The sequence below is a fragment of the Dryobates pubescens genome, chromosome 35, assembly GCF_014839835.1.
Source record: "Dryobates pubescens isolate bDryPub1 chromosome 35, bDryPub1.pri, whole genome shotgun sequence".
Lineage (NCBI taxonomy): Eukaryota > Metazoa > Chordata > Aves > Piciformes > Picidae > Dryobates > Dryobates pubescens.
Window position 1 is genome coordinate 3,653,106 of NC_071646.1, and position 66,697 is coordinate 3,719,802.

The 66,697-nt window shown below is 52.9% G+C and overlaps 8 protein-coding genes across 8 annotated transcripts in view; 5 read left to right on the plus strand and 3 right to left on the minus strand.

The window, feature by feature from the left end:
* Nucleotides 1–2,413: 2,413 nt before the first annotated feature.
* On the plus strand, nucleotides 2,414–3,055 carry G0S2 (G0/G1 switch 2). Its single transcript, XM_009896445.2, has one exon. The coding sequence runs from the start codon at nucleotides 2,479–2,481 to the stop codon at nucleotides 2,782–2,784; it is 306 nt and encodes a 101-aa protein (XP_009894747.1). The 5' UTR covers nucleotides 2,414–2,478; the 3' UTR covers nucleotides 2,785–3,055.
* An 8,218-nt stretch (nucleotides 3,056–11,273) lies between these two features.
* HSD11B1 (hydroxysteroid 11-beta dehydrogenase 1) lies at nucleotides 11,274–15,817 on the plus strand. The gene is made up of 6 exons (XM_054176451.1): nucleotides 11,274–11,399; nucleotides 11,995–12,125; nucleotides 12,647–12,758; nucleotides 13,368–13,553; nucleotides 14,516–14,659; nucleotides 15,550–15,817. The coding sequence occupies exons 1-6, from the start codon at nucleotides 11,312–11,314 to the stop codon at nucleotides 15,768–15,770; spliced, it is 882 nt and encodes a 293-aa protein (XP_054032426.1). The 5' UTR covers nucleotides 11,274–11,311; the 3' UTR covers nucleotides 15,771–15,817.
* Nucleotides 15,818–16,983: 1,166 nt separating this feature from the next.
* On the plus strand, nucleotides 16,984–20,099 carry LOC104296488 (11-beta-hydroxysteroid dehydrogenase 1). The gene is made up of 6 exons (XM_009896294.2): nucleotides 16,984–17,178; nucleotides 17,700–17,830; nucleotides 18,407–18,518; nucleotides 18,637–18,822; nucleotides 19,346–19,489; nucleotides 19,879–20,099. The coding sequence occupies exons 1-6, from the start codon at nucleotides 17,091–17,093 to the stop codon at nucleotides 20,097–20,099; spliced, it is 882 nt and encodes a 293-aa protein (XP_009894596.1). The 5' UTR covers nucleotides 16,984–17,090.
* Nucleotides 20,100–23,247: 3,148 nt separating this feature from the next.
* Nucleotides 23,248–35,096, plus strand: TRAF3IP3 (TRAF3 interacting protein 3). Its single transcript, XM_009896284.2, has 15 exons — nucleotides 23,248–23,570; nucleotides 24,707–24,821; nucleotides 25,536–25,593; nucleotides 25,766–25,790; nucleotides 26,047–26,076; nucleotides 26,350–26,445; nucleotides 29,333–29,404; nucleotides 29,672–29,812; nucleotides 30,573–30,710; nucleotides 30,991–31,126; nucleotides 32,109–32,171; nucleotides 32,250–32,309; nucleotides 32,811–32,962; nucleotides 33,713–33,988; nucleotides 34,998–35,096. Exons 1-15 carry the CDS (start codon nucleotides 23,268–23,270, stop codon nucleotides 35,079–35,081), a joined length of 1,749 nt encoding a protein of 582 aa, XP_009894586.2. The 5' UTR covers nucleotides 23,248–23,267; the 3' UTR covers nucleotides 35,082–35,096.
* A 602-nt stretch (nucleotides 35,097–35,698) lies between these two features.
* Nucleotides 35,699–36,938, minus strand: C35H1orf74 (chromosome 35 C1orf74 homolog). Its single transcript, XM_009896421.2, has one exon. It carries the CDS (start codon nucleotides 36,936–36,938, stop codon nucleotides 36,108–36,110), a length of 831 nt encoding a protein of 276 aa, XP_009894723.2. The 3' UTR covers nucleotides 35,699–36,107.
* Nucleotides 36,939–37,426: 488 nt separating this feature from the next.
* IRF6 (interferon regulatory factor 6) lies at nucleotides 37,427–46,107 on the minus strand. Its single transcript, XM_054176389.1, has 8 exons — nucleotides 45,964–46,107; nucleotides 41,845–42,021; nucleotides 40,730–40,934; nucleotides 39,934–40,056; nucleotides 39,694–39,840; nucleotides 39,086–39,478; nucleotides 38,570–38,688; nucleotides 37,427–37,988 (listed from the first exon to the last, which is right to left on the minus strand). The coding sequence occupies exons 2-8, from the start codon at nucleotides 42,016–42,018 to the stop codon at nucleotides 37,767–37,769; spliced, it is 1,383 nt and encodes a 460-aa protein (XP_054032364.1). The 5' UTR covers nucleotides 42,019–42,021; nucleotides 45,964–46,107; the 3' UTR covers nucleotides 37,427–37,766.
* Nucleotides 46,108–51,551: 5,444 nt separating this feature from the next.
* GUCA1B (guanylate cyclase activator 1B) lies at nucleotides 51,552–57,108 on the plus strand. Its single transcript, XM_009896262.2, has 4 exons — nucleotides 51,552–51,784; nucleotides 54,523–54,672; nucleotides 56,019–56,133; nucleotides 56,716–57,108. The coding sequence occupies exons 1-4, from the start codon at nucleotides 51,581–51,583 to the stop codon at nucleotides 56,841–56,843; spliced, it is 597 nt and encodes a 198-aa protein (XP_009894564.1). The 5' UTR covers nucleotides 51,552–51,580; the 3' UTR covers nucleotides 56,844–57,108.
* A 6,224-nt stretch (nucleotides 57,109–63,332) lies between these two features.
* GUCA1A (guanylate cyclase activator 1A) overlaps nucleotides 63,333–66,697 on the minus strand; it is a 5,635-nt gene continuing 2,270 nt past the window's right edge. Inside the window, exons 2-4 of the mRNA XM_009896251.2 lie at nucleotides 65,398–65,547; nucleotides 64,602–64,692; nucleotides 63,333–63,928 (exon numbers count right to left, since the gene is read on the minus strand). Coding sequence (XP_009894553.1) covers nucleotides 63,768–63,928; nucleotides 64,602–64,692; nucleotides 65,398–65,547 — 402 coding nt within the window. The 3' untranslated portion in view covers nucleotides 63,333–63,767. The remainder of the gene's footprint in view (nucleotides 63,929–64,601; nucleotides 64,693–65,397; nucleotides 65,548–66,697) is intronic.

Sequence of the window (66,697 nt, forward strand, 5' to 3'; positions counted from 1 at the left end):
AAAGATTGAAAACACCACCCCAAAAAGTCAAGCACCAGGTACCTGAGCTGAGCACTAAAGCCTGCAGCCCAAGGAGGGCAGGAGGAAAGGGGAAGAAGGTAGCACAGTCCTCACCCAGAGGATTACAGCCTGAGGATTGGAATTGTGACCCCAACGCAAGCCAGACTGTAGGCTGGGTTCGATTCAAGAAACAGAGAGTGGTTTGGTTTGGAAGGGACCTTAAAGATCACCTAATCCAAGCCTGGTGGGCCAGATCATAGAATCCCAGAATGGTTTTGGTTGGAAAAGACCTTTAAGATCATTGAGTCCAACCATTCTCTAACTCTGCCAAAGCTGTCTCTAAACCGTGCCCTTCACCACACCTCCGTGTCTTTTAAACACCTCCAGGGATGAGGATTCAACCAGCCTCCTGCACAGCACCTCTTGTGAAGGCTCCCTCCGAGTTTTTTCCTCTTTCCACATCTCCCAGCTGCTCCTTCAAGGTGATGCTGGTGCATCAGCTCACTTGGTGCTGTCACTGCCACCTCCTACCCTAAGCAGTTGTCACCTCAGCCACACAGATCAGCTGAGAAACCTGTCCACACACCATCATCTGCTCTGTGAGGTCAGAAGCTGTAAATCCCAACAACTCCTTGTGGCTTTAGCACCTTCCCTAAGGCCATCAGCTGCTAAGTGCCTCTGGTTCTCTGGGCAGAGCAGGATGCATGCAGCGCAGGGGCCTCTGCTGGGAGCAGCTGATGTCACCTGCCGGGGGTCAGTGATGCAAGGCTGTGAGGCAGGCAGCCAGGGCTGCAGGCTGAGAGCGCTGCCTGCTGCTCTTCCCAATAAGGAAATACACAGCGCTGGGGGTGAATCACAAGCAGTGACACAGCAGGGGGCTGGAGAGTTTCAGCATCCAGTGCAGGAAAAGTGAGACTCGGGGCCGTAAGGGGCTGCCTCTGACTGTCACCAACTGGGGAATTTCCCGGGTTTCTCTCATTTCCAGCAATCCAGGGGCTGCCACATGTTGCATCTCTGCTCTCACAGACTCAGGCAACTGTTTCAGTTGGAAAAGACCTCTAAGATCATCCAGTCCAACCATCAACCCAACACCAACATGGCCATTAAACCATGTCCCCAGGTGCCATGGCCACAGGTTTCTTGAACCCCTCCAGGGATGGTGACTCCACCACCTCCCTGGGCAGCCTGTTCCAATGCCTGACCACTCTTGCAGGGAAGAAATTCTTCCTCATAACCAACCTAAACCTCCCCTGGTGCAGCTGGAATGGTTCCCTTTGCTGTGAGCCACCTTTGACCAGCATCTTCACATCTCCTCCTGGGTAACCTCTCTGCTATGCCTCACTCAGGCGTTTTTGGTTTGTTTCAATACCTACTTCCTGCAATGAAAACTGAAAAAGGCAGGAAAGCAAAAGGCTTCTGCTGTGCTCCACTGGACCTTGCCCAAATCCAGTCCCCAGCCCCAATAGCTTACAAGCTGTGGGGACACAGTGTCCCCCTCACCCCCAAGTGCAAGCTGAGGAAAGTTAATGTGTTAACTACATGAACTTCTTAGCTCAATCCTATATTAACTAATGTATTAAAGCACATGCAGCCCTGGAGCTGCACTGCAGTCAGACAGAAAGATGTCTGAAATCAGAGCCTGGGGTCATTGGGGGGGGGGGGGGAGGAGGAGGGAAAGGGGGGTGAGAAGCAGCAAAAGTTTTGTGAAAGAAGGAAAAGGAAAGAAAAAGACAGAAGAAAAAAAATTAAAAGGAGGGGGAGGAGGCGGGGGGGGGGGGGGAAAGTAAAGTTTTTTTTTTTTAGCTTGGCAGGATTAAGGGCAAGGGCTGCCAGGGCAGGGGGGGCACTGCCCGTGCTGGCGGCGTGCTCGGGGCGTGATGCCCAGAGCCGGCCCCCGCCGGCCGGCCCCGCCCGCCCCCGGCAGCGATAAAACGCGAGGGCGGCGAGCGGCGGGCAGCAGCTGCGGAGCGGAGCTCAGCACCGACCAGCATTGCTCTCTCCGGGACAGCACAGCCCCGGCAGCTCGCAGCGCTCACCGCCCCCTCCCCTGCCTCGCAGCAGCAGCAGCCTCCCGGTAAGGGGGTGAGAAGGGATGCGGTGGGATCTGATGGTGGGGATGAGATGGGATGAGGGAGGATGGAGTGGGGTGCAGTGCAGAATGTGGGGCCACGGCATGTGGAGCCTGGCTGGATCTTGTCCTCCCCAGCCCGGTTTGCCACAGCCTGCATGCAAAGGATCTGCTCAGCCGGGCAGCTCCTTCCAGCAGGCACCAGGGCTGTGTTCTGTGGAATGAGAGTTGAGCAAATGAAAAATCGCCAATCTGCACGAAGAGCAGGGCTGGAGGGGCTGTGGAGAGAGCGTGGGCTGCATGGGGGGCTCTGAGCACCGCAGGAGACAGCAGCCAGATGTAACTAACGTCCCTCTCCTTTCTGCCTTCTCCTGCAGAACTGACACCTTGCAAACCTGCTGCAGTAAGCAATGGAAACCATGCATGAGCTGATCCCCTTCGCCAAGGAGATGATGAGCCAGAAGCCCAACAGGAAGATGGTCAAGATGTACATGCTGGGCAGTGCACTGGCGTTCCTCGGGGTGGTTATTGGCCTGGTGGAGACGGTCTGCAGTCCCTTCATCTCCGAAGGGAGGCTAGAAGAGGAGGAGGAGAAGAAACCCACCCAAAGGCCAGAGCAAAAACATCCCCAGAAACAGGAGGATTTGATCTTGGATAAAAGCAAGAAGCCAGTGGCAGCACAGAGGGCCCTGGTGACCAGGCAGCCTGGCCTGTAAGAGCCCCAGGGCCGAGCAACCAAGCACAAGAGACTCTGCTGTCCCCTCGGTGGTGGTTCCAGCAAGAAGAGAGAAGAGTTGGCTGAAGGAGGAGACCCCAAGTGCAGGACTAGAGAAGGAGTGAATGGTTTTATTTGCTGCTGTGCAGCAGTGGGGAAACAATACCTTTTGTTGGTATGACCCTGTGCAAGATGCACAGCCTGGTTTCTTATTTTTCTTACAGAAGCATTTTACACCATTTTGCAAAAATCAATAAATATTTTCTATGGTACCCTTGCTTTCCAGCTGCCTTTATTTCCAAAGCCTCTCTCTCCTGTGGAGTTTGCAAATAGGGTGTTTTTCCCCCTTGCACTTCAGGCTCCTCTCAGTGAGGGGGACCCAAGGACGTGCTGAGGGTGATGGTTGCCCCTTCCCAGTAAAGCTGCTCTGGGACTGAGGAGGTGGCATTTCTGTACCTTGAACTGCTGCTGCCTTCCAGCACAGGCCCAGGGAGGGGGAGGGGAGGAGGTGGCATGTCTCACAGGTGACAGCCACATGGCTCTAGTCGGGGGTGGAGCTGTACTTTGTGGGGTTATCTGGGTTTGGTGACACAGATTCCTGTCTCTGTCACAGCCCTGTGTGCACAGAACTGCTGAAAGAGTAACCCCCAAACCACTGCATGTCAACCCCCCAGCAGTCCCCTAACAGGTGGTGGTTGCTGCACAGCTGAAAGACTTGGAATAAATCTTCTCCCTTGCCTGGGATCTTTCACAACACCACCGCAGGCACTAAGCTGTGCAGAGTCACAATCAGCTTCCAGTATTAGAGCGGTGCCACAGCTGGGAAAACAGAGGTAGGGAGAGTCCAGGAGGTGTGGAAAGAGGGATCCAAGCCTCAGGGCTGTACCCAGGGCACTGCCAGCCTCGTTAGAGGACTTTCACCTATTTACAAATCTTTCCTGGCCTCAGGAAGAATCTCTCTGTTGTGTTCAGGACTGGGTCATGTTAGTCAAACAAACCTCCGGAGAGCCACAGCTGAACCATCCTGATGGTGCTGCAGAAGGGAGGGAAGGGAAACAGTCTCTGCCTGTCAGGACTGGGGCAGAAAGAGCCTCTTGGTGTGCTCCATGGCAGGAGGAGCAGGCTCCACACCTTGCACAGAAACTGGGAGATGGACCAGTGACATGCCCCTGCCTAGCTAAACACAACCCCCTTGATACAAACAGCAGGAGATGAGGGAAAAGGAGGAAGCTCTGCCTGACACTAGTGCCAAAGGCATCACTCCTCCCAGAGCTGCACAACTTCAGAATCTGGAGATCTAAGAAGGCAGCTGAAGTTCACCTCTCTATTTTCACACCACAGAACCATGCAAGTCATTCTGGTGACAATTATTGCTGTAAAAAAAATAACCCAAACCAAACCAAAAAGCCCAACCAAAAAAACCCCACAGCAGCTCATTGTGGAGGGGGACACCTACCAAGTCTGCACACAAAAAACCTCTGTTCAAGCTTTGGACCAAGCACAAAGCACCTTTGCCTTTGTGGGGAAAAGAGCAGAAGAGGCCAATGAGATGAAAACACAAAAATGGCCTTGAGAAATGCTTCATTTGCTCCATGACCCACTTAGTCCATAACCCAACCTTCGGGTATCTGGCAGGGTTGAACACTTCAGCAGCTCCTTGATAGCCATGGAGATGTCATGGGCAAACACAAAAGGAGCATGCATCAGGAACAGTGTGGCCAGCAGGTGCAGGGAAGTCATTGTGCCCCTGTACTCAGCACTGGTGAGGCCACACCTTGAGTGCTGTGTCCAGTTCTGAGCCCCTCAGTTTAAGAAGGACATTGAGATACTTGAAGGTGTCCAGAGAAGGGCAATGAGGCTGGGGGGAGGCCTTGAGCACAGCCCTGTGAGAAGAGGCTGAAGGAGCTGGGGTTGCTTAGCCTGGAGAAGAGGAGACTCAGGGGAGACCTTCTTGCTCTCTACAACTCCCTGAAGGGAGGTTGTAGCCAGGTGGGGGTTGGTCTCCTCTCCCAGGCAAGCAGCAGCAGAACAAGAGGACACAGTCTCAAGCTCTGCCAGGGGAAGTTTAGGCTGGAGGTGAGAAGAAAGTTAGTTGTTGGAATGTGTTGCCCAGGGAAGTGGTGGAGTCCCCATCCCTGGAAGTGCTCAAGAGGGGATTGGATGTGGCACTTGGTGCCATGGTTTAGTCATGAGGTCTGTGGTGCCAGGTTGGACTTGGTGATCTTTGAGGTTTCTTCCAACCTTGGTGATTCTGTGATTCTGTGTGATTCTGTGAATTCAAGCCTGAAGAAAGCCATCATCTCATCAGTGCCATCCCCCCTCCTTCAGGGAGGTGGTAGAAGCTCCATCCCTGGAGGCTTTTAAGGCCAGGCTGGATGTGGCTCTGAGCAGCCTGATCTAGTATGAGGGGTCCTGGCCCACGGCAGGGGAGTTGGAACTAGATGATCCTTGAGGTCCCTTCCAACCCCAACAATTCTATGCTTCTATGAATTCCATCTTTAAGCAGGTTATACATTTGTAACACATCCTCAAGGACAGGGAAAGCTGACCTGGAATTCCCTGGGACATGCTTGGTGCATGGATAAAGCAGGGACCTGAGTGGCTGTGGCTGTGTCAGCTGTGAAAATCATATCAGCTCTTGCACATTGCTGTCACTCAGCAGCATCTCTGCTCTGGCAAAGCTAAGCAGTTGATAAATGGATTAAACTGAGTTGAGAATCATATCTTTGTCCAAGGCAGCTGTGAGCTGTCAGCCACATCAGTCACATCTTGGTTCCCAAGAGGAGCCCTTCTCTACAAGTTGTAGATGGCTCACCCTGTCCCATTGAACCAAGTGCAGCTCAGTGGCATTGAGTGCACCCTCTGCAAGTCTGCAGATGACACCAAGCTGTGTGGATGCTCCCTCCCTGGAGGTGTTTAAGGCCAGGTTGGATGAAACCATGAGCAACCTGGGGCTAGTGGAAAGTGTTCCTGCCCATGGCAGGGGGGTTGGAACTAGATGATCTTTAAGGTCCTTTCAACCCAAATCATTCTATGGTAAAGGGAAAACCTTAAAAATGTGAAGATGGAGCAGGTCTCAAGCAGCCCAGCTCTCAGGTCCTGAGGTGAGTAGGGAGCTCCAGGCAAGCCCATCCAGGATGGCCTCCACTGTTTCTCAGGTTGTCTTCACACATGATGCCTCCTGGCACCGTGCTGCCCACACCTCCTCTCTCCACACTTATCCAGTCATGGAGTTTATGAGCTTAAAGCAAAGAGGGTTGGGGAACAATCAAAATAGCTGCTGCTAAGGCAGCTAAGGGGATTAGACAGCTAAAGCAGGCACTGCGCCGCCGGCGCTGCAGCCGCCTCGGTACAACCTGGCGCTGCAGAGGGCAATCTCCTGCCTCCTGACGCAATGCGAGCCCAGAGGTCACAGCCTCCTCTGGATTACCCCAAAAGGTCAGCCCAGGAGGTGAAGCCCACACGTTATCACTTCCCCAGCTCTCACAGGACCCTGCAGCATGGTCACTTAGACACATCCATGCCTGGGCTTACCACAAGGACTGCCTGAAGCCTTGTTTAAAGCAGCCTGCAGGGAGGCTCAGCACCCATTTAGCATCACTTTAACTGTGATGAGTGAGAGAGCTGACAGAGCTGCAGTAGATTAAAAGGCTTCAGCAAACTTCCCTGCTCTTCAACCACAGCAGGACTCTCCAGCCCATTTCCCAGCCACATCTCCCAAGGCCCCTGACGCCTGCATTTCAACAGTAGACAAAGAGAAGGCTCCAGGGACACCTTAGAGGTGCACTTCAATATCTGAAGGACACCTACAGGAAGGCTGGGGAGGGACTGTCTAGAAGGACTTGTAAGTGATAGGATAAGGGGCAATGGTTTGAAACTGGAGCAGGGGAGATTTAGGTTGGACATCAGAAAGAAGCTCTTTGCAATGAGGGTGGTGAGACACTGCAACAGGTTGCCCAGGGGAGGTGGTGGAAGCCCCAGCCCTGGAGACATTCATAGCTGGGGCCCTGAGCAACCTGATCTAGTCCCTGCTTACTGGGTTGGACCTTCAAGGGTCCCTTCCAACCCAATGCAGAAAGCCCTGGCCAATACAGCTGCCATGAATACAACCCCATGCAACCAGTAAACCACCTCCACACACACTGGGCAACAGATCACAGCTGAGGCATTCCAGGGCTGAATTGCAAGGAGAAAGTTTAATTGCAAGTGCTGGGATAGAGCAGACAGCAACCAGATGGAGTAAGATGCTAGTGAGGACACCCCAGGCAAGCTATAGTGCAGAAGCAAATGGTCCATTTAAGACTGAGTTAAGCCCAAATCCTGAGGGATACACTCTGGAGGAAGGCCACACATCACCCAAGGTGTGAGTGCCAGATGAGGTCGGTTTCTGTTATTCTCTTGCTTTTAGGACTTGTCTGAACCCAGTTCAGTGCAACCCTGCAAGTGAGACACTTTTCTGCTGCATTAAACCCTCAGGAAGATTGCACCTGGCATGAAATCTGGGGAGCAGATTTCTGTACCCATCCTGCAATACCTCTTCAGAGATCTTATTTCAGCTTGGAGCCGTTGTCCAGGCTTTCATCATGCCTCCACAAGGCCACCTAAAACCCAGCAGCCCTCACTCACAGGCCAGGGGTTTCAAGGGCAGGAGCCATATGTCCTCTCTTGCTATTTGCAGTTTCAACCCTGGATGTTTCAAGAGCTGCCAAGCTAAAATTAGGGGCCCAGATAAGTATATCAGCCTCTGCAACCCAACACCAAGGGCATCTAGAACATGGACATCAGCCAAGATGTAAAGCAGGCACAGTACCAACAATCACATATCAAGGCAGCAACTCCTGATTTGGTCACAGAAGGAAAAAAAAAACTCAGAAACCTAAATCAGTGCTTTTACACAGCTTGAACATCAGAGTGCTGCCTCTAACCTGGTGGTGAGTCGAAATGGCATGTCACAGAATCCCAGCATGGTGAGGGTTGGAAGGGACCTTTGGGGGATCACCCAGTCCAACCCCCCTGCTAAAGCAGGGCACCCACAGCAGCTTGCCCAGGAGCACAATGGCCAGGGGGGGTTGGGATCTCTCCAGAGAAGGAGACTCCACAACCTCTCTGGGCAGCCTGCTCCAGGGCTCCAGCATCCTCCCAGCAAAGTTTTAGCTCAAGTTTAGGCTGAACCATTGCCCCTTGTCCTGTCACTGGGCACCACTGAGTCCTGCCCCATCCTCTTGCTCTCCACCCTTTGTTGACAGCACTGAGAATATCCCCTCTCAGGCTGTTCTTCTCCAGCCCCCAGGTCTCTCATCCTTAAAAATCAAACCCAGTCCTTAAAACCATCTCAAGTCTTCCTTGGCAACCAAGAGTGCATTTTCCTGGAGCAATGGAGCTGTGACAGTGATGGCAGAACACCAGCACTGTGCCCAGGAGCCCCAGTGAGGCAGTATCACATCTGTCACAGCCCTCCAGCACCAGGCTGTCACACATCAGCCCAACATGACAACAGCCAAGGGCAGCCTTTTATAATGGTGATCTCTGTAAAGAAGAGGAATTAGATCTGGGTTCATGGTAAAGTATACTGGGAGAGCTGGGCATATCTATGGAATAAAGGAAAGCAAAAGGGAAAGGAAGGATGGAAGGAAGGATGGAAGGAAGGAAGGAAGGAAGGAAGGAAGGATGGATGGAAGGAAGGAAGGAAGGAAGGAAGGAAGGAAGGAAGGAAGGAAGGAAGGAAGGAAGGAAGGAAGGAAGGAAGGAAGGAAGGAAGGAAGGAAGGAAGGAAGGAAGGAAGGAAGGAAGAAAGAAAGAAAGAAAGAAAGAAAGAAAGAAAGAAAGAAAGAAAGAAAGAAAGAAAGAAAGAAAGAAAGAAAGAAAAAGAATCCTCTGTATTTAACGAAGTTTTGCTAATGGGTTGGGAAAGAAACCCCAAACATCACTCAAAAGCAGAAAGCAGAAGTGATAACATGAAACCCCAGTTCCTGCCAAGTGCTTTCCAGTCCCTGAGCTGCAGGCACAAACTTGCCCCAGTCCTGCCCTGGAACGTGCTCCCCCAGGCAGCACCGTCTGGGGGCACAGTGGGGGTTTCCCAGCAGCTCCTCTCTGCCAGTTTGTATCAGAAGTCTCCTCCACGCCTGCCTTTCCTCCCAGACAGCTCCAGGCAGCGGTAGCTGAAGAACCACCCCAGAGCAGGCAGTGCACGCTGAGCATCACCCCTTGAACACCACCCCTCAAACAGAGCAGCGATACAGAAGCGACCTGCAGCGAGGGGATAACTCCAGGGTAATTCGGCTGAAGCCCTTTCAGAAGCTGCAGGCTGCTCTCCTTTGTCCCCAGGACTCCCTCTCACCGGGCTGGGGCTGACCACCCCACTGGGCAAAGGTTTGGCAGCAGCGGGGCCAGGACCAGCTAAGATCAAAAAGCACTTCTCTGCAGTTGCCTCTTCCTGCCCTCCTTTCCCTTTCCTGGCTCCCCACCCCCAGGAAAAGGTTACAAACAAAGTTCTTAAGTTGCAGGGAGCAAAACAAACCCAGGAAAAGCTGTGAGTGGGAGCAAGGAGCAGCAGTGCCCTTGGCAACCAGCAGCCAAGAGCGAATCCATGCTGGCCAGATCCGGCTGCTCCTGCCACCACCACAGCACCCAGCCCTCCTGAGGACCACCCCACAACCCCAGGGCTCCATCCACACACAGGACACTCTAAATGGCACATACACAAATGTCATGCTGTCCAGTGGGAGGTGTCCCTGCCCAAGGCAGATGATCCTAGATGATCTTTAGGAACCCTTCTAACCCAAACCATTATAGGATTCTATTTTAAAGCTGCAACAGGGGAAAGAAACTCTCTGGCTGATTATGTAGAGGGGTCTAAGAGGGACAACCACAGCAGTGTGTCCATGGCAGTCAGCCCATGGTGCAGCCCCTTCACTGCACATGAGGCTATGGCCCCCAAGCTGATAAGGCACAGGCTGCTCCAGCAGTGCAAGAAGCTCCTGCAGTGTGTCCCCATCCCACAGCAGTGCTGGTACTCTGGGGTGGAGATCCCAGCAGCAGATGAAAGCTGGAACAGAGTTTATTATCATTGCATAACATTGATGGCATTGGAATTGCTGCTGCCAAGATGCAGGCAGCTCAGGGATGCTGTGTGGTTTTTCCTCAGAAGCAAAGATTCACTTCAAAGTAAGAACAAAGTTCTTGCAACACTCAAAGCGGGAACCACAGCAGCAAGAAGCCTCATTTCTCTGCAGAGAACACTCAGCATTTCACTGCAAACCTTCCTGTGCCTGAGCAGCCCCCTGGAGCTGGGGTGGCTGCATCCCAGGGATGGGCTCAGCTCAGCCCCTGCACCCTCCTCTGCTCACAGGAGTTAAGTAGAAATGAAAATACAAACCCTGCTGCAGCAGAGCACTTCTGGAGATGTTTATCATAGAATCAGAATAGGTTGGGTTGGAGGGGACCTTAAAGACCATCCAGTTCCAAGCCCCCTGCCATGGGCGGGGACACCTCCCACCAGGCCAGATCATAGAATCATAGAATCAATAAGGTTGGAAAAGACCTCAAGGATCCTCAAGTCCAACCTGTCACCACAGACCTCATGACTACTAGACCATGGCTCCAAGTGCCACATCCAATCCCCTCTTCAACACCTCCAGGGATGGGGACTCCACCACCTCCCTGGGCAGCACATCCCAATGGCTAACAACTCTCTCTGGGATGAACTTTCTCCTCACCTCCAGCCTAAACTTCCCCTGGCATAACTTGAGACTGTGTCCTCTTGTTCTGGTGCTGCTTGCCTGGGAGAAGAGACCAACCCCCTCCTGGCCACAACCACCCTTCATGCAGTTGTAGACAGCAATAAGGTCTCCCCTGAGCCTCCTCAGCCTGGCCTTGAACATCTCCAGGGGGCATCTACACCCTCCCTTGGCAACCTGTTCCAGTGTCTCCCCACTCTCACTGTAAAGAGTCCCTGCTGACCAGCATCTCAGCAACGCCCTGGGGGGGCAGAGGACCTTTGCTGAGGCCCTGCAGCATCCCACCCCCCTCGGCAGCCCCCCGCGCGCTCCCCAGCGCCTGACCCGCCGCAGGCGAGCAGACCTGGGCCGCGCCTCCCCGCGCACCCACGTAGGGTGCCCCCAGGAACCAACCCCAATGTTTAACCACCTGCCCTGGGCTGCCTCTGATCTCCTCGGAGTGAAACTTGACGCTGCTCCACGAGGACACACCTCTTCAGGGTGTTGTGCAAAATTCTGCATTTTAACGTAGCACAGGAAATATGAAAAGAGCCGGGCAGAACCCAAACGGCACCGCCGGCTTAGGCCGAGCTTTGCTGCCCCAGGCAGCAGATCCGAGCTTTTCCCTCGCTCATCCATCCCCCTGCCACCCACCCCTGTGATTTTCCAGCGCTGTGGATGTTGTGGCTCCTCCGCTAACAGGTTTTTAAAGGACTGGCATCGCTGCTTCCCCTCTGGAGCAGCTCTGCGGAGGGGATTATTTTCTTCTCCCTCCCTCCTCTTTCATGCTGGATTTCCTGACTCCACAGTGGGATGGGTCGGTTGGAAAAGATACTGATTCCCTTTTTGGGATTGGTTTTGGCCTTCTGGTTTTATGCTGCGAGGGAGAATTTCAGACCGGGTGAGTATGAAAAGTGAACCTCTCTCTTTCAGCAAAGATACCGAAAGCCACACTGGAGCCCTGTGCCCCAGGGACTGCACAGAGCCTGGGCCAAACCGTGCCTGAGCCTTTGTGTGGCAGCTGATGCTGCAAAGTTGTTTTACCAAAGCTTTGGAGCCGAACCGATCCCAAACTTCCCAAGGGAGCAGGCGAGGCGGTGGGGGGGCTGAGGTGGAGAGGGGTCTCAACGCTCTCATTTACCAGCCTGCAGCAAACCAAGCTGGAAACATGGCTTTGAAATGTTGGGGGTTTAAAGTTCTTAGTAGATGGGGGTTAGTAGAGAGTAGCCAAGGGGTTTGTAAGTTGTGTCCTGACTCGGGGGGAAAGCTGTTGAGAGGGTCAAGTGCTCATCCCTGTGTCGCTGTGCTCACGAGGAGCTGCAGATAGCTGCTCCTCAGCACAGGTTTTCCAGCTGATGGAAAAGCCATCCTGCTGCTGGACACTCTGCACTTGCATGGAGCATCCTTTTAACTGGCTGAAGGGCATCAGAGGATCTCCTTGATTTCCTTTCTGAATAGTGTTTGGCTGAACTAAATCCCTGTGCCTCGGTCCCCAGAGATGCTGAAAGGGAAGCGGGTGATCGTCACCGGAGCGAGCACGGGGATTGGGGAGCAGATGGCCTACCACCTGGCACGGATGGGAGCCCACATCCTCATCACTGCACGGACAGAGCCCAAGCTGCAGAAAGTAACTGGCATGCTCAGCACTCTCACACACAGGCACGACCCTGCACACACAAACACCCAGAGGCAATCTCACATCACAGGGCTGTGTGTGGCCATACGTGTAACGGGCATGCCACGAACACCAGAGGGGCACAGTCACACCTGTCCTGCTCTCTGGGGGGCACAGAAGCCCCTCTCCTGCAGATACCTGCACTCTGCAAATACAGTATGGTATTTGAACTTGCTTAGTTATGTACACACAGCACACACACAGCTCCCTCTGCACACACACCCTCATTCCACCGCAGTGATATCCCCTCCTGCTCGCCCCACACACACACACTGCCTTGGGTAATGCTTTCACCAAAGGAACCACTTGCCAGGCTCCCTTTGAAGCTTAAAAGGCTCCAAACACACTCCCAAAACTCCAAACCGCTGTTTTAAGGTGGGGACACATCACAGGGAGCACAGACACCTTTTTTTCTCATGAGGCATGAGGCTTGGCGGGGCAAGGGTTTCTAACCCATGGTGTTGGTGTGGCAGGTGGTGGAGCAGTGCCTGGAGCTGGGAGCAGCCTCTGCACAGTACATCAGTGGCACCATGGAGGACATGGCCTTTGCCAAGCGTGTGGTGAAGGAGGCAGAGACCTTGCTGGGTAGGTTTGCAGCCTGCTCTCCACAAATGAGATGGGAACACTGCATCTTGCCTTGGCCAGGCTGCTTTCTGAGTGGAGAGATGGAGGTGGGCTGAGACAGGAGAGAGTTGTTCCTAATCCTGCCCTTTGTGGTCCTCCTCCTCCTCTGCCCATCTTCACCACTGCAGCTCAGACTGAACTGCGCTCTCGATTTCAGCCCTGTGCCCTTGTGACATCCTGTTCCAGTATCACAATCCTGGATTTCATCACCCTTAGCTGCTGTGGTCTGAAACCATCCATCGGGCCCATAGCTATTGCGGTCATGGGGCATGGCCCTGGAAATGCAACAGCTCAGCTCTGTGGGCAGCACCCCCTTCTCCTGCCCTGCACCCACAGACAACTCGAGGGTGACCTCCCTTGTACCATGGCATTTGTGTTTGGAACCAGGAAAAAAAATCAGTATCAACAACATTTCCAGGCTCTATCCCTGCTCCAGAGGGGATAGGTCACAGCCCTGACCCAAAAACCTAATTTCTTTTGGTTGTACCCATCCTGCTCCCAGGAAAAGCTCTGCTGTGCTGGTTGTAGCCTTATCCCCCCCAACACTAATGCCTGCTCCTCTGCTTGCAGGAGGCCTAGACATGCTGATTCTTAACCACGTCGGCACGTCCTACTTTGGGTATTTCAACGGGGACGTGGAGCATGTACGAAAGCTCCTGGAGATCAACTTCCTCAGCTACGTGGCCATGACCACCTCTGCCCTGCCCATGCTGAAGCAGAGCGAGGGCAGCATCGTGGTGGTCTCATCCATGGCAGGTGAGTGGGGCTCAAGGATAGCTGGCAGGGGAATGATTCAGTCCCAAGACACCGTGGGCTGATTTTCACAAGCAAGAAGAATGCAGAGACACCAGGAGCCAGGACTGCTTAATGCACTCCAGCAAATCTTCAACAAACCCAAATCCAGAGCTTTTTTGTACTCTCTCAGTGGAATTTGTTCCCTGCTGCAATCCAATCGCTCCAGCCCTGTGATTGAACCCCACAGCCTGGTGTCAGGCTCAGAGCACAGCCTGCAGACCTTCGGTCTCAAACAGGTTGCCCAGAAAAGCTGTGGATGCCCCCTCCCTGGAAGTGCTCAAAGCCAGCTTGCAGGAGGCCTTGAGCAGCCCTGGTTTAGTGCAAGGTGTCCCTGCCTATGGCAGGGGGGGGCTGGAACTGGATGAACTTGAGGGTTCCTTCCAACCCAAACCATTCTGTGATTCCACAATTCAGTTTTATAGAGAAAAGAGGAAATGCAACAATTTCTGTGTGCTGGTCTCTGCCCATTCATCTTGGTTTGGTAGGTCAAGTTCCTGCTAATATTTGCAGAGTGAGTTATTGACTGACTCTATTCACAAAAAATGACTTAATGAATTTCTATTAAGTCAGGAAACTAAATTGCAAACAGATGTCCCCACTCCCAGCCAGTATCTTGGTCAGTCTGCTGGTGATCAGCTTAGCTCTGTAGTCAGACAGAGAGGTAAAGTGTGGTTTACCTCTCCCCTCTGAGGGTTTCATGGCTACCATGGGTTGCTCATACCCTGGCCCACTGTGTTGTTGGCCTTAAGGCCTAGAAAGAGCTGGAAGCTGATGGGAATGTTTGCAATGCTGCTGCTCAGGTGCCAAGGCAAGACTTCAGTAACAGCAAACTCCCTCTGGGTAAAATACTTTATTGATGAAGGGAAAAGCAGAGGTTGAGCAGCAGCTTTCTGTGCTGTGACACAGCTTCACTCTGTGTCCAGGCAAAGTCGGCTTTCCCTTTACGGTCCCCTACTCTGCAACCAAGTTTGCCCTGGATGGATTTTTCAGCTCCCTGAGGCAGGAATTCACCATTCAGAACATTAATGTTTCCATCACACTCTGCATCCTGGGCTTCATCGATACAGGTAAGATTGGTGCTGTCTGATCTGACTGGTTAAGAGCCAAGCATCACCTGCCCACACCCTTACCCTGCCTCTGCACTCCCTCTGCCAACCTTCTCCCCTGTCACTTCTGCTGCTGCTTCTGCTTCTGCTCTGGCCTGGCTGCAGCCTAAGTGCATGCAAACACATCCTGGCCTCAGGGGAGAATCCCACCCCTCTCATACTAAAAACTAATCCAACTCATTTCTTCCCCCACGCTATACAAACCCAGCCAGAACTGTTCTGTTAACGCCAATGTTGTGCCACCCACCTCCCATTAACAGTGATGCACAAGGCACTTCCCTTCTCTGATGCTTCCTCAGCCCTCTCCTCCCGATACTCCCCAGCCCCTTCGGTTCACTTAGCTCAAGCTCAGCTCCTCTTGGACCCCAGTTTTCCCCGGTTTACTACCCCCAATGCTGTAAGAGCTCCTCCCCAGGACCCCTCTGTTGTTCCACCCGCTGCACCCCAGCTGGGCTCTGCTCCCCTCTACCACCCCCCGGGCTCGGGCTCCCTTCAGCTCACTCCGCCCAAATTCCCTCGGGGTCCGGGTTTATCCCCCAGACCCCCTCCTCTCGGGGCCCCGCTGCTCCCCCCAGACCCCCAACTCAGGCCCCCGTTTCGCCCCCAGATCCCCTGCCTCGGGGCTCCGTTCCCCAGACCCCCAACTCAGGGCTCGGCACCCCTCGCGTCTCGTCTCCGTTCCCCGGCTCTGCTTTCCCGGGCCCCTCCTTTCCCGGTCGCCCTCCCCCTCCCCTCCTAGAGCACCCCTTGGGACCCGGCTTTGCACCCCCAGAGTCCCTCTCCCCGGCTCTCGGTGCCCGGCCCCCCATCTCCTGACCCCTCCTCCCGTTCCTCCCTCCCCGCTCCCGCAGAGAGCGCGGTGCGCGCGGCCGGGGACGTGCTGCGCGTGCGGCCGGCGCCGCGCGAGGAGTGCGCGCTGGAGATCCTGAAGGGGGCGGCCTTGCGGCGGCGCGAGCTCTACTACCGCTACGGCTCCACGCGGCTGCCGCTGCTGCTGCGCGACTGCGCCGCCGAGCTGCTGGACTACCTGGTGCGGGGCCGCTACCGCCCGGACGCGCTCCACCGCCCCTAGACGCCCCCCTTCCGACACCCCGCGCCGCCCCTTCGGACACCGTCCCGATCCCCCCCGCCACCGCCACCTTCCCAGCACAACCCGCCTTCGGGCGCCCCCCGGCTCGGGAGGGTTTTCCGGCACAACAGCCTCCTCTGCCGGCGGGGATGAAGCCTTGCAGCTGGGCCTTGGCGCCGCTGAGGTCTGTGCGGTGGGACAGGCCTGCCTGCCTGCCTCCCCCCCGGGCTGGACAGGCCTGCCCTCCCCTCCCCACCTCTGCTTCTGCTTTGAAGAGGTCATTATTGCATTGGTAAATAGGGCGGTAAATAGGGTGGTCGAGATGGACCACGGAGTGCAGGGTGGGACAGAGGGAATTCCTAAGCCATGCACTGTCCCATCTGGGTGGCCCTGTGCCCCTCCCCAGACAGGGGAAAGTGGGAACAAACCCACTGTTAAATAAAATGTACTAACCTAAGAACTCTCTGTGTTCTGTGGGTTTGTTATCCCTTTTCTGTGCTACTAAATGCAGCTGCAAACAGGCACAACCCCCCTGACTTGCCTTCCACAGGAAGGTTGGATCCTTGCAAGAATCCTTCATCCCTGGAGACATTCGAGCCCAAACTCTCAAGGTGAGGAGAAAGTGCTTCCCAGAGAGAGCTGATAGCCATTGGAATGTGCTGCCCAGGGAAGTGGTGGAGTCACTGTCCCTGGAGGTGTTCAAAAAGGGATTGGATGTGGCACTTGGAGCCATGGTTTAGTAGTCCTGCGGTCTTGGGTGACAGGTTGGACTTGATGATCTTTGAGGTCTTTTCCAACCTTATTGATTCTGTGATTCTATGAAACTTAATGGGGCCCTGATGTAGCTGGAGATGTTCCTGCTCACTGCAGGGGAACTGGACAAGGAAATGCCTCTGGATCAGACATGCAGTGGACAGAAGGAAGGGTTTGGCCATCCCATGGAAGTCTACACTGAGGGGACACAGGAGTCCCAGCCCCAAAGGCAGCCAGCCACCAAAGCAGCCCACGCCCACTGCTCTCTGGAGGTAGAAGCTTTGCAGAGCCTTTCCTTAAATGGTCTTCAGAACCACACCTGAAAATCGTGGCAGGAAAAGGGTGCAAAGGGACAGCCTAAAGTCCAGAGTGAGGTAGGTTAATGTTTGCTAAATCATAGGCAGTGCAAAGAAAAGGTCCTCCAATAGATACCAGCAAGCTTGTGCAAGATAAGAACCAGTTCAAAACTGCTACCACTCCCAGCCCCATTTGCAACCCACTGACACATCCTCCTCCCCTGGGTCAGAGCTGTGGAGTTTGTCTTGCTCCTGCCTGTACTTCTGCAGAGGGATGGGTCTGCTCCTGAAGATCTTCATCCCCTTACTGGGAGTGGCACTGGCCTTTTATTTGTACTCAGCACCCACGAATTTCAGTGAAGGTAAGTCACTGACAACCAGGATTGAAACCCACTATCAGGGTGGCTGCTGCCAGTGTGGGCCCACACAGGGTCATTTGAAGGACCTTTTGAAGCTCAGACAGAAAAGCCAAAGCATGGGGAGGCTGAAGGCTGGGAGGGGAGCAGAGGGGTCAGAGCACTCTGTGCTGCACAGGAAGGCTCACAGGATTGTGCTGGGTCTGCTGGGCTGTGCTGTAGGTGTCTGAGCTCAGTAAATGATTTATTTAGGCAACAGGCAGCTTTAAACATTTAGCCCTTCTGTTAGACACCCCTTGCCATTCCTCAAAGCTGCTCCCAGACCAGACACCTCACACCAAACTGGAGTTAACAACCAGACGCCAGGGTGGTGGACACCACGGTGGGGCAATGCTGCTGCCTGCAGCTCCCTGCACCCAGAGGCGAGGGGCAGCGGGGGCAGAGAGGAGCCGCGGTGCTCATACCCGTGTGGGCTGTGCCAGCTCTGAGCCCTGTGCCAGCTCTGAGCCCTGTGCCCTCCTGTGCAGAGATGCTCCGGGGGAAGCGGGTGATCGTGACGGGCGCCAGCAGCGGCATTGGGGAGCAGATGGCGTATCACCTGGCACGCATGGAAGCTCACCTCCTGCTGACGGCGCGCACCGAGGCCAAGCTGCAGAAAGTAAATGGCAAGCAGAGCATGCTGGGCTGGTAACACATTCACATCCCAGAGCCCCACAGGTGGGCAGGATGCAGACATTCACCCAGCCTGGGCACACGGGGATGCCAGATAGCCACAGATCCATCCCAGAGCTCTCCAGGCACCAGCCTGTGCTAACTTCCCCCATCACAACAACCTGCTTGTTCAGTGCTGACAGCCTGGCATCTCTTTCTCTGCAGTCTTCAGCTGTGAATTCTTATCTCCACCATCGAGTCCACCCAAGCCCTGGTCTGACCAGGTCTTACTCTTTCTCAAAGTCTGAACTGGTTTTGCTTCCTGTATACAACAGAATCAGAATGAAGCAACCCCATCCCCACGTACAGATACTGAATGTTTGGCCCAGATGGGCCATTGCTTAACTCTGCAGCCAGCAACGTTTTTCTGGACAAGGTGTCCCCACACATGAAGGGGAAAGGGTTTCCAGCAGGGCAGGGAGATGTGCTGCACATCCACCCCAAGATAGCAACAGCCTTCGTGGGATGGGAGGGTGTCCATGGAGGGGGACCATTGCCAACAGCATTTTCACTGTCACCACAGGTTGTGGAGCAGTGCCTCAAGCTGGGTGCTGCCTCTGCCAGCTACGTGAGTGGCTCTATGGAGGACACCACATTCGCTGAGATGGTGGTGAGGGAGGCTGAGAACACCTGGGGTAGGTGATGAGGAGCTGCCCCTCCCCAATCCCCAACACACAGCCTGCTACATTGCCAGCAAGAAGATGCTTTGTTTCGAGTTGCTGGTTGCTCACAGCAAGCATGCTCTGCTTCCAGGAGGCCTGGATATGCTCATCCTAAATCACATTGGTCGCACCTACTTCAACTACTTCGATGGGGATGTGGAGCATGTACGAAAGCTCCTGGAGACTAACTTCCTCAGCTACGTGGCCATGACTGTGACTGCCCTGCCCATGCTGAAGGAGAGTGAGGGCAGCATTGTGGTGGTCTCATCCACAGCAGGTGAGCACACAAGGGGCCAGCTCTCCTGCCCCATATCCCTTCCTCTGCCTGCAAGGGATCCCGGCCACAGCTCTTCTCCAAAGGGCAGAACAAGGACCATAAGGCAAAGAGCTGCCCCACTGGGAGTCAGGACTAGCCTGTGATTTATACCCTAGTGCCACAGTTCAAGGCCTGAGGAAGATTTATATGCTGTGGCCTGTCCTGCAAGCCTCTGCACCCACTGAGTGCCTCCATGCACTGCAGGTTGCTTTGTGTGCGTGGTCACACGTTGCACATGCATTAGCTACACACGGGTACACATGCAGGGTACAAGAACATCACCACCCACACCTGAAGGTCCTTCATGCCTTTCTGTGCCATATGTTCCATTTTAAACATTCCTGCATTAGTTTATTTCTCTCCAGAACCCATAACAGTTTACTCAGCCTAAATTGCATCTTGCAGCTACTTGAAGGACAGAGGAAGGGAGACCAGTGCAGCCTGGTGTCTGTCCAGAAGCCCTGATGCTGTCTCTCTGCTCCAGGTAAAACTGGCACTCCGTTTGCTGCTCCCTATTCTGCAACTAAGTTTGCCTTAGATGGATTCTTTAGCTCCTTGAGGAATGAATTCATCATGGAGAAGGTCAACGTCTCCATCACACTCTGCATCCTGGGCTACATCAACACAGGTAAGCTCAGTGTCACTGGGGTCCCACCACTGTGTTTCCAGAGCCAAGCCAAGCCCTGCACCCAGTCCCAGGCTGCTCAGCACACTGCTGCTGGACCCTCCACCTGCAATGGGAACAGGACCCCAGCTGTTTAAAAAGTGTGGTCTGAGACCTTTGGCTCTGCTCTAAGGAGCAGGGGAGGTGGGGATTTGGTCTTCTGGTCACTCAAGAGGTGGAAAGGAACGGGAAGCCCCCTCCTGTGACAGGGATTTTAACCATGCAGGCCTTAAGCAGGTCTGGCCCCCAGCACTTGTCAGTTGGTTAGAGGAGGCCACAGACACCCCAGTGGAGCTGGTGGTGCTTGTGGTAGCTCCTCCAGCCAACGCTGCTCCTCCATCCCACCCCTGCAGAGAGCGCGGTGCAGGCTGTCTCCCACATCATCCAGGGCACGCCGGCACCCAAGGAGGACTGCGCCCTGCAGATCATCCGAGGGGCAGCGCTGCGCCAGCGCGAGCTGCACTACCCACCCCGCCTGGTGGGCATCCTGCTGCTCCTCAGGGCCCTCGCCCCCGACTTCCTCGACTCCCTCACCAGGAGCAGCTACAACGTGGAGAACCTCAAAAGAACATAGCTCCTGCCTGGTGGACACCATGGGCCAGGCTCAAGGGATTTGGGTCTTCATGCAGCTCCTCGTGTGTCCTTTTTCCATGTCACCAGGGCAGCCCCACGCTGATGCACCCTGGCAACCCAAGATGGGATGCACTGGAAGCCTAAGTAATGCACAGGGTGGAAAGGTCCTTCACAGGAATGAGCTCCTGCAGCTGGCTTTTTTAGTCATGAACTCCTGCAGCTGGCTTTTTTAGTCATGAACTCCTATAACTGGCTTTTTAGTCATGAACTCCTGCAACTGGCTTTTTCCAATCAAGAAGCACACTCAGAGAAGCTCCTGACAGCAGGACCTGCTGCCAGCATCCTGCTCCCCAGCAGGTTCCCTGCTTGACCTCCAGAAACTGTTCCCCCATCCACAGCCACAAAGGCCACGGTGCTGAGCACAGAGGGCAGCCGAGCCCTGGCCCAGAACGAGGGTTTGGGCCAAGCAGAAACCACCCAAAGCCACCCAAAAAGGGCCTTTGACCCAGGAAATGGGTTTTTTTTATCATGTATCCCCCTTCCAGACTGCTCTTTGTAAAAATAAATCCTGTGTTACTACACTGAGTTCTCTGCTTCCACTCATGCTCCTTCCCCACGTGCCCGGGCACAGAGCCCATGTCAGCGCCCAGCTGCTCCAGCTCACCTCCCTGCATGATTTGCATTAACGAGCTTTCACTTCTCTAACGACCTTAATGAATTTCTGCCATTCCTGCCCTCCCCTCAGCTGCCCTACACACGGGTTTGTGTGGTTTGGTTTTTTTTTTCTTTCCTTCCAATCTGCAAGAAGCCTTAAAATAATAGCATTACTGTACTGCCCCAAGGCTGGGTCCTCTACCCCACAGCAGCTCGGGGAGGCTCAGTCACTGGGTGCCACCAGCGGCAGCCCCATGAACTGGCGCTCAACCTCCGCCTGTCGGAGCCTGATAACGGGAGATGGTCCAGGAGATAGCTGCTAGCTCTGCTGGGGGAGAAGCTGCAGACCTCGGGGTCCCAAGATAACCCAAATCCCCCCACCAGCCGGCCCCCTGCACCCTGCAGCCGGGCTGGGAGCAGAGACAGGAACCGGGGCTCGGCCGCAACGTTTCCTGTTTGACAGAGAGCGAGCAGCCACTCGAGGGGGGTGGCACGAAGGTGGCAGCTGGAGCCTGCTGGTGCCAGATAACCCCCTGCTCACCCCACTGCTGCCCAGTGCTCCAGGGGTAGGACAGGACCCCGCGGGCAGGTAAGTGCCCACGGAGCTGGGGCTGGGGAGGGCCGGAGGGGAGCGGAGCTGCAGGGCTGGAGGCAGCAGAGTGCACCTTTTTCCCCTCATTTTTCACCCCGTTTTCAGCCTGCATGATTGACACCGGGAGGCTGTAACATGAGCCAGCAAGAAGCACTTCTGTTTGGTTTTTTTTTTCCCTGGTTTCCCTTGATGCTAGAAGTGTAACAGCTTGGAAAGCAAAGATAAAGGACACGGCTGTTAATTAGAGAGGGTAATTTGGGGTAACAGGAGGAGGAAACGGAGTATCAGCTTGTCAGGAAGGCCTCAGCAGTTTGCTCAGCTTGGGGTGAGTAATGGCCTGGCTGTTTCTTTAAGCTTTACCTCGCTTGAAGTCACATTTTGGGGTGAGCTGAACCTGTTCCAAGAGTTGCTTCTGGGCTGCGTGACGACAGGTTGGGCAGTGCAGGTGGGAGAGGGGCTGAGCTGTTCCCAGCGGGAAGAACTGGATGAGCAGGGACTGAGCAGGACATCCAAGGTTTGAACATGCAATTGGGCCATTTCTAAAGTTAGGAAAAATAAGCTTTAAAGTGTGCTGAGAGGCTTGGAGCAGGCTGGCTGTAGATACAAGCTTTATCCCAAGCCATGGAGCTCATGTCCAGCTTCAAGGGGACTGTGGGGCACTGGAGTGGACCCAACTTGCATTTCTCAGTGTGAAGCTGTTGGCCAGACCTTGGTGGGCCCCAGCAAGTGTGTGGGCACCAAGAGGCCCTGGGTGAGCACAGTGGGTTTGTCATACTGAGGATGTGAGAGCTGCATGGGAGTAATCTTCTCAGCCTTTTACACCCCCAGACTCCTCCAGCTGCATCACAGCTAAACACCCAAACACTGTTGGGATCCTTCAGTAAATTTAAAACCAGAGAGGCTTCAGAAGCTCCTCAAAGAAGAGAATATTCAGATAAAAATGAATCAAAGCACATAAGCAAGTGCCACACTTGAGGGCTCTGGAAGCCCACAACCCATCTGGACTCAGCCTTGGAAGCAGTGTCCTGGCTGTGGGCTTGCAGGCATCATCCCTGCCCAGAGCAGGAGCTGACCTCCCCAAAAGCTCTGCTCTCCTCCCAGAAGGAAGCCCCTGCAGTGAACAGACAGCAGCATGGCCTTTGGGTGCACTACAGCTAGCACCAGGACAAAAAGGAGACAGGGACAGATCTGAATGCAGCCTAAAAAGCAGGGAAGTATTTGGTGTCTCTATGGCCTTTACTTGTTCCCACTTAGACTCAACAACTTCCTAATTGCTCCAGACAGAACGAGACCAGTGAAGTTCTGGTGGGTTGGTTTGGCACTGAAGAACATTTAACTGGAACTTTCCAGTACCTCATATTCAGTTACTCTTAGCAGTAACTGTGCTGTGCCCTGGTGAGACCACACCTGCAATGCTGTGTCCAGTTTGGGGCTCCCCAATTCAGGACAGGGATCTGCTGGAGAGAGTCCAACAGAGAGCTATGAGGATGATGAAGGGACTTGAACTTCTCTCCTATGAAGAAAGGCTGAGAGATCTGGGGCTGTTTAGTCTGGAGAAGGCTGAGAGGGGATTTGATCCACATCTAGAAATATGAGGGGTGGGTGTCAGGATGAAGGTGCCAGGCTCTTCTCAGTGGTGCCCAGTAACAGGACAAGGAACAAAGGGTATGAGCTGTAACACAGGAGGTTCCACCTCACCATGAGGAGAAACTTCTTTGCTGTCAGGGTGACAGTGTCCTGGAGCAGGCTGCCCAGAGAGGCTGCGGAGTCTCCTGCTCTGGAGACCTTCAAGACCTGTTCCTGCATGGCCTGCTCTGGGTGATCCTGCTTTGGCAGGGCCATTGGGCTGCATGACTCCAGAGGTCCTTTCTAACCCCCTTGGTTTCATCAGGACAGAAGACCCCAGAGTGGAGCTGGCCCAGGATGGTCAGCCAGCTCCAGAAGGCTGTGCCTCGGCCCCGGCGTGCGGGAGAGAGCTACGATGAGAAGTGTGAGCGGCGGCAGGAGACCAGGGAGAGCCTGCGGCGGAGGCACAACCTGACCGCCTGCCGCCACCCCGGGAGGGCAGCAGAGGGGCCAGAACAGAGCCCCCGGCAAAGGGAGTTCCTCAGGAGGAGAAACCTGCCCAGCAATGCTGGAAGGACACAGCTGGGCCAGGACGGCAAAGCAGGAGTCCTCCTGGAGCCCTCCTCAAGGGTAGACTCCAGAGCACCTGCCCTGCTCCAGGTAACGCAGCTCGGTGCTCTGCCTGCTCCAGCTAGCACCCACCAAAGCACCCACAGCCTGCCCACTCATCCCAACAGCCCCAGGATGCAAATCCAAGCAGAGCCAGATGGTGAGAATGCACAAAAATGGACATTTCCTCACAAGCTGCCGAGTCAGGCAGGGGTGAAGCTGTCACCCTCCTGGGCTGCTCCTCTCTGGCTTCCAAACCCTCAGCTAGATGGAGATTGTCTCCAAGTACAACCCCACAGCCTAGCTCCCACACTACAGTTTTGCACTTAAGTTATTTCTGACCTTGGACACTGAGCTCCTGACACCTGGCTTCCCTCCACCCCCTTTGCTGGTCACAGGAATGGTGCAGGGATTGGGAGACTCCCTGCTACCCATAGCCTCCCCTGCGCTGCACAGCTACCAGTAACCCAAAGGGTTCCCCACCATCAGTAACATCTATAGAAAGATGCAAAACACTTCACTCCAAGAGCCAAACTGATTTCCTTCTAAGCTTCTTGTGAGTTCAGCCCAGGGGGTTCCTAAATTCATGTGAGCAGAGGCAGTGGGACAGGAGAGGAGTGGCACAGGCACACCCCAGAGCTCCCTGTGCAGCACAGGAGTGTGCAGAGCAGTTAGCTGCCTCCTGCTGCCATTTGCCTCACCAGGTTTAATCACCTGCTAGGCAGCAGGAATCTGGAACAAGCTTTTACATGCACATGGACTTCCCCTGTTGGCTTCTGCAGAGGTAACAAGGGGCAGGAAGCTGAGGGAGGGAAGAGGGGTGATGGGATGAGGACTCTGCTCCCCCGGCCTGTGGGGGGAAGCCAGAGCAGAACAGGTACCTCTGATCCAAGGCTGCCAAATGGTAGCAAAGACTCAATCCAGGACCCAGCTTTCTGCCACCAGAAGTCCTCATCTTTAACAAAAATACCTCAAGACAACCTTGCCCTGTTCTGGTGTCTGTTCCACCCCACCCAGAGGCCAGGAGGTTTTCTCCCACCTCCCCACAGAACTCTGGAGCTGCTCCATCAAAGCAGCAGATCCTTATGGATTTGCCATGGTTTCCTGGCATCTCCTTGATGCTCTTTACCCAGGTACAAAGCCTGACCCTGCCACAGAGGCTCACTCAAGCTGCCCTCTCATTCCAGCACCAGTGGAGCTGTCCTGTGTTTCCCCCTGCACACTCCCTGCTCAGCCTCAGTGTCCCCCTCAGCATTTCACCAGGAGTGGTCTCCAGGCAAGGAGCCTCTGTGAACACCCAAGGTAGGTTTGGGACATTTGGGTTTCTCAGCACAACAGCAGCTGCAGCTTTCCCCTCCCACCTCTAAAGCTCCATTGAGCTGTTAGAGTGCAAGCTGATAACTCCCTTCCATCCCAGCACCTCCTCCAACCCCAGCTCCTCCACCAGCAGCCCCCACACTACATTTTCCCATCCCAGTCTGAGGTTCCCCTGCAAACTCCAGGTGTTACAGGTAATTTTGCTGTGGATAAAACCAGCCCAGCCCACAGCTTACCTGAGCAGATGCTCTGTCCTACAGCATCCCTGTAAGTGCCTCAGATTACCCAGGGCCCTGGAGTAGCTTCAGTCCTCAGAGTTACTGAACTTCTGTCTCTGTCCCTCTGAGCAGGGCTCTGCCTCTTGTCCCTGTGTGTTACTGGGCACTGTTTAAACCACTGCCCTCCAACCTCAAAACAAGACCATCTCTGAGAGCTGAGATGGATGCTCAAACTTCCCAGCCCCTTGGACATGAGATCATAGAATCAGAGATCAGTCACAGAATCATTTAGGCTGGAAGAGAACTTTGAGATCATCAAGTCCAACCCTTAACCCAGCACTAAGTCCACCACTAAGCCATGTCCCTCAGCACCACATCTCCACATCTTTACCATCCCTTCAGGGATGGAGACTCCACCACCTCCCCAGGCAGCCTACTCCAGGTCTTGCCAACTCCCCATCCTTTTGCTTTGCTTTCACAGGAACCCAGACCCTGACAGACCCCAGCACAGCGATGAAAGACTCAAGCCAGCAGACAGAGTAAGCTGCTCCTGTCCTCCCCTCCAGCCCTGGGCTGGGAATTTGGATCCCCACAGGGCAGCAGCCTTTGCTGCCCAAACATGTTCCAGCTTGGCACAAGCTTTTGCTGTACAGATGCCTCTACTCTGCTGCATGGTGCTCTCCTCAGTAACACTCTCTTGTTTTGTTTTAGCTGGGGAATAGCAGTTTTTAATAAGGTAAGAAACCACAGATAACAGCCCTTGAATGAATCAGCTTCTAAAACCTCTCACCTGGACACTGCCTGGTGTAGATTCACAAAAGAAATACTGCTGCTGGAGGAGGAAAGGCACTTCTGTGCCATGGGCACCTCCTGGCCTCCCATGAGCACCTCCAGCTCTACTCCAAACTATTTGGATTCTGTAGCCAGTTCATAAAATGTTTATAAACTGAAGCAACCCAACTGTTTGTAAATGTTTACCCTTTCCCTTTCAGGAAATGCTGCAGCTCTCCAATTACCTGAAGGTAGGCACCAAAGATGGTTGAGTAGCTACCAGCCAGCAGGCCTGTGGCAAGTGGGGCAATAGCTTTTAAACCATGATGAAATGGAGGGGTTGTTATGTGCCCAGTTTAAATGTGGCCAACAAAGCCTACAGAGAAGCCCCCAAGACTCACCTGAACCCCCCCCAAGCAGCAGAAGCCCTGAACTGAAAGGGAGCAGGGCTGCCTTTGCCAGTGCTGAGGGCCCCTAGCAGCTCTGGGGGGATCCCCTCTGACCAGCTGTCCCCTTGCCCACAGGAGGCCCTGCACCGTGAGCTGCTGCTGAAGCAGAAGATGGTCGTTTTGCAGGAGCTCTTCTCCACACTGCTGCAAGCATCAGAAAAGTCCTGGCAGGTACCAGAGAGCTGCAGGAGGCAACGCCTGGGAGGCTGGGGAAGGTTTTGCCTTGGTGGGACCAGGCTTGTGTGCAGAAGCAGGATGGGGGTGGCCTCCTCTTTGAGCTCTGCCCAGTTTCAGTGCTTGGCAGGCATGGAGATGTTGCTGATTTAACACCCAGAGCTGGCACCTGGCAGAGGAGAGAAGCTGCAGAACGGCTCCCCTGCGAGTAGCTGCTTGCTGGGCCTCCTTCCTTTCCTGTCACCTTTCTTTTTAGGAGGGGGCTGAACACCAAACCCAGAAGTTATGGGGTTAGGAGGTTACATCGCTTCAAGTTTTTCCTTTTTGTGCCCCAGGAGGCTGTTAGGGCAGAAAAATGGAGTGATTGGGTGAGATGGTACAAAAAACCCCTCCTGTGTTAGATGTGCTGTGGTTAGAAACTTCCGCCTTGGCTTGCTGCTTCAAATGAAATCAGCAGGAAAGAACACCCTGACACACTCTGGGGGAAGCAGCCATCAAACCTCAGATCACAACAGGTAGGTGCTGCTTGCTGCCTCTGCTGCAGGCCAGGCTTTGCTGCTGCCTCTTGCATTCAGCCCTTCAGCAGACTAAAACTGAACCCACTGCTTGCACCAGAGCCAAGGGGGCAAAGGCAGCAGGATGGGATCCCCCAGGATCTCCTGTGGTGGGAGGCAGCTGGGAGCAAGGGACCTATGGGCAGGTCCTACACCATAACACTGCTGTGAAAACTGATGGTTGGCTGCCTGTTTCCAGACCCAGGTGAGATGCCAAGCACTAGCTGCAGCAGCTTTTGAATCCTTTCTGGTACCTGGGGTTTCAAAGCAAAGCTGCTGCACCTCCCTGCACACCCATCAAGGGTGCAGCAGTAACTCCTGAAATGGCCACAAAGCCATTGCTTAGGGGCTGTCGTGTTTGTGGGTGCTTCTGGCTTGCTGGAGCTGGAAGGTGGGGGTGTTGTTAAATTGAGGGGCTAAAGCATTTGGCTCCTTCTCCCTCCCACAATTTTCCTTCCAGGCTAGAGAGGCACAGGGTCTGCACTGTAACTCCCCCATCTGTTGGAAAACTTGCTTGGTTAGTTCCAGAATGCTGCCAGATGAAGGCAGCTAAGTCGCAATTATGATTATTAAGAGGAATTAATTCGAAGCTGTTCTCTCCTTAAAGAAGAAAATTGCTCCTTCAATATGTTTCCTTCCCTTCCTGACCTCTGAAGCTGAGCCTGGCTTTTGGACGCAACTCTGCAGCTCTGCAGAGCTGAAGCCCTTTGCCATTTCCAGTGCCTGACTGCTGCTAGGTGGACTTAAATGTCCCAGCCCAAGCATGGTGTTTGGGCAAGCTGGAGGCCTTCCAGAAACACCATTCACTGTTACTGCTTTAAAGCAAAGGTTTAAAATGACTAAGGGAAGGAGTATCAGAGAATCCACTGATCACAGGACAACCAAAGCACTACAGCTGTCAAGCCAAACCAGTTTAAAACACTTCCATGGGCACTTAAATGACAGCAACAGGGAAATGCAGAAGGGTTCCAGAGGGATTTTCCAGCTCAGGAAATGTGCTTTGTTTCTTTCACACAGACCATCTTCAACACAAACTCTTGGCCAGGATTTGCTCATGTAGTAGCTCTGATCAGAAGCAGAGTTTCTTGTGCCCTCCCATGTCTGTTCACAGCCTCACACACCCCTCACTGCCACGCTGTTCTGCCCTACAGACAGCTCCTTCTATTTAGGGAGATCTTTATATTCTGGGATGGTTTGTTGGAGGGTTGGGGGTTTTTTTGGCCAATTTGTAAGCTGCATCTCCATGAGAGGAATCTGCCAGCATATTTCTGCTCCAAAGTGTAGGAAGGGCCCAGTGCTCCCTTGCCTTCTCCTTTGCACATCTACATCTGTGCACAGGGGCTGGGACACCACCATCCTCCAACGTGAGCCTTTGCAGATAGCAGAATCAGAGAAGCTGCAGAGGAGAACTAGGCATAATATTTCACATGAGGGGGGAAAAAAAAGTGCTTTTCAGACTCTCACCTACTTTCTAGGAGGATAGAGCCTTTAGTTCACAGAATGCCAGGTTGGAAGAAACCCCCAAGGATCATCTCGTCCAAGCAGTTCTTTGGACCCACAACTGGGAAGATTGAGATTTGGGGGGGCTATAAACTTCTGTGCAACTAGAAACAGCACTAAGACACCAGAGGATCTGGTTTTGCTGGGGTCTAACAGCTATTCCTGTAGCATCAAGGAGCTGCTTTTCAGAGGCCCCAAAGAGCAGTGAGCAGAGGAGACAGCAGAGTTCCCAGCACCGGTGGCGGAAACCCAGGCTACGAGAACTCTGCTGGAAATTGTGTCTCAATTTGCATGCAGTCTGGTTTCACAAAACTTAAGAAGCCTGACTAACAGTGAGAGGAGATGGTAATAAAGAAAATGAATCATCACTGCTGCCCTCTATCCCCCTGGCCAGCTGCTGGATGTTGCAATATGGACCCAACCTATTTTCTGAGGAAACCAGCAAGGCGAGAGCTTAGCACCAGCTGAAGCTTTAGGCAAGGAGTGTTGCAGGGAGGAACCAGCAGGCAGGGAACAGGCACCAGCTCTGCTTCTGCCAGACCCATCCAGACTAACCTGAAATCCTCATCTCCTGCAAGTACCTGTGCTCAGCAACCAGCAGAACTGCCTCAGGAGAGTTTTTCATTGCAGAGAAGTTTCACTTCCCCATATCCCACTTATTCTGAGCTTACTTGAACAGTGAGCACTGGAGAGACTTGGGCCAAATTTAGCCAGAATATTCCAGGTGAAGGGAGAAAGTGAATTAAAACACAAGCTACCAAAACACTGGGGGGATATTGTGTAGTTTGTGATCCCACACATCAGCTCATTTGTGGTTGCTTCTCCTCCAGGGTCAGCTGAATGAAGACAAACTGAGGTGTAAACTAAGGGCCCTTGAAAATCAGCTGCAGGCCTGCACCCAGGTAAAGTCTGACTGCTGAGGAACCAACACAGGTGAAGAAAGGCACAAAACCGAAATACTCAGCCATGTAATTGGGTCAGGTCTCAGTTTCTAGAGCAATTTGATTAGATATGGATCTGAAACCATTTTTTTCCACTTTGCTGAAGCAATGTTTCGTGGCAAATCAGCAGCAGCACTTGCACACTCTGGATTTGCTAACATTCAGGCTTAGCCAGCTCAGGGATATGTCAGACAAGACCCTTCCAGCACTTGCATTCTTCCTTTAAAGAGTTACTCAAAGGAGTGCATGAAGAAAATCCTGATAGAGATGGAGGACCAGAAGCAGACCTATGAGCAGAAGGCAAAAGAGGCCCTCCAGAAGATGCTGGAGGACAAACTTCAAACAGAGCAGCAGCTCCAAAACTCTCAGGTAAGGAACATGTTTTACACCTGGTTTTACTTTAATCTAGTTCAACTGTGACAAAGAATCCTTTCATTGTAGCACAAGGTGATGAATTGGTAACAAACATGCAAAAAGAAACCATTTTTTAGCTCCTGAGCAAAGTCCACAGCAGCTTAGAGGCAGCCTGTGCTCCTTTGGTGAGCTGCACATCAGGCTCTTAAAAAGCAGCACATAGTTAGGAAACAGGAATCACAGAAGCATTAAGGATGGAAAAGACCTCTGAGGTCATCAAGTCCAGCCACCAAATAAATTGCTCTTTGGGAGTTTTAAATGCAATGCTGTCTCCTCCACCCTCCCTTCTTCCCCTTCCCTGCTCTGCATGCACAGAGCAACAAGGCACACACAGAATCCATGGCACGAGGTCCCCAGAGATGCTTTTTCTGGAGTGCCTCTTCACTATGAAATTGGATTTTCCCCCAAGAGGTATCCCATGGGTCAAAAACTGCTAACTGGTATTTTTGAAGCTATAAGTAAGTTGTATCCCAGAGATCACCAGCTTTCTGAATCCTCCCAGCAGCAGAGGAACTCAGGTTTCAGAGCAAACCCTCTGCCCATGTTCGCTCTGTCCATCAGATGGCATCAGCCCCACGCAGCTCCTCACAACCCAGCCCCAGCCTCACACACGGGCCAGCTGATGCCAACACCTGTAGATGATGGCCAGGCCCATCTAGCATGGTCCCACCAGACCGTGGCTCACAGCCCACCTATGGGTCCTTCTCCTCCCCAGAGAAGCCTGGCAGCAACGAGAGAAGACCTTGCCTTCTGGAAAGAGCACTACACCACGCTCAAAGATGAGCTGACCAAGATGACCACGGCACACACCGAGCTGGAGAACAGCTTCCACGTTTTGCAGTGTCAGCTGCAGGTACCTTAGCTCCCCATGGGTATCTTAGCTCCCCACAGGTATCTTAGCTCCCCACATGAACAGTACCCACCTGCCCCCATTTTCAAGCCGGCAAGCCCCCAGATTCAGTCCCCTGGATAAAAAAGCACACAGTGGCCACACACGCAACCAGGTCCTCAGCTCAGAGCTGCCTTTCATTGCTGGAAAGCCAGTGGTGCCATGTGCCTGTGAGCTGCCCTGGGGTGGTGGGCAGTGGGGTGCCAGGGCTGGGCTGATGCCAGGGTTCTTCTCACCCCCACAGCAGGTGGACACCCAGAAGGAGCAGCTGGGCCAGGCCCTGCACAGCCTGCAGAGCGAGCACGCAGCCCTGCAGCAGCGAGCCAGCGCCTTGCGGCAGGACAACCACCTGAAGGCTCAGCACATCACTGCCATCGAAGGTATTGGGTGCAGGGACATGTGGGGATCTGTCCCCACAATAAACAGAGGATCTAAGGAAATTACTTTTCCAACCCTGGTCCTTAGAGCCAAGGTCAAATGCATGCAGAAGAACCTCTCCTTGAATGTGCTGCAGAGGGACTTTTCCTGAGGGCGTCCAGAAACAGGACCAGGGGGAATGGGCTGAAGCTGAGGGAGAGCAGGGTTAGACTGGAGCTTAGGAAGAGGGTTTTCAGTATGAGGGTGGTGAGACTCTGGAATATGCTGCCCAGGGAGGCTGTGGATGCCTGCTCCCTGTGGGTCTTCAAGGCCAGGTTGGATGAGGCCTTGAGCAGCTGAGTCTAGCTGAGAGGTGTCCCTGCCCATGGCAGGGAGGTTGGAGTGGAAGATCTCTGAGGTCCATTCTGTGATTCCTAGAGCTGTTTGCAACTAGATCAAAGGACTTCAGAGAAGTCAAGTGACTTTTCTAGAAGAAAGAATGGAATGGGAGACTTGTCAAGAAATCAAAGATGAGTGCTCAGCTTTGATGAGGACTTTTGCATCCTTGTCAGGCCTAAGCACAGCGATGGAAGCCTGCTTGGGTGAGGAGGCAGCACCCGTGACTGTCTGAGGTGCTGCTGGGTGGTGGTGGATGTTGCCAGTGAGGAAATAAAAGTACCAGGTCAGACAGAGGCAAGGAAACACACACATTTCAGGTGGTGATTTTAAAATGTGATTAAGGGAGAGTAAATAGTTCCAGCTCGTAACAGGTCTCCTATGAACAGCTTTAAAATCAAACCTAAGTTAATAGACTGTAAGGAACACTTAGAAAAAAGCTGCCAAAGCTGAAAGGGAAGCTAACAGCTCAACTCACACCCTGCTGAGAAGGAAGTTTGGCATAACCAGCAATATCCATTGCACTTTGCACATGTGGAGGAAAGGGAGAGCTGCCATCCTTGCACAGAGCCTGCCACCAGCCTGCATTTCCTTCTGTCACTTCCCCAGATCAACTGCACAAAGAGCAAAGCCAGAAGGTGACACTGGAGGCAACAATCAGCCACTTGCACAGTAAGTAAGACAAAGACCTGCAGAGTGAGAGGCCTACCTGAGCACTGAGGGTAACCCTGGGCTTTTTTACCTTCACAGAGTTGATACAGAACCAGAGCAAGGAATGGAAGCCCCAGGAGGTGACAGTGCAAAGGACAGGTCAGCAAATTCTGTAAGCTCACCTAGCACAGCCCTGGCTCTAGGTCTGGTTTAGAATAAAAGCTGTTTGCAAGCTGCACAAAGTGAGTTATTCTATTTTGCTACTGTTAAAGCATCAGTGTATTTATGATGACAATTTACACAATAAATGGATTTCATTGCAAATTCTACTCCAGTGGCAATGCCCTTTTTTTACCACCACTCCCCCACCCCCCCAACCACATTCCAGTTTATAATTGCAATTACAGCTGGTGCTTGGCAAAAAAAGAGTCATACAAAGCATTTTATCTGAACTCTCCTTCTCCTCCATTTCTCACAGCTACTTAGAAATAAAGATGATTAACTTGTAGCTACAGCAGAAGTAGGCCTGTGATAACCAGCTCAGCTCCTGCATGCTCTGCTCTGTGTGGAGCATGCAAATAGTATCTGCTAGGCAAGCAAGATCTAAAGCAAACTGAAAGCCTGGACCTGTTTCTCATCAGAAGCCTGCCTGTTTTCTAGACCAGGTTGTCACCACGCAGACCCCACCTCTCACTCTTGCCAAGGAAAACCAAAATGCTGTGTTAGAGCAGCCCAAGGAGAAGGAGGGAGAAGAACAGCTGAAGGATGAGGTGCAGAAAAGGACATCCCAGCTTACAACAAAGGAGAACGAGGTGAGGAAGTCACTGAGTTTCAGCTAGGACCAAGTTGCTGCTCCAGCAGCAGCACAACACAATGAACCAAAGCTTCTGCAAGTAACCTAAGCCTGGTATCTCCTGTGAGGATTACCTCTGATGAATTTTTATCCTAAACCCTCAAAGTAGCATCTACATGCAGGGGCTGGGCACCAGCAGCCTGGCATCAGGGGCTGTAGAGCAGAGCCCTCACCATACAAACCCATTTCTGCTCTCACCGAGTCTCAGTCTCACAGGGAAAAGGCAAAGCCACACTTCAAGAGTTGAAATGCACTCCATCCCTTCTTCCTTGTCAACATCTATAAATCTCTGAGGGGTGGTGTCAAGATGCCAGGCTCTTTTCAGTGGTGCCCAGTGACAGGGTAACAGCTACAAGCTGGAACACAGAAGGTTCCACCTCAACATGAGGAGACACCTCTTTGTGGTGAGGGTGACAGAGCCCTGGAGCAAGCTGTCTAGAGAGGTTGTGCAGTCCTCCTTCTCTGGAGACTTTCAAAACCTGTGTGGCCTGCCCTGTGTAATCCTGCTCTGGGGGTTGGACTTGATCTCTGGAGGTCATTCTGTGATTCCTCACTGGCACACACCCATGGACATGTGAAATTGCTTTTTCCCTTACATGAGACTGAAAGATGGCATCCAAGCCAAGCAGGTGAGGGACTGGTACCAGACTGAGCATTGCCTCCATCACCACATTCCCAGTAACGCTGAGGTCTGCTCTGTCCCCTGTAGGTACCTCCAGACACAGAGGAGGCAGCAGCAGTGACAATCCCCTGTCACCGCAGTGCCCGTGCCCAGGAGAAGCACTGCCGGTGCTGCGGGAGCCCTGCCAGCCCGGGCGTGTCCAGAGGCGAGGGGATGCCCCCTGCTGACAGCCCCCAACTCTGCTTGCAGTGCAGGGAGCTGCGCTCCGAGCTGGAGGCCCTGAGCGAGGAGTACCGCTCCTGCCTGAGCAGCCTGCGCCGGTGCCGCCACCAGCTCAACCCCTGCCACAGCAGGCAGGCAAAGGTGGGAGCTGTTCCTCACCCTGAATCCCAACCACTGCCACAGCAGGCAGGCAAAGGTGGGAGCTGTTCCTCACCCTGAATCCCAACCACTGCCACAGCTGGCAGGCAAAGGTGGGAGCTGTTCCTCACCCTGAATCCCAACCCCAAATCCCAACCACTGCCACAGCAGGCAGGCAAAGGTGGGAGCTGTTCCTCACCCTGAATCCCAACCACTGCCACAGCAGGCAGGCAAAGGTGGGAGCTGTTCCTCACCCTGAATCCCAACCACTGCCACAGCAGGCAGGCAAAAGTGGGAGCTGTTCCTCCCCTGAATCCCAACCACTGCCACAGCAGGCAGGCAAAGGTGGGAGCTGTTCCTCACCTGAATCCCAACCACTGCCACAGCAGGCAGGCAAAGGTGGGAGCTGTTCCTCACCCTGAATCCCAACCACTGCCACAGCAGGCAGGCAAAAGTGGGAGCTGTTCCTCCCCTGAATCCCAACCACTGCCACAGCAGGCAGGCAAAGGTGGGAGCTGTTCCTCACCCTGAATCCCAACCACTGCCACAGCAGGCAGGCAAAGGTGGGAGCTGTTCCTCACCCTGAATCCCAACCACTGCCACAGCAGGCAGGCAAAGGTGGGAGCTGTTCCTCACCTGAATCCCAACCACTGCCACAGCAGGCAGGCAAAGGTGGGAGCTGTTCCTCACCTGAATCCCAACCACTGCCACAGCAGGCAGGCAAAGGTGGGAGCTGTTCCTCACCTGAATCCCAACCACTGCCACAGCAGGCAGGCAAAGGTGGGAGCTGTTCCTCACCCTGAATCCCAACCCCAAATCCCAACCACTGCCACAGCAGGCAGGCAAAGGTGAGAGCTGTTCCTCCCCCCAAATCTCAGTGCTTTTGGATTGGGGCTGTAGAGTGGCCTGGGAAAAATTCCCTCATTTGTGCATTGTGGAAAGATGTTTGCTAGGGATGAGCTGAGAAGCCTTCTCCCAGCTAGTTTCTACCAACACTTGTTTCTCCTTGCAGAGACAGCGTGGTCACTGGATCCCTCTTCTGGTGGCAGTGATAGCAGTAGCCATAGCCACCTTCCTCACAGCTTACAAACCTTGAAGGACCTACCTGATGAACAGCTTCACTACAGGAACTGCTTCACCAACAGCAATGCTCCCTCTCACCACACTGCACCTTCTGCTTTGGTTCATATCCTGAGCTGGTCTCACTCTGACCTCCTACAGTCCAAATAAATGCTGGGAGATGAGTCCTTCCCTCGGCTGCTTTGGTTCTCTGTCAGATGAAGGTTGTGCTACCCAGTCCCTGCAGGACTGAGAGAAAAAGCCACTCCACCTGCCACTGCCAAGGCTCACAGGCAGGAGGGATGGGGTATCCCATGCCCTTGGGATCCAGACTCATCATTTCCAGCCTGGCAGCTGGGAGAACTACAAAATGATTTTCCCTTATTACCTCCCTAAATTCATCTCTGGACCATCTCTGCTGCTACCTGGCCAAAACCACCCAGTTTAAGGAGGCTTTTTAGCACAGTCCCCTGCCAGTCCTGAGCAATTTTCCCATCTCCTGCCCTTCAGGGCCAGTGTGGGCCACTATCTCATGGCCAAGTGTCTCCACAGCTATGTTTGCTTCCCTTTCACGTTTATTTGACAGAGATGGAGTTTAAGCCTATTCTGGAGCTGCACCGTGCAGGTTTTAAGGTAGAACACACCCCCTGATCAAGCACAGGCTCAGCTAAGAGGTGTGTGACACCACCTTGCATGAGTAGTACATACAATAGGGAGTCCACAGGAACTTAAATTCAGGATACCACAGTGCTGCAGGGTTTTAATTCTCAGCTCTTTGCAGCAAGTAAAGACACCCTGACTTCACAGAGCACCTTCTGCAGTCCATATGGAGGCTGCAGAGCAATTGTTGAGTGCCTCCATCCACATACCAGGGTTCTGGGAAGTGCACTTGCTTGATTTGCAACTGGCCTACAAAGATCCAGGGCCTGAGATGGTCAAAATTCAGCTTTTGGTGCTCAGGAGGCTCTTGAGACTCAGTGGGCTGTGCATACAGGAACCAGGTATCTCACCTCAGTCCCAGGTGCAAGTGAGAGATGGGCAAATAAAGTCCCAAGCTTGTGTTTTACAAGGCAACAGCTGGCAGCGACACCACCTCACTCGCAATGCAGAGGTCTACAAAGTCTCTCTGAGCACTGAAGGCCTCCTTCAGCTCATCACACCAGGTGTCCAGCACCTCCTTCAGCTCCATGCAGAGGCTCTCCGGGATACTGAAGGAGTAGATCTGCACTTTGAGACTGTCATTTATCCTGGGACAGGAAGCCTGGACTGTGAAGAGCCTCAGCGGTGTCATTGCCAGGCAGTTCTCCCCCTCCTCCATGGAGAAGGTGTACGCCGCCGGGTAGCCCAGCAGCACCCCGACGATGGTGCAAAGGTTCCAGCCCGTGGGGACAACTTCGCTGGAGGACACAGAGCCAGCGCTGGAAGCCTCTGCAGCCCCAAGGTGGGCGAGGAGGGCCGCGAGGTGTCCCTTGATGGCCTCAGCCTCCGCTGGCCCGCAGAGAACAGGGCAATGCCGCCCCGCAGAGACATCCATGAAGGGAGCAGGGTGGGCCCGCAGGACAGCCGCCAGCCTCCGCCGGGCGAGCCCCAGGTGCAGCAGCAGGGCCGAGCCCTCCACACCCAGCAAATGGAGGCAGCTCGGGGCCAGCCCTGCCTCCCTTAACCGAGACAGGTACCGCCGCAGCTCGGCGATGCCCGCCGCGCCGCAGTCGTACAACAAGGCCGGCTTCAGCCCCGCCGCCACCGCCAGCACCTCGCCGGCCAGCTGCAAGGCTCGGGCCGCCGGCAACCATCGCCGCCGCCGCCCGGCCCCAGCCGCCAGCTCTTCCCGTGCCGCCGCCACCAGCCGCGGCGCCAACAGGGCGCCGCCCGCCTGGGCCTCCGCCGGGCCCATGGGAGCCACCGCCGGGCCCAGCGCTTCCGGGTCAGCCTCGGCGCTGGCGTGGGCGGGGCCCGGGGCGGAGCCCAGAGCCGCCCGGGAAAGGCGGCTGCGCCACGCCCCGGCCTGGGCCTGTGCCTGGGCTCGCCCGGGAAGGTCTCTCCGCCCAGCGCGGGCAGAGCGGTGCTCCCGCGCAGGGCTGGGCCCGGGCGGAGCCTCGTCGCAGCGGCCTCATGGAGAAGGAAGAAACAGTTTAGGAGCAGATCTCTGCCATCATCCTCAGCCACAACTTGGCAGAGCACAGGGCTCAGGCATCACCCCCTAGGAAGGTGCTCTCAGCTTCAGCTGGCATCTCAGAGCGTGCAGAACTGGCTTCTTTATTTTTCTTTAAATAAATATATACATAACTATTAAAAAAGGCCAGCTGGACACAGTGTCAGCTTTCCAGCTTGCAGCTACAGAGCGGTTAACATGAAAAACAGACAAGGTGATATTCTCCAGGCAGTTTTAATAGAGCACAGATTGGGGTTTTCTTTCCCCCCCTCTAATGATCAAGTATTTATATACAATACATCAGTAGTGGATCAAACAAAAATATTACAGAATTGCAAATCTGATTTATACATAGTGGTTGCATAAGCAAACTGCTGAGCCCAGGGAAGGAGCTACAGCTGTAAGCCCCTCAGTTTTGAACACTTCCAACACTAAAGCACCATAGACTGCTGAAATAGAGTCAGAGGACCAGATGTACAGATTTTACTCTGATTTAAAGCAAGGCACTCATGAAGAAACACTTTGCTGTATGTACAATGTGAGAAACCAGAGGGCAAAGCAAAGCATCTGTCACTGAGCTGGCAGGGGCTGTGCCATGTGCATGGGGGGCGCTGGCATCGGCCACCCCTCCTGGTGGTTCTGCAGCAGCCGGTACAGCTGCTTCAGGTGAGCCACGATGTTGTCCTTGATGTCGGGTGTAGAGATCTGGAGGCGCACGCTGCCGCTGTCAAAGGAGCGTGTGAAGTCACCAGAGAACATTTCATAGATCATCCGAGCCACGACTGGAATGACCTGCTCAAGAGAAGTCAGTTGGTCACACAGCGTATTCAGATTCACAGACTGCACTGAGTTGGAAGGGACCCTCAAAGGTCATCTCCTCCCACACCCCTGCAGTCAGCAGGGACACCTTCAATTAGATCAAATTGCCCAGGACCACATTAAGTGTGATCTGAATGTCTCCAGGGATGGGGCCTCAACCACATCCCTGGGCAGCCTGTTCCAGTATTTTACCACTCTCATTGTAAAGAGCTTCCTCCTAATGTCTAACCTAAACCTACCCTGCTCCAGTTTCAGACCATTGTCCCTCATCCTATCACTACAAAGCCCTTCTGAACAGTTCCTCCTGTTAGTCTGCAAGAATCCCCTGCCCTGGTCTCCAAAATAGCCTAAAGTGCACTCTCAGACTGATGCTATGTCACACACACAGCACTTCTATTTGCCATGACAAAACCCAGCAGCCTGCTGGGGTTTCCCCACTGTCAGTAACCACAACAGGGGAGAACAGGTCTCTGGTATCCATGGGCATCCATGCAGAGGCAACACAATGGCCCCCGAAAGGCTGGTACCGGTTACTTCAGACCCTCAGTTCCTACCTGAACCACAATCAGCTTCCTCTCCCTGGGTTTTCCATCAGGCCATTCTTCTCCAAAACAGAAGTAGATCTCATATGGTGGCTGTTTCTCAATTTGTCCTTTCTGATGGGCAATCAGCTCTAGGGAGAAAAGCAGAATGCTGCAGGGATGTTCTTTCAATTAGATAAACTCACCACATCCCACCTCGCTGCACCATCCTAGGTCATACCTACAGGCTGTCCTTTGCCAGAGCTACTTCTTATATGATTACAGCTTATTTCTTGCACTCAGAAGCAGCAAGGCCCTCCCATGTTTTTCAGAGTATGAAATGAGTTCATGTTCACTTTCCTCTGATGTCTACCTGCTCCACAGCCCACTGAAACGGGGAAGCAGCAGCCCCTACCCACACCCCCATGTACAAGCAAAACTAATTGGTTCATCCATGCTGAGCCCCACTCAGGTCACCCTTTCCAATAGTGCCCCCAGGTACCCAGACCAGCATCCAAAGCCCCTTTTCCAGCAGGGGAAGTTACCTACCACTCAGGAATGTTTCCAGACAGAAGAGTTTGACTTTCTTTTGCCTCTCAATCAAATTTGGTGTAGTGGAGGAAGGTGCACAGGGACCAGACCAGTACACCTTGCACTGGCAGAGCCGGACAGCGTAGATGGCATGGCCACTGACCTCCAGGATCAGTCCCCTGTCCATAACATCCAGCAGCCGACTTGTGAAGATCTTCTGCCTTTCATTGGTGATTTGCTCTGTGCCTGGAAATTTTACTTGCTCCAAACTGATAGGCCCAAAGAGCTCCTCCTGGTCTGGCATGGGACCCAGCTCTCCGTAGAAAAGTCTGCATCCCTGCGGGTTGCTTACGGTCGTCGTTGGTCCTGTCTCCTTCCCTCGATACTCAAACTTGATTTCTAGGTCTGTCACTGAGAGAGAAACTGTCAGCATGGCTTTCCCTGAACCTTCACCAGCACTAGAGACACCACCACGCATTCCACACTGCAGTCACAGGGAAGTTTCAACCACACACAGCTCCCCATGCTAACAAGCAAACAGCCACAGGGGGGGCGGAAAAAAAGGCCAAACCACTTCTGTGTTTTTAAAGTGCAATGACAGAAGCATTACAAATCCATGCACATACTTGGCAGAGAGCTGATCCAGAGCTCAGGGCTGCTGAAGAAGTCATGCTGCAGTGCAGTTGGGGGCATTTCCATATCTAGAGGTTCATTCTTTGGCCAAACAGTTTCAGGGCTGCAGTTTTCTGCACTGGCAGGAGCCATTGAAGAATCTACCAGAAAAGGGAAAGAGTTCATTCATAAACCAAGGTTTTCTTTCAAGCACACACCAATTTACAAGCCAATATCATCACTGTGCCACCAACCATTGATATTAAGAAATGGAAATGTCTCTTGAATGGGGACATGCTGGGACTGATTCAGTTCCTCCTCTTCTTCATCATCAAGATCATTATCCTTTTCATCCCATGGAGCTGAGCCAGTGGAACCTGCAGACGAGCACATTCTTGAGGGTAGTCAATGTGTGTGAAACACTGCAGTGCAGTTCTTGACAAAATGATGTGATTTTCATACTGCCTCTGCACTCTAAGGAAAATTTATTTGTGTGTTTTCCAAATCTAAGTTAAAAAGGCAAAACCTGATCCGTTCAACCTGCCATGTTCAGCTTAATGTATTGTTATACTCCTGGGGAGATTCTGATTAGACTCCAGACTTTTTCCCCTCCATGAGAACAGTCAGACACTGGAATAATCTCCCAAGGGAAGCAGAGGCCTTCCCTACACTGGGCAGTTTTAAGACTCAGCTTGCCAGGGTGCTGGGCCAGCTCATTCATTTCAACTCCACCATCACCTAGAAAGGTTGGACCAGATGATCCTTGGAGCCCTTTCCAACCTGCCATTCTAGGATTCTACAAAGCTAAGGATACAGATAAGCTATCCCAAGCATTGGGCTATGCAGAAACCAAGCAGGTGTGCACAGCTTGCCTAATGTCCTGCAGGTACAGGATGCTTCAAAGTCCTCTTTAAGCACAGCTGGGCTTGGAGAGGGCAGCTGCTCTCTGCTGCACACAGGCAGGTTGAGGGTTAACACCAGAGAGGGAAAGGAACCAGTGCTGGACAAACGCCTGCTCAGTCACCAGCCCTGTGTGAGCAAGGCCCTCACCTGGATTAATGATTGATCCCTGGGACTGGGGGATATCACACACTTCATAGATTTTGATAGGATTCATGGGCACCTCCTTGGTGCCATCATACATCAGGTTAAATTCTCGGCTTTTGTTCAGAGCACACCGGAGCTGCGCTTTCCACTTTGCAGGGTCTGGCTCATCCACTCCTTCCTGGTATTTTCCCGTCTCCACAGCCCATGCCTGGGGACAAAGTACACTCTGTTCAGTCCAGCCCTTTCAATAGAGCAGCTTTTATCAGAAATCCAACTTCCACACAAATTGACTGTAAAATAAAACAAAAATCTGTCTTGCAGGAGACTCCACTACAGCTCTGTTGATAACAGCAAGAGACATTCCTGCTTTGATGGCTTTTTTTCCCCCCCATTAAAAGAAAGGGGAGGAAACAAACAATCTGAACTTCCACAAGCTATCAGCAATTTTGAACATCCACCTTTGCACAAGTTAAGGAAGGACAAATTGTACAGGATTGTGCACTGAGTTTTTGTAGGTTCAACAGCAGAAGTCGTTTTTGACAGCAAGCCATCCCCTGCTAGGAGGAGCAGGCTGGCTTCAAATGGAGTGGAAGGGCAGCCACAGACACCTAAGTGGCCCCTCCCCTTCTCCCTCCCAAAGCAGACTATCAGTCCAAGATCCCTCCAAGGCAGAGGGCAGAAATTCCTCAAAAGGAGTGTAGGAGTTATAATGAATCCCTTGGGATAAGAGTATTAGGGACAGCAATGATGAGTGCTGGAAGTTTGTGGTGGACCTCTTAAGATTTACGTAACAGTATTTAATGGTTTGCTGCCAAGAGCAAGCAGCTGCCACGTCCTAAACCCAGCAGATGACACAAACAGCAGTAATCTTCCAGAGTCCACACAATCACCTGGCCTTTGGTGGTGGTGGTGGTGGCAAAGGGTTAAATAACCCAACACCATTTCAGGCAGTGCCAGGTTTGGCATCCAGGTGCACAACGTTGCTTTTCTACGAAAGAAATAGGATGAAATGTGCCTGGAAACAGCCCCTGAGATGCCTGCCCAGCTCCTGGGCCAACAATCCATGCCTTTGTCTGTGTTTAAGAGCCGTGGTCTATCCCAGCTGTCCCCTGCCTCACCTTGAAGATGGTGTTCTCCTCCTCGTGCTGCGGGCTGTGCCGCGTTGCGTGCTTCCAGGGGATCTGGAACCGCTTGGCCTCCCGGTTCAGCCAGATGAGGCCAGGGTACATCCCACTGTCCACCTGGGCCACCAGCCATGGCTTCAGGCGCACCCTGCGTGGGTGCAGCGCCATCCTCTGCAACAGACAACAGCACCCCAACGGCTAAGGGTTACTTGAGACTCGTATGCTTTACAAAAATGAAGTTCATTTCACCTAAAAAGGGCTTTGTGTAGTGACAGAGTGAGGAATAACAGCTTCAGGCTGGAAAAAGCTGGGCTGAGAGTAGGCATTACAACAAAATTCTTCCCCATGAGGGCGTGAGGCACTGGAACAGGTTGCCCAGAGAAGTTGGGGAAGCTTCAGGCCTGGCAGTGTTCAAAGCCAGGCTGGATGGGGCCTTGAGCAACCTGCTCTAGTGGAAGATGTCCCTGCCCATGGATGATCTTTAAGGTCCCTTCCAACCCAAACCATTCCATGATTCTATGCTATGCTCCTGCTACTGTTCATTGTGTCACTGCATATTGAAACCACTAATTCAGATCCAGCTGGAGGCCTCCTCTGCCAGGAGCAGTTACAAAGCCATCACTAAGCAGGGACCATAACTGTCACAGGAACAAGAAGTCACTGTGAAACATTCCGGTAAGCAGAGCTGATTATTTGTGTTGGGAGAGCACATGGAGGGCGAGCCCAAATCAGCCTGGGCTGTAAAGGCTGCACAGGAGATAAAGCCCCAAACAAGCCACAGCAAGAACAGGCAGCAACATTTCAAAAGCCTCCACACGCCTGGAAGGGGACTCAGATCCAGTTCTCACACTTGCCCCGTCAGGGGGGTTTACCTCAGCTATAGCTAGAGGTAAAAGCATCAGGCTGAAGCAGAGGGGGGCAATTTTATCAGATAAAGACCTCTGAAAGCCATTTAATGACCTTTTCCTGAGTGCTTTGCAGGATAATCATTCACAAACACGACTGACCTGTAATAACCAGGATGTTTATCCAGAGGGATGTGAAGTGCAGCTCTGCCTGCACTCCTGCTGTTGAAGGGTTTGGGGTTGTTTAAACCAATGCTGTAGTTAACTGTTGTTATTGAAGCAAGCCTGTGTTGCTACTCCATTTGCAGCCAACCAACAAGATTTTTCTTGTGTTGAAGCCAGCCAGACGAAAATTAACAACTGTCCTCTGCTAGAAGAGGCAGCATTTGGTATCTTGAGGTTCTGAGAGGACTTCTGTGCTACACATGAGCTTTAGAAACTGCATCTCCCATATCCATTTGTACCTCTAGAAACCCACCTGAGAAATTACAAATGGACTCATAGAATGGTTGGGGTTGGAAGGGACCTTAAATTATCAGCTGTGTCCCACGGGCAGGGACGCCTTCCACTAGCCCAGGCTGCTCAAGGCCTCATCCAGCCTGGCCCTGAACACCTCCAGAGAGGGAACATCCACAGCTTCTCTGGGCAACCTGTTCCAGTGTCTCCCCACCCACCCTCACTGGAAAGAATTTCTTCCTAATCTCCACTCTAAATCTCCCCTCCATTAATAAAGCAGTGATAGGATAAGTAAAACCTTTGCCATAAGCCCTGAACACTGCTGCAGGAGTTGCAAAGTGAGTCTAAGTAGAAGAGATATTGAAGATTAAAAAAAATAATAATAATAAAATAACCCTAGCCAAGAGGGAGCCGAGGAACAGGTTTTATTCGTTCCAGTACCCACAGATCCCACTCGGATGCGAGCGTTCACGCGAAATTAAATCTGAGCACCATTTATTTTATCTGCTAAGGCAAGAAAACGTTCAGATTGAATTGCAAATCACCTTTAAGCGATCGCTTGAAAAGGTGCTTTGTCAAAGAGCTGGGCATCTCGGCAGCCTGCTTCCCAGGAGCTGGGAGGGATCAGAAAGCAATCATCAACATCAGCTTTGTGCTTCCGCAGCTCCGCGGTGGTAGCTCCCCGTATCGAAAACGCTATCAGAATTAAACTTGCAGTAGCACGTTTGCAAAGACACAAAGTCCAGGTTAATCCTGGCCTTATTGTTGAGAGCCAAACCAAGTATTGATTTCTCTCTCACAGGGAAAAAAAAACAAACCAAAGTCACTTTTCATTGTGACAGAAAACCCCTAATTAAAGCTCGTTCCACCGCCTCTTTCACACTTACTTTACGAGCAAGTGCCCTCTGCTCCTAATGCTGTGCACACACACACGGTTTGCAAGACCAGGAGTAAAATCAGCCCCGCACAGCAGGGAGCAAAATTCATGCTCCTCTCAAAGGAAATAAACTGGTCACATGGAAGGCTCACTGGCGCGGCTGGCTTAGGATTGAATTGTCCCCTGGATCCCAGGCAGCGGCTGCCAATGCGCCACAGCACAATGCTTTATGACCTTTTATCACCAACCACTTGTTGACATAATAACCAAGAGCAAATCAACTTGAATCCCATTGCTGGGCTCAGACGGTGAGTCAGCCTCTTGCAGCCTTCAACTTCCATCCAGCCGAGCCCAGGAGCTGCTCCCATTCTGGAGCTGCACAGGTGGGCTCTGGGAGCATCTTTGCCAAGGCTCAAGACTCCTTGGTGCACATAGCCAGGAATCCTCCAGTGTGCAGTATTCTCACTCAAACTGGATGGCACATGGGGGTAATTAATACACCCACCGATTGCATCGGGGGTTAAAATGCTCCCTCAAAGGTCATCTTGTCCAAACCACCTGCAGTCAGCAAGGACACCTCCAAATAGATCAGACTGCCCAGGGCCACATCAAGTCTGATCTTGTATATCTTCAGGGGCATCCCTGGGCAACCTATTGCAGCATTTTACCACTCTCATTGTAAAGAACTTCCTCCTTATGTCCAACCTAAATCTCCTCTGCATCTCTGAACACTGATGCCACTATTCCCTGCACCCCAGTTTGTCACCTAAGATGTTCTTCCTTGGAGGGGAGACATTCACCCCAACCAGAACAACTCAAGGAACCTTTGGAACGAGCAGACATCCTTCAGCCACTTCCCCAAGACGAGTGACCAAGTCAAGGACAACCCTGGTGAACCACGGTGACCCTCGGGGCTCTGGCGCAGTGCCGGCCAACGTAGCAGCAGGCAGGGCACCGGGAGAACGTGGTCTGAAGGCATCCCGGCCTCGCTGCACAGATGCTTTAGCTCTCCACATGCACACCCAACCCAAGCGCACACAGTGCTTCTGCTCTAGCCCACAAGGAGCCTCTAAAGAAGGAAGGGGTCTTCTCTGGGTCCATCCCGGCCACACCAGACATCTCATGCCTTGCTCATTACCATTTTTTTTTAATGCCATTAGCCTCTGTTTTGTGGGTTTGTATTTACTTTCTTCGAAGACAAGCAGCTCAACCCTTCACATTGGCATTCCCCCAGAGAAACAAGCTGAACTTCCATCCAAGTTACCCAACTGTTAATCCCCTCCCTGCACCAGGAAACTGAAGCTCCCACATTTCAGAGACCAGGACATCACTTTGGGCATCACTTTCGTGCTGCCTCCCCCCATATCAACCCACCTGAAGCACAGGTAACTCCTACAGTTCACAGCCCCCACCCCAATCTGGTAACCTCTGCCGTGCCCATGGAGTTGGAAGGGGCAGGAGACGTCTCAGATCATCGGGGTTTTGTGGCGGGGTAGCAGTTGCGCTCCGCAAAGAGATGTCGGTGAACGGGGCGGGGGGGGGGGCAAAAATCACCTTTGTCCTAACTCCAGGCCTCGGCTGACTTCAACTTGAAAGACGTCGCCCGGGGCTAACGCAGCTCCGGCCCGGGAGAGGGTGGGAAAGGGCCGAGAGCAGAGTTTGCAGCGGGCGTTCCCCTCCTGCTTTCCTTCGGCACCGGGAGATAGCCACACGCAGCGCACCCACACCCCCCACCCCCGCCGCCTCCGGGCCGCTCCAGCCGGCACCGAGCCGCGACCCTTCCCACTGCCCCCGCGTGTTTTCCGCCTCCAACCCGAGATCGGGGCTCCGCGGGTGGATCCCGGCGGGGGGGGGGGGGGGGGTCGGGTCAAGCCGCCCCAGTCCCACAAGCTCCCCGCGATTCCCCCCACCCCGTCCCGTCCCCACGGTACTCACCCCTTGGTAGGGCAGGGATCGGTTCCGCGCCCGCGGGGGGTGTGCGGCCGCCCCGCGGGGCCCAGCGGCGGGGCCGCGCCGGCAGCGGGCGAGGGGAGCGCGGCCACGGCGGACTCTTCACCGCCCGCCCCGACCCGGGCCCGCCCTCACCTGCCCCAGGTGCGTCGGGCGCAGCCGCACCGCCCGCCCCGCCCCGGGCCCGCGGGGGAGGCCCCGCTCCGAGCCCGACCCCGGTTCCGATCCCGGTGCCCCCCCGGCCGGGAAGAATCAGAGCAAGCGGAGCGTCCGCGGCCCCGCCGCTTCAGCCCCCCTTCTTTTCTTTTGTGATGGAATATTGAGGAAAGAAAACAAAACCTCCCGAGCTTCCGCGGTGAAAAGCCTAGCGCGGGACAAAGACAAAACTTCTGCTCTCAACCCAAAGCCACAGACAGGCAATTGGCTCCGAACAGCATTAAAATGCCTCTCCCCTGCAGCCCCGTCCCGCTCGCACCCACCTGGGGCTGCTGGGGGGCTCCGCAGCATCTGCCCCCGACCCATCCACAGTCTCCCCCGGCCTCGCTTTTCATTCCCGCTGCCGGAGGTGGGGAGCCGTGACTCAGGGATGAGTCTGGGTTTGAGATCATACGAAGCTTCACCACTCGGTTTCAGTGAACCAGAAACAAGTGTGGGAATTTCCCTTTTCCTTCTCGTCCTGAGCAGCGCAGCCGCTGCTGAATCCGGAGTCACGGATTTACACCGAATGCTCACTCCTGGGCCGTGAGACCCGCACCCGAGCGAGCTGCAATCAAGAATCCCTGCCTTCTGAAACTTAAAACTGGAGTCTTGAAGGGCTTCTTTATATAGCCGAATTTTCTGGCGTCTTTGGGAGCTATGCAAAGTATGGAAAAACTTCACACAGGGAGAATTCTGCTTTTTGCTTCTGAAGTTTCCCTTGCAAGGTGCTCCACTCGTGCCCCTCAGAGGTGTGACTTTTAGCAGGAGTTTATCAGCACATAATTAAATCTTGCAGGCAATGGAAGGCTGGTAGGTGACGCTTAGAGGTCGGTGTTTTCTTTGTGGGGCTGCGCTGCGAGGGTGGGGTTGGTTAGGTGCTCCTGAGCGGTTTCAATACACAAAAGAAGGGGCAGCAGCTCCCCTTCTAATACCCTAAGCTGTACACAAATATGCAACTAAATGGGCAGTTTGGCCAGCGACTGGGAAGAGACACACTCAGAGATGCTGAGCTGGACTCCCTGCCAAGGTATGAGGGATCTTTGATCTCTCCTCCAATAGCTCAGCACAAAACCTCCCATTCATCCTCCCTGCGTTCCTTGCATCCCTGTGTTCATCCTCCCTGGCAATGGGTACATTTCAGGATGCTTCAGGTTTGTGGTCAGGAGCTCAGAGAGCTCTGGAAGCAGCTACCCACAGCAATGCTGCAAACTCACCCACACCTCTGTGACAGAGGCATGGGAGCAGCCCTGGGCACAGCTTTGCTCTTTCTAGACCCACTGTAAGGACACTTGAGGCTGCTCGATCATGGAATTGTGTTGGCTGGAAAAACTCTAAGATCACCAAGTCCAGCCTTCAGCCCATCACCACCATGGCCACTGAACCATGTCCCCAAGTGCCTTGGCCACAGGTTTCTTGAACCCCTCCAGGCATGGAGACTCCACCACCTCCCTGGGCAGCCTGTTCCAATTCCTGACCACTCTTGCAGTCATGAATTTTCCCCTAATATCCAACCTAAGCCTCCTCTGGCACAATCCATGAGGGGGGTCTTGAGGCAGGTCAGGGCTGGGGTGTTTAAAATCACAGAGCAACACAGCACAGTGACCAAGGGAAGGTCACCCCAGTGTGGGCGAAGGGTCTGGTCCTGCCTCCAGTTTCACCGGAGCTGATCCTCTCACGCTGGGCAGCTGTGCCTGCCTGCACCCAGCCTCTGCTGAGTGGTGAGACAGATGCCAAAGAAATGACTCTTCACAGCTCTTCTGCAGGCTTTGGTGGCTTTTTTTTTCCCTCCCCTTGAGTTTCTCCCAGCCTCTGCTGGAGCGTGTGGCAGCATGCTGGGCGAGTGAGCCGACGGGAAGTTGGCTGTCTTGTTCCATGCTCCTGGCTGGGAAACTCTGCAGCTTTGGAGCTGTACAGGTGATAATCCAGGGATGGTTCATTAGGTAGGACATGTAATCAGGTGTTTCCCATTTGCAACTAATCACCCAAAGTGTTCACTCTGACATAATCTATAAAACATCGATCCTGACCCTTCAGGCAGCCAAAAACCACCAACCTCTTTATTGCAGCATTATCTTGAAACCCTTGGTTTTATTTTTAGTTCTCTCTGTGTGTACTTACTCCACCTGCACCTTTTTATTTCCACATCAAATGAAGAAATCCTTTGGCTGAGAAACTGAACCTCGTGAAGTGACATTGTGCAGCCCTTTCAGTGCAGTCTGCAGAGCAGAGCAGGCTCTTGGGACAGTGTGAGGATGAGCAGAGGAATTTTCCTACCAGGAGCTATAGGATTTGCTTTATTTCAGTGCCAAATTAGCATCAGCCCTTTTATCAGCACCAGGATATGTCATAATAAAGCAGCTAGGCTTTGTAAGCCAGGTCTCTTCAATTCCTTTGTTTCTAGCTGGAGAAGATTGCAGTCATAAAAACAAAGGGGAACCATTTTCTCTCCTGGGAACAGATCACCAAGTTCCCATAAGGCAAAACAAAATTATGCAATGAGGCAAGACAATGTCCTGGGCATGTGGAGTCTTGCTGGGTGCTCTCAGCGCTCACATTCCACATGCAGCCTCCGTGCAGGAGAGCAGCACGAAATGGTGGAAGGCTCCACACCAAAACTCCACAGCTGTGCTACAGGAAAAGTGGGGGGAGCCCTCTCCACCCCATCCTGGCAGCAGCACCTCTGCTGGGTGGATGCTGGATGTGACCCAGAAGGAACTTCTGCTCTCAGCAGGTATCAGCTAAGATCAGTCAAGAAATATCACTGGGTGGAAAGCTGATTCTTCATGTGGTGTGTGAAGCTGGGCATGGTGAGATGGAGACTGCAGCACAACTGTTTTATACCACCACAGTGGCCCTGCCTGCTGAAGTCTTCTTTCTGTCAGCTCTAGCTAAGATTCATAGAATCCTAGAATGGTTTGGGTTTGAAAGGGACCTTAGAGATCATCCAGTTCCAAACCCCCTGCCATGGGCAGGGACACCTCCTACCAGCCCAGGTTGCTCAAGGTCTCATTCATCCTGGCCTTGAACACCTCCAGGGAGGGGCATCCACAACCTCCCTGGGCAACCTGTTTTAGTGTCTCACCACCCTCACTGTAAAGAATTTCTTTCTAACCTCCAGCCTAAGTTTCCTCTCCTCAAGAGAAAAATATTGGTGGGTAGATCTCCTGTAGCTCTCCCTGAGGAGCCAGACCTCAAGCTGCTCTGATCTTAGGGCCAGTAGCTGAAGCATTTGCAAAAGGAAGGATCAATAATTATGTTCCATCCTTCTAGGCACAAAGACAGGCAGACAGGAGTCCTCTGCATCATTAGATTTAAATCCACCTTTTTGTTGGAAGAGAGCAGGCTTGGCCATTCTGGTGGCTCTGGTCCTTCCCATCCATCCCCACGCTGCTGCTGTGGTCCCCTTGTCCTCTTGCTCAGGATTCCTCAGTGGAAGCAGCCACTGCCAGGTGCCAACTTACACTGCACTCCTGCACACCTCTCCCTACACATGCACACAGATGCAATACTACTGATAGGTTACTTACTGTGAGTAGATTGAGAGCAAACCCTATTCTTAGAGTGGGGGTTGAGTTGCTGTGCTCTTCTCCAGTATCAAGTTGTAGACTAATTCTTAACAGGTGTTTTTCCAAGTGAGAAACTCTTCTCTCCAACCCAGTGAAAACCAATACCCCCAAACCAGTGAAGAGTTTAAACCTTTCTCAGCTGTGGCACTATGACAATAGGCAGTTTATTGTTTCCTATTAACACTGCTCCAATCCTCTTAAGAGAAGAGTCTTACCTGGATGGCAAGCTGGGTCAGACACTTTAATAACCACAGGTCATCTCTTTCCAGCTGGCACAGAAAATGGTTGGACTTGGAGCATCTGGTGTGAGATGGATAAAAGCCAGCAGCTCCAGTAAGAGAATGGGTTGGGTTGGAAGGGATCCTCAAAGGGCATCCAGTCCAACCTCCCTGCAGTCCAGCAGGGACATCCTCCACTAGATCAGGTTGCTCAGAGCCTTGTCCAGCCTCACCTTCAATATCTCCAGGCATGGGGCCTCAGCAGCCTCCCTGTTGCAGTGTTCCAGCACCCTCATCGTGCAGAACTTGTTCCTAATGTCCAATATAAATCTCTAATTTCAAACCATTGCCCCTTGTCCTATCACTGCAGGCCTTTGGAATCAGTCTCTCTGCAGCTTTTTTGTAGCCCTTTTCAGGCACTGGAAGGCTGCTATTAGGTATCCCTGGAGCCTTTTCTTCTCCAGGCTGACCACCCCCAGCTCCCTCAGCCTGTCCTTGTAGCAGAGGTGCTCCAGCCCCACCTGGGCCCTCTCCATCAGGTCTATGTCCTTCCTGTGTTGAAGGCTCCAGAAATGGACACAGCACTGCAAGTGAGGTCTCACCAGAGCAGAGAGGCAGAATCACCTCTGTTGATCTGCTGGCTTTTGATGCAGTCCAGGCTGCCATTGGGCAGAGCAGCAAAAAGCTTGAAGCAGAGCTGTGTGTTGTGTCTGTAGCAAAAGGAGCAGGCAATGTTCAGTGTTGAGGGTGAGCTGGAGGAGGATTTCAGTGGATAAAGGCACACACAAAAAATTGGAAGGGGATTAAGGGAATGTCAATTCTTAGAATCTAAAGAAATATAGTTCCTGTTGTTCTTCAGACTCACAGTTCAAAGTGAGTTGGAGGGATGTGCAATATTTCTGTCTAGGTGCTTGTGCTAATTGAAGCATTTTTATGCAGGCATTCAGTCAGCTTTATGCCTTAGCAGGTTTTCTGGTGTGCTAATTGTCTGTGCTGATTTTTTTCAGGCTTTGCTGTCTGTGCTTGTTTCTCTGCCCCTGTTTCACTGAAGCACTGGGTAGCCCCTGCTCACAGATACTACATGCCAGTGTTGGAAAATTGCTAGAGAAGCTCACTTGGTCCCTTTTTATTTCTAGGATAAAGGTGAGTGGGGTTGTGCCTTGTGTGGAAAGGGAAGCTCAGCTCCCAGATTCTTCTGTGTGAAGTTATTGATGTGTAGAAGGACCCCCCCCAAGCCCCTGGAGCTCTGCTCCTAAATAGGGCAGAGCTCAGAATGTCTGAAGGTCTCTGTGAGTCACGGCTGGGAAGCTCCTAATGATCTTAGTTATTTTTATTCGTGCCTGATCCCGTGCATTACGCTGCCCTAATGCAGAGCAGCACCTCTGGCATCACCCAGCAAGAGCACACAGCTCTGCTGGGGAAAACTGCAGGACAGAAAGGGCAAGGGGGGAAAAAAAAGTGAACCACAGCAAAACCTCAAATAAGAGCACAGGAGAGCGAGAAGGGAAACCAACCCACAAAAAGACAACAGCAAAGGTGACAAAAGGACAACGCAAGCGGAGGACTTCTGAGGGTTTCCCTCTTGTTCCTTCTGGTTTCAACCTTGCTTGGCAGAGAGGAATGGGACAGCAGTTCACCAACGCCGAGGGGGAGCAAACAGAGATTGATGTGGCTGAATTGCAGGAGTGGTACAAGAAGTTTGTGGTGGAATGCCCCAGTGGGACCCTCTTCATGCACGAGTTCAAGCGGTTCTTCGGGGTCCACGACAACCACGAAGCAGCAGAGTACATTGAGAACATGTTCAGAGCTTTTGATAAGAACGGGGTAAGTGGTCAGGAGTTGCCACAGTGGCTTGGCTAATTAATTGGCTAATAATTGTGCAAGCTGTCTTCTAATTTGGAGGTGTTCTGGTGCAATTCCCACTCCTGTTGCCGTGCTTCGTGAGGCTAAGGTAAGGATGATGGACTTCCTAGGGCAGGGGGAGGAGGAGCAGATGCTGTGCTCCTCTGTAGGAGCTGCTGGGGGTTTACCTTCTGATAAATCTCTGCACAGAACATCCCCTTAAGGGACTAAGGATGGATGAAAAGGCTGAAATTCAGGCTGTCACATTTGGAGGCAGTCTTGATGATCGATTCTCAGGTGGCCAAGGTTGTTACATGGGGGAAAAAAGCCATTATCTGTTGAGCTGGAGGAGGGAATTGTAGCAGAGGAAAGCCCTGCTCAGGCTTGCTGTGCACTGGGGGAAGTTTGTGTGCAGTACCAACAGGTGGCCTGTAACAAAATATTGATATGTAGCCACTGGAAAGTGAAGGAATGCTGAGCAATTCAGACATTCTGGTTTTGATTCCTTTTGCTGTATTTGTCATCAGACACCTGGGAAAAGTGGGCTTTCAGGTTTAGTGGCATACCCGTGTGCTGTGCAAAGCCAGCCCAGGCAGCTGGGCTCTGGCAGCTTGGATCCTCCAAAGAAGTGGCACAGAGCTGCCTTTTCCCATCTTGAAAGGGCAAAGCAGCACTTTAGAATAGAATTAGAGTAGAATTAACCAGGTTGGAAAAGACCTTTGAGATCATTGAGTCCAACGTATTACCCAGCACCACCTAATCAACTAAACCATGGCACCAAGTGCCTCATCCAGGCTCTTAAACACCTCCAGTGATGATGACTCCACCACCTCCCTGGGCAGCACATTCCAATGGCCAGTCTCTCTTTCTGAGAAGAATTTCTTCCTAATATCCAACCTGAACCCCCCCTTGGCACAGCTTGAGACTGTGTCCTCTTGTTCTGGTGCTGGGTGCCTGGGAGAAGAGACCAACCCCCACCTGGCCACAACCTCCCTTCAGGGAGTTGGAGACAGCAAGAAGGTCTCCCCTGAGCCTCCTCTTCTCCAGGCTAAGCAACCCCAGCTCCCTCAGCCTCTCCTCACAGGGCTGTGCTCCAGACCCCTCCCCAGCTTTGTTGCCCTTCTCTGGGCACATTCCAGCAGCTCAACATCTTTCCTAAACTTGCCCAAACAGCTCACCTGTTTTCCTGGAGCTCTTGGCTGTGTTCAAGGGGAGTTGTTTGTTGCTGTTTTATTAACAGAGCTAAAGGGAGGCAGGTCTGTTGGTTCTGATAGACCACTTTCCCTTAAGCTTCCTCTGAAACCAGTGGCAAAGCCACACTGAGGTGGCAACAAAAGCCAGCTTGTGAGAAAGGATAACAAAGCTGTGGGAGATGTGAGCAGGTCAGACCTGTCTCAGGATTTGATGTTGGTAAAACCTGAATTCTTGAGAAAAAACAAACCAAAACAAAACACCAAACCTGAAGCTCCAGGTCTGAATCTTGGCCTCAAGTAGCACCAGAGGAGGTTTAAGTTGGATCTTAGAAGAAACTTCTTCCCTTGAAAGGGTTCTCAAAGGCTGGAACAGGCTCCCCAGGGAGGTGATTGAATCCCCATCCCTGGGAGGCGTTTCAAAGCCACAGAGATGTGGTGCTGAGGGCCATGGTTTAGTCCCAGGCTTGGTAGTGTTAGAGGACGGTTGGACTGGATGAGCTCAAAGGTCTTTTCCAACCAAAATGATTCTGTGAGTGTGTTAATTCTGACATGGAAGCTGTGCAGCAAGGATTGCAGGGCAAACCTCTGCAGGAAAGGTTCCTACTCCTGCTTGGTAGTTTTCCCAATCAGATGGAAAATCTGGGTTTAAGGGATGCTGGTACTTGAATTTAAGAGCAACCAGGATAGGATCCATATGTTTGCTTAAATATGCCCATGGTGTGGAATCTGTTGAGCTGGACCTGGCAGTCTGAAGGCTTATCAGTAACACAGCAACAAAACAAAACCAGCTCCCGGCTGTCTTCACATGCCTGCTGGCTTTGGAAGTGCAGTGGCACAGGTTTTGCTCACAGCTGCTGCAGAGCAGGTCGGTGCTGGGGGTGGGGGATGCACAGCTCAGACCTTCCAGGGGGGTTGCTAACTGGGTCGGGAGGGCTGTAAGGTGGCGAGGGACCCGGTTTAGCCCTGGGGCTGGTGGGGACCTGCAAGAGGGCCATCTGCTGGAGGCTGCCGAGGGAGTCCTCATCCCTGCACTGGCGTTCTCGGGAGGTTGAGCACTCGATGTGAATCCTTTACTGGGGGTGTTCCTGCTGCCCCCTAAACGGTGACATTTGCATTGTAGACTTCCTCAGATGAACCAGGATCAAACAAGGGGGTAGGATGGGAGAAATAAGTGATGGTGTGGTGTTGGTCTCAGCATTGAAGCAGCTGAGATCATTGAAAATGGCAATAACCTTCCCAAACAGTCAGTATCTCCTGCACTGACCCTCCTCTGCCTCCCCATCCATATCACCTCGGGGTATCCACATTTCTGGAGTCCTGGTGGCTGCCCCCTCCTCACTGTCAGATTGCTTTGCTCTGCACTCCTGATGAGCTCATCCTTGGTGCAGAGTGGTGTGGCTGTGGTCTTCAGCTGGTACAAATCTGCTGCGAAGTGGCAACTAACTGCTGCCTGCGTTCCCTTTTGGGCAGCTTCTTATCGGCTGTTCCCTGCTAAGTGCCATTCAGCTGCTGCTTTTGTTTCTCCAGGACAACACCATCGATTTTCTGGAGTATGTGGCTGCCTTGAATCTTGTCTTACGGGGCAAACTGGAACACAAGCTGAGGTGGACATTCAAAGTGTATGACAAGGATGGGAATGGCTGCATAGATAAACCTGAGCTGCTGGAAATTGTTGAGGTGGGTAGGCGTTGCCCAATCGCCCATTTAAGCAATCACAGCTCTTTGGCAATGTAATGATGTATCAGGGTTTGTGATGATCAGGTTTCAAGGCAGCTGGGGATAGTGATGAAGTGAAAATGCTGGTGAAAGGGGTGTGTGCTCAGGGGTTTGGAGCCCGATGTGGTGGCTGAGGGATCACTGATACCCTCTGCAGGCCCCTGCTGAAGCTGTCCAGAAATGCAGCTTCTGGATGCTGTTAAGTTCTCTGTCTCTGCTCTGCCTTTACTTTCAACCTTTTTCACCAAGAGCCATTGCACTGGCCAGTGGAAGTGGGTTTCACCCCATGCCCCTTAGAGGAGCCAAGTTTCCTGCCTGGGTTGCTGGTGAAAACCCCTGAGAGGCACAGATGAGCACAGAAATCCCTTTTGCAGCTCTTTCTTTCTGGGTTTCTGTATGTTCTGCACTTGGCTTTCACTAGGGACTGGAAGGTGTGAGAGCAGGCAGGGGCTTAGCAGAGAGTGGGACGCAGGGCACCTGGGTTCTGGCTTTGGGTGGTTGTGCTGGAGTCAGCCATGCCCCCCTGGTGCTGTGGCCCACCCTTGCAGGGCTCATGAGATGTCATCCCTGGGCAACCAGCATTTTCAGTCTTGGGTGAAAAGCAGTCTTGAAAAGACATCAGCAATGGAGTGTGTGGAAAGTAGGTCGTTTAGGGTGGAAAGTGTCACCAGCTTGTTAGCTGCAGCACCAAGAGTGGGAGCATCTCAGGAACTTGTCCAGGGCAGGTTCAATTATAGTTTTGAGGTCAGCCAGGAATTGGCTGGAGTTGTGTTGGGGCCTTGCTAATCCCCTCTCTGGGAAGTGTTTCAGACAAACCCCTTCAGTCCAAGGTGTAAATGGCAGTTGGCATGGGAGGGGCAGATAACATCTGCCCTTTTCCAGTGGAACAGAAACTATGGGTCATGGGATGTGCTAATATGGATTTGATCTTGCAGCTTAGGCACAAGTTCCCTGGGAGAGGCTAAGTCCAGATGTGCCTGGCCTCAGATGCTAGAAGATCCCATACTTCAAAGTCAGGGGATTTTCCCCTCTGTGAAGCTCTTGCCTTGCTCTTTGCAAAGGAACCCTGAGGCCTGATCAAAACGTGGCAGGAAAGCAGGAGGGCAGCAGCTTCAAAGAGTAACTGAAGCGTTGTGCAGCCTGTGAGAGCTTCAGGTCAGAGGTTTCAGTAAAGGTTGAGTGGAAAATCTTCTTAGAAATGTTAGAACTGCAGCTCTTGGAAAAGACCTTGATGCTGTTGGGAAGATACTGGAGTTCACTGCTCCTCATGTTCCAGCTCCTCTCATAACCTGTGAACTTCTTTTCAGTCCATCTACAAGCTGAAGAAAGTGTGTCGGTCGGAGGTGGAGGAGAGGACCCCCTTGCTCACACCAGAGGAGGTTGTGGACAGGATATTTCAGTTAGTGGATGAGAATGGGGATGGTAAGTGATGCTCAGGTGTCATCAGGTGTTCTCTGTGCTGGGCAGGCCGGCTGGAATCGTGGTTCTCAAGAAACCAGGACCAGTGGGCACACCAGGCTGGGTTCTGGGCTGTTGGATGGAATCAAGAGGGACTTGGTGCAGCAGGATGAAATAACTGTCATGGTCACTGGCATGTAAAACACAGAGAGGTCCCTGCTCAGTCTGGGGTTTTGAGGACACACAGACCTCAGTTTCTAAAAGCCCCAAGTAGCCAGAGTGTAGGTTCTGGTCCCAGCACAAACAGCCTGGGTAAAGCCAGTGGCTCCAGTCAAACTGGAGCTTGCAGGATGAGACTTGCCACCCTGCTGGAGGAGCATGTCTGAGCAGAGGCAGCACTTGGTGCCAGCCAGCAGGATGGGGTAGGTGTGGGTGCACCGGGTGGCAGCTGCCGGTTTGTCTTTCAGTTAGCTGCCCTAAACCCCGGGGTGGGAAATGAAGTATGGCTTTGGTCATATTTATTACCTTGTTCTGTGAGGCTTTTACTTCCTGCCTTCCTCTTCTTGTCTTATCTGCCACGTTTTGTCCTTCTCCTCTCCTACACAGGGCAGTTATCACTTGACGAGTTCATTGATGGGGCCAGGAAGGACAAGTGGGTGATGAAGATGTTGCAAATGGATGTCAACCCCGGGGGCTGGGTCACTGAGCAGAGGAGAAAGAGTGCTTTGTTCTGAGAAAGTTCTGGAAATGTGATGCTGACTACAACTGTGACTTACTCTAGGGTGGTAGTGGCTTTCCTTTTCCATACAACCTCAGCATCCAGGTGAAAACTTCAGTGCTTTAAGAAGCTGTATCACAACCTGAAACCCATCTGCTGCCTGCTGCTGGTACCCAGAGACTATTTTTGGCCCATGAATAAGTCTTTCTGTGTACACAACACTCTGTTTGCCAGCTCTGGTTTTTGGTTACACCCCAAGGAGCAAACTTTGTGTGTGTGTGTGTGTGGCTTCTTGCAGTGGATGCTGGGCAGGGCTTTGTTCTGATGACAGATGGGATTGGGAAGCAAGGACTCCTGACACGGTGGTGCTGTCTCCAGGGCAGATTGGGGTTTGCATCATCCATGCCTGAAGAGACACAAACACATCCAGCCCAAAGGTGGCAGCAGAAGGACCCAAAGGTGGCAGCAGAAGGACCCAAAGCAGCAGCAGAAGAACCCAAGTGACAGCAGAAGAGGTGCTCTGACAGACTTGATACACACAGGAGCTCTGTATCTGTGTTTGGTAGAATTCAATGTCAAGGGAAAATTGCTGAGCACCAGCATATTGCTCTCAAGAGCAAGCAGTGGACTGTAGGTGCCAGCCAAGACAGCTCCCAGAGCTGAGGCCAACCTGCTGTGTGGGCTGGGCAGGTGGAGCAGCCAGCTTCCAGCATCTCTCCCATGGAGCAGAGTCTGCTTCCTTCGACCTGTTCAGAGCCCTGGGGCTGTGAGGCTGGAAAGATGCTTTTTCCAAACAGTGAGGAGCAGCAGCAGCAGCAGCAGCAGCAGGAATTGTACCTCCTCTTCACAGCCACATTTAGAGGCCAGATTTGCACAAGTGTGGTTCTGCTCCTTTGGAGCCTTTTTCTTACCAACACATCACTCCAGAACAGCTTTTCCTGCCCTGTGAAGATTGAGCTCTGGGAGCTCCACGACTCTCACTGCACTGGGAGAGGTAAAAGGAGAGACAAGGGAAGAGCAGAGTTCTGCCTGGCAGTGTCCCTGCAGTGGGAGGATTGGTGCTGCTTTCTCAGCAGGAGCACAGAAGGGAACAAGTGGCAGAGAATCCAAGGGAGTTGCTGCAGCCCAGTGGTTTTACACTGGGCTTAATTTAGCCACAGATTATAGATCTAAAACCTGGAGCAGCTGTAGGCTGAGCTCTGCTATTCTAACCCAGATTCCCACGTGCTGTGGAAAGAGAATTTGGGTTGAACCAATATTTTTAGCTCAGTTATTTGAGAGTCTTTGGTTTCTTTGCAAGGGAAACTTCCCCAGGGATATAACCATGAGCTTGTCTGGTTTGTTTTCATTTTCCCATGGGATCAGTGGGCCAGGTCATACCCATGAGGAGATTTGCAACCCCCTCCCACCCACCCACCCTACCCCCTCTTATTTTTTTCTGTGGCCTTTAATTAGGATTGTAGGATCCTTCAGTAGTTGGTTAGCTCTTTGGTTTGTGGTCTTGTCACTTCAACCAGTGTTTAAATTCAGGACCATGAGGAAGTGGTCAGGATAAGACACAGGCAATGCTGGAGTTCAAATGCATCTACATTTCCACTTCTAAAACAGCCTTTCCAAGAGTGCTCTGTAAATATGCACTAGCTCGTGGTGTGCTTATCAGAGCTGATTAGATTCCCAGCTCATGCTGTCAGGCAGCTCTTTAAAGCTCAGCTCAACAGTTTAGCAGCCAAAGATCTGAAAGGAAAAATCTGACTTGAGAGCTTGGAAGAAAAGATTCACTTGACTGGAGTGCTGTGTCCAGCTCTGGAGTCTTCAACACAGGAAGGATGTGGACCTGATGGAGGAGGGCCAGAGGAGGGCTACAAAGATGACTGGGGGGCTGGAGAACCTCTGCTACCAGGACAGGCTGAGGGAGCTGGGGATGTTCAGCCTGGAGAAGAGAAGGCTCCAGGGAGACCTGAGAGCCACCTTCCAGTACCTGAAGGGGCTACAAAGAAGGCTGCAGAAGGACTGATTCCAAAGGCCTGCAGTTGTAGGGTGAGGGGCAGTGGTTTGCAATTAGAGCAGATTAAGTCTGGATGTTAGGAACAAGTTCTGCACCATGAGGGTGCTGGAACACTGCAGCAGCTTGCCCAGGGAGGTAGCTGAGGCCCCATCCTTGGAAATACTGAAGGTGAGGCTGGACAAGGCTCTGAGCAACCTGATCTAGTGGAGGATGTCCCTGCTGATTGCAGGGGGGTTGGACTGGATGCCCTTTGGAGATCCCTTCCAACCCAAACCATTCTCTGATTTTTCCACCCTGTGGACAAATGTTTTCAGTGGAGGACACAAATCTCTAATTCCTTTCATCTCAGCCTCCTACCCAACACAACTCACTCTGCTTCTTGCACAGTTCAGTGGATGTTTGGTTGCTGTAGCTGCAACACTGCAGGTTTGCTTTGATGCTTCAAACTCTCGCTCTGCTCACCTGGTTGAGGCATGGGTGGAGATGTTCCAGCAGTCCTCAGCTGAGGTGGTAGAGGGCATCCTAGCACCAAGCACATGGGGTGGCTGCTGGGAGAGGTTTTGTAACATCAATTTAATAAAGATTTATTTATGAAAATACGGTTTGGAGATTTGCTTTTTTTTTCCCTCTTAGTTTGAAGGCTGAGACCTCTGTAAGCACCTGACCAAAGCTGGAGGCTTTGAGGCATAGTGAATTTAGGGGAGGTGGAGCAGCCAACCTGGGTAAGGCAAAAGAGAAGGCAGAGATGGTGATGCTACTGCAGATGCAGGGCAGGAAAGGAGTCTCTTCTGTTTAACTTCCACCCGATGGCAGAGAAAAGCAGAAGTGTGTCGTTAAAAGCAATCAGTTGCTGATGGCATTTGAAATAGGTGCTCACAAGGTGAGCTGCCAGTGCTGCAATCAGCTAGCTCATGGCTTTAACCCTGTCAGCACTGAAACAGGAACCTCAACAGACTTGGGGCTCCAAGCATTGGGCTGGGCAGCTGAATGGTTCCACCTTCTCTGGCCTGGACAAGCCTGGGCACAAGGTGGGCAATGCCTGTGTCAGTGCTGGCATCACCCAGTGGAAAATTGTCCCTCTTATCAGTTGTGTAATCTTTTGTCAAGGTGCTTTAGTCTTAGTCCTGTTTTTAAATCCAGTGGTATAAGCTCTTTGATCTCCTCCCCAGCTCGGTTCCACATTCACATCAAGCCACTGATGTCAGGCACTTTGCATAATCCATTTTTCCAGACTTACAGCCCAGCTACAATTGGATTTGCCTGATAGGATTTCTTTTTGGGTCTAAATGGGGAAAGAGGATGGCTTGGAAAAGGCAAATGTCAGGTGGCTCTGCTGAGCTCCTGCCATCTGCTCTGACGTTGGATGCCCCTCAAGTTGGGTGGGACTGAAGGTGGAATAATCAGATTAGAAAGCTGAAGGTAAGGCTGCAGCTGAAGGGGGCTGATGGGGAGAGGCACCAGGGAACAGAAGCCCAGGAGGCATCACATCCCAAAATACTCTGGGAAGTGCATTCCCAGGGCAAGCACTGAGCACAAATAACGAAGCTGAGAAGGAAAGAGGAGGAGTCCAGCCCTGTGCTTGGTTTGTTGATACACCTAGAGAGTCTCCCCTGGCTGGCTGGGGTTTGGTGGCTGCCCAGGGGAAAGGTTTGTGTCCAGGTCATTCCCAAAGCAGCTTCCCCTTGAAAATGTCATGTTGGAAAGCAGAGTGGCAGTGCCAGGGCTTGCACAGCCCTGTGCTGGTCACTGTAGGGATGTCTTGAAGTCTCACCTCATGGGGTCATGTTCTCAGAGCACCCACAATCGGCTCCAGCAATCTGGGACAATACCTTCTCTTCCCTCTTCTCTCTCTCCTTTCCTTTCCTCTCCCCTCTGCACTTCTCTCTTCTCCACTTCTCTATTTTCCCCTTCTCTCTTCCCTCTCTATTTCTCTCTCCCCTCTGTACTTCTCTCTCTTCTCTACTTCACTCCCCTTCTCTCTCCTCTCTCCCCTCTCCATTTCTCTCTCCTCTCTCTACTTCTGTCTCTCTTCTCCACTTACCTATTCTCCCCTTTTCTCTTCCCTCTCCCCTTCTCTCTCCCCTCTTGTTGGACAGAGGGATATGGAAGGAAATACACCTAGCATCCAGGGTAGCCCTGCTCTGGTGCAGAGCCCACCCAAGCCCACCCGACCTTGGGCAGTCCATGACTCCATGATTTCTGCATCCCTCCAAAGCCAGCTGTGAATTGCTGGTGTTTTGACACCTCAACCCCAGTGAGATAAACACCACGGTGCTGCCAAAAGTCACTCCCTGGGTGGTTTTAGTGTGACTGCAACTCTCCATCCCGACCCTGTCTCAGGGACCTGTCCCAGGTCACTGCAGAGAAGGGGCAGAGCTGGGACCTGACCCAGCTTCAGGCTCCTGGAGCAGCTGGGCTGCCTCTCACTCACCACGGAGGCTGTCCCAGGAGTGAGCAAAGCGTCTGTGGCTGCCACCCCCGTTTTAAAACGAGTGACTGATGCCTGAGTTAGGGCAAAGAGAGTCACAACATTCGTTTTTAATTAGTTTTAATTTGCTTTCTTAGAGGCTGAAAAAACATCCTCTGGAGAGAGACGCTGAGGTGCGAGGAGTGCCTTGGGCCAGCCAGCAGTTCAGGGACAGCCCTCTGGGAATAACTTTGCCTTCATACATAGAAATGAGGCTTTGTGGGGGCTGCTGCTTCCAGCTTCTTGGGCTTGCAGAGCAGAGAGGGGCTTGGGGAGGAAGTGGCAGGGCTGAACATGTCTCTGGAGGAGGAGGTGGGTGCAAGAAAGCCCATGCTGAGCTCTGCTCCCCCCTCGTTGCTGCTGTAAAGGTGAAGCACAGGGAGTTTGTGATGTTTTTTTTTTGTGGAGGAGTTAGCTGTGCTGCAAGAAGGAGCATTGCACACTGAGTAAACAGCTCAGCCTGGCTCTAATAAGATGTTTGCAGCCTGCTCTGTCTCACACTGGTGTAAGAGGGGTGGCTGGACAAGCTGGACCATCAACAGGTTCCTCTCTGGCCTTTGGTTTCTGTGTCTGCCCACCAACCATAGAACCCAAACCAGGCTGTGAGGGGCAGCAGCCAGCAGGGCTGTGTCTCTGCATCCTGCACTTGCTGCCTGTCTGGGTGGAAAACAGGGACAGGAGGGAGCTATGGGGCTGCCAGACCTGGCCCAGGAAGCAGAAGGTGCTGAGGAATGCAGGTGGGTAAAGCAGAGCTCTACAAGAGTGAGTTGTAGGACTACCCAGGGGTGAGGTTTGACTAAAGCAAGCTGAGCACTGAGCTGTGCTGCTCGGTGCAGGGGAGGTCAGAAGGGCAGGCAGCACCTATGGGATGTGAGCAGCCAGAGCAGCCTCTTTCCTGGGCTGCTTCTGAAGGAACCAGAAGCAAAGAGAAGGAAACCAGAAGAAACCAGACCCCTCCCCTTGCCGGTGCTCTCCTTGCAGAAGAACTCTTGCAATGAAGCCAAACCAAAGCACTTGCAGGAGCCAGTTTGTCTGACCTGCTGGAAACAAGAGTGATTAATTCAGAGGGAAAAAGCAGACCCTGAAATAATCTTGTAAAATATCTTTATTAATTCACTAGAAGATTGGAAGTACAAAAGCTTCCAGGTCAAACACTGTCAAATGAAGAAGACAGCCAGGAAAACGGTCAGAAAGTTGCTTATGACTTGCGAGCATCCAGTGCTAAATGAAGAGTCCTTCAGCTAGGCAAGAAATCATCCCTGGTGGCGCTTGCTGCCCCTCCGCGCCTGCAGCTTGTTCCCATCGGATGAGGAAACTCCTCTGGAGGAGCAGCCGAGGCTCAGCCCCGGCCGGGCGCTGGGGCGCGGCCGCTGCTCCGGCAGCCTCCCTTGTGCGTGCGCTGGGTCCTGGGTGCAGCCCCCGCTCCTGGCACCTGCAGAGGAGGTCGCTGTGTCCGGGGTGCTACAGTCAGGGTTTTATTCCACGGGGGACAGTCCTTGAGCCCGCAGTGCCGTGGCGGTGCCCCTCGCCTGCTCGGGATGCTCGTGGCGTGGGCGCTGCGTCTGGCCCCTCTCTGGCAGCGTTTCCCTGCCTCCTGATGTTCAAGGCTGCCACGGAGCATAAGGTGCAGGAGAGTTTCAGTTTATTGCACGGCTGAGGAGACTGCAGGAATATTCCTACAGGCTTGCAAAACTCTGCCCCCTCGGGTGGCTGCTGCTGCAGCCCGTGGTGGTTTAACACAGCCCTTCCAGATATTGCAAGGAGAAAATGCCCTTAAAGTTCAGCGAGCTGGTGAGGAAGGCACCATTCTGTGGGTTTAATGCTTTCTGAACAAAGGAAAGTCAACTGCCTTCTCCACACTCCTTCTAGCCCACAGAAATCTGGATCTGGCAGTGTCGCTAATGATTGCTAACTGAATGACCAAACCTGCTGATCTCCTGCTCTGGAAACTGATATGGGAAGAGAAGGTTCAGGTTTGCTCCCTGGGTTTTGTACATGTGTCCTTTGCGGACCCCCTCTCACCAGCACCAGGGTGAGTTCTGAGGCTCCTCTCAGGACCCAGCCTCCCTGAGGCTCCTTTCAGGACTCAGCCTCACTGAGGTTCCTCTCCTTGGTGCATCCTCTCTTGCCATATCCAGGCCCCATGGTCTCCTTGGCAGTCCCAGGAGTAGATGTGCACTTGCAGCATAACGAGCCACCATCCCAGCACCCCTTCTTCACAGCAGCCTATCCTCTCACCAGCTGTGCCAGGCAGGGCCAGGGCAGTGCCTGGTGAGCCCTGGGCTCCCCTGAACCCTCTGCCAGAGGAGCAGCACCTTTGGAGCAGAGCCCGGTCCCTGCACTAGCAGGATAGTCTATCGCTGGTGGCACTGGTGCTGGGACAGCTCACCAGCTCCCACAGCCACAGCCTGACTTGTCTTTATAATGCAAGGGGGAAAGGTGGAGGCAATGGGAAGGTGTCCAGGAGCCTACTGGGCATCTTCTGCCTCCTGCTCTGCCTCGTGTGGGTTCTTCCCATCGTTCTGGATCAAGCGGACGATGTGTGTCAGGTCCAGGCTGCGGGTGAGGATGTCCAGCAGCACTTCATCCTTCTGCACACCCTCCATGAACTCTTCCAGGGAGAGCTCCCCTGTGTTCAGAAAAAGGGCTGTTAACTCCTGCACCTTGCAGCAGCCCCCCAGGAGTTTTGCACCCACTATAAAATGGTGTGCCCCAAATCCCATCGCAGATGAAGCCTGTGCAGATCCCCACCCTGCCAGTGTCACAAGGGGCAGTTTGCAGTGTCCTCTCGAGCTGCCTGTAGCCCAGGGAGGGCATGAGGAGCTAAACCTTCACAGAGGGCCACCCTCCCCCAGCTGTCCCCATGTCCTGGTGTTTTGGGACATCTGGCATCTGGAACTGCTCTAGCAGGCTGAGCCCTGTGTCCAGAGAAGGGCAACAAAGCTGGAGAAGGGTCTGGAGAACTGGGCTGGTGAGGAGTGGCTGAGAGATCTGGGGGTGTGTAGCAATAGCATGAGAGGAAATTGCCTCAAATTGCACCAGGGGAGGTTTAGGTTGGACATGAGGAACAACTTCTTGACTGCAAGAGTGGTCAGGGATTGGAACAGGCTGCCCAAGGAGGTGGTGGAGTCACCACCCCAGGAGAAGTTCAAGAAACCTGTGGCCAGGGCACTTGGGGACATGGTGGTGTTGGGCTGATGGTTGGACTTGATGATCTTGGAAGTCTTTTCCAACCTTAACATTTCTGTGACTCTAAGGGGGAAGCAGGAGCAGCACTGGCACTGCACAGGGGAGCTCCTCACCATCTCCATTGATATCTATTTTGTCAAACACCATGTTGGTGAACTCCTCGGCCGTCATCGTCTCGTTGCAGCGGTTGATGGCTCGAATAGCCTGGAGGGGAAGGAGGACACAGAGGACAATTCCTGAGCATTGTGCAGATCTGTCTGTCCACTGGTACAAACAGCTAAGTGGCAAGACACGAGAGGCCAAACCCTTCTGCAGGCATTTAAGCTTTCACAGATTCATTGAAAGGTTTGGCTTGGAAGGGACCTTAAAGACCACCCAGTTCCAACCCCCCTGCCGTGGGAGGGACACCTTCCACGGGACCAGGTTGCTCAAGGTTGTGGGAGGAATAGGTCCTTTCTGAAAACCAGAGATTAAAGTCACTGCAAAAGGCAATCAGTGCATTAAGAGATTAAGTGGGCATGCTGGGGTAAGCCAGGAGCCCTTCACCTCTGCCAAGCCTTAGATTAAACTCAAGTGCTTATCTCAGCTGGGTTTCGGTGGACGCGGTTGAACAACATGCAGTGAGGAGACCAGGGGTTGCTGCGTGCTGGGGCATGCAGGGTGTGGGGTGCTCCAGACAGGTCCAGCCAGGATGGTCAGCCTGGTGGGAGGACTGGCAGAGGTCAAGCAGCAGCGCCTACTAATTTACCAGGGAGTTGTCTTTTGGGTTGGAATATTCCTCTGACAGCCTTTCTGTTGGAATATTCCTCTTCCAACCTCTCTGTTGGAATATTCCTCTGCCAGCCTTTCTGTCTGCCTGCATCTCATGACATCATCTGTGGTAGGATGGAAGGAGCTGAGGCCACTCACTTTGATGATGTTGAGCAGTTCCCCCCGGTCAATGCAGCCATTCCCATCCACGTCATAGAGCTTGAAATACCACCGCAGCTTCTGATCCACCTTCCCTTTCAGGACCAGGCTCAGAGCTGCCACATACTCCATGAAGTCTATGTAGCCATCCTAAAATGCAGAAGGTTAGAAGCTAGGTGAGATTAAAAGCAGTCAGGCAGCAAGGCCTGTGAGGAGAGGCTGAGGGAGCTGGGGTTGCTTAGCCTGGAGAAGAGGAGGCTCAGGGGAGACCTTCTTGCTGTCTCCAACTCCCTGAAGGGAGGTTGTAGATAGGTGGAGGTTGGTCTCTTTTCCCTGCTGCCCAGGGAAGTGGTGGAGTCCCCATCCCTGGAGGTGTTCAAGAGGGGATTGGATGTGGCACTTGGTGCCATGGTTTAGTAGTCAGGAGGTGTTGGGTGACAGGTTGGACTTGGCAATCTCCGAGGTCTTTTCCAACCTTATTGATTCTATGATTCAGTGATTTTCCTGCTTGCTTTTGGAAGTCCTCACTGGAGGACTTCAGTGTGTGGCCACCACCCTGAGAGCAGAGAGCTGGCAGGGCATGGTGCTTGGGTTATGGTTGGACTCAAGGAGTCCTTTCCAGCCTTGATGATTCTATGATCTTCTGCATGCCCAGCAGTGAAAGCTGATGTACTCTGTGGTGAGAGCTCCACATCAGCCTGTGGCTGGGCTTGACCTTAAAAGGTCTCTTCCAGGCAAAATGATTCCGTGGCTCAGTGACTCCATGATGCCACACAGAGCCCTTTCATGTCCATAACCAAGGCACCAGGCATGTGCCTGGCCTGGGGACTAACCAAGCCTGGCCTGTGCTGCAGGAACCTCTTTATGCAAAGTGGTGGCAATTCAGAGGTCAAAGAGGAGCAGCCTTATGCTGATGAACCCCCATGGATTACCTAACCTCATCCTGCCTGCACACACCTTCAGCTCTTTTCTGCTGCAAGGGGGATCCTGCATGCAAACCTCCAGCAGAAGAAGGAGCTCAGGAATTACCCCAGCAGGTTGCTGCCAGCTCAGGAGGGGAAGGAGCTGCTCTGTCTCTGTGCCGTTTGTGTGCCTGCTCCACGTCTGTCACGTCAGAAGCACAAACAGTTTTATCTTTGACTTTCCTCCTAGGTGTTTGTCCACCATGATGTTAGAGACATGCAGCTGGGTGCACAAACAGCTCTCCAGCCAGGGTCATGGTACCAGTGCAGAGCTGTGCTGGGGTGAGCCCATGTGCCACCACCACCCTGCCTCCAGACTCTGCCCTGAGATGGTCACA

Coding starts and splice junctions, on each gene's coding strand:
- IRF6 (XM_054176389.1), bottom strand. CDS start 42,018: ATGGCGCTGCACCCACGCAGGGTGCGCCTGAAGCCATGGCTGGTGGCC. Junction 40,935..41,844: donor AGGAGAACACCATCTTCAAG/GTGAGGCAGGGG, acceptor CTTTGTCCCCAG/GCATGGGCTGTGGAGACGGG. Junction 39,479..39,693: donor CTGGATCAGCTCTCTGCCAA/GTATGTGCATGG, acceptor TTTCTCTCTCAG/TGACAGACCTAGAAATCAAG.
- C35H1orf74 (XM_009896421.2), bottom strand. CDS start 36,938: ATGGGCCCGGCGGAGGCCCAGGCGGGCGGCGCCCTGTTGGCGCCGCGG.
- G0S2 (XM_009896445.2), top strand. CDS start 2,479: ATGGAAACCATGCATGAGCTGATCCCCTTCGCCAAGGAGATGATGAGC.
- LOC104296488 (XM_009896294.2), top strand. CDS start 17,091: ATGGGTCTGCTCCTGAAGATCTTCATCCCCTTACTGGGAGTGGCACTG. Junction 18,519..18,636: donor GGAGGCTGAGAACACCTGGG/GTAGGTGATGAG, acceptor CTCTGCTTCCAG/GAGGCCTGGATATGCTCATC. Junction 18,823..19,345: donor GGTGGTCTCATCCACAGCAG/GTGAGCACACAA, acceptor TCTCTGCTCCAG/GTAAAACTGGCACTCCGTTT.
- TRAF3IP3 (XM_009896284.2), top strand. CDS start 23,268: ATGGTCAGCCAGCTCCAGAAGGCTGTGCCTCGGCCCCGGCGTGCGGGA. Junction 29,813..30,572: donor AGCAGCTCCAAAACTCTCAG/GTAAGGAACATG, acceptor TCTCCTCCCCAG/AGAAGCCTGGCAGCAACGAG. Junction 31,127..32,108: donor GCACATCACTGCCATCGAAG/GTATTGGGTGCA, acceptor TCACTTCCCCAG/ATCAACTGCACAAAGAGCAA.
- GUCA1B (XM_009896262.2), top strand. CDS start 51,581: ATGGGACAGCAGTTCACCAACGCCGAGGGGGAGCAAACAGAGATTGAT. Junction 51,785..54,522: donor GAGCTTTTGATAAGAACGGG/GTAAGTGGTCAG, acceptor TTGTTTCTCCAG/GACAACACCATCGATTTTCT. Junction 56,134..56,715: donor AGTGGATGAGAATGGGGATG/GTAAGTGATGCT, acceptor TCTCCTACACAG/GGCAGTTATCACTTGACGAG.
- HSD11B1 (XM_054176451.1), top strand. CDS start 11,312: ATGGGTCGGTTGGAAAAGATACTGATTCCCTTTTTGGGATTGGTTTTG. Junction 12,126..12,646: donor CAGAGCCCAAGCTGCAGAAA/GTAACTGGCATG, acceptor TTGGTGTGGCAG/GTGGTGGAGCAGTGCCTGGA. Junction 12,759..13,367: donor GGAGGCAGAGACCTTGCTGG/GTAGGTTTGCAG, acceptor CTCTGCTTGCAG/GAGGCCTAGACATGCTGATT.